General features: G+C 40.6%; 2 protein-coding genes and 1 non-coding gene across 5 annotated transcripts in view; 2 read left to right on the top strand and 1 right to left on the bottom strand.

Moving 5' to 3' along the window:
- LOC117715823 (uncharacterized) overlaps window positions 1-10655 on the top strand; it is an 11220-nt gene extending 565 nt beyond the window's left edge. Inside the window, exons 2-4 of the mRNA XM_076940541.1 lie at window positions 1-60; window positions 8514-8555; window positions 10408-10655. The exon at window positions 1-60 is cut by the window's left edge and continues 30 nt beyond it. Of these exons, the coding sequence (XP_076796656.1) occupies window positions 1-60; window positions 8514-8555; window positions 10408-10538 (233 nt within the window). The 3' untranslated portion in view covers window positions 10539-10655. The remainder of the gene's footprint in view (window positions 61-8513; window positions 8556-10407) is intronic.
- An 18824-nt stretch (window positions 10656-29479) lies between these two features.
- Window positions 29480-55580, bottom strand: Cd163 (CD163 molecule). 3 transcript variants are annotated; one of them, XM_034512531.2, is made up of 17 exons: window positions 55424-55580; window positions 54327-54410; window positions 52789-53109; window positions 50777-51100; window positions 48283-48603; window positions 47306-47626; window positions 43486-43800; window positions 43073-43387; window positions 42349-42444; window positions 41951-42265; window positions 40467-40787; window positions 35627-35938; window positions 35064-35093; window positions 34598-34705; window positions 33386-33475; window positions 32263-32398; window positions 29480-29681 (listed from the first exon to the last, which is right to left on the bottom strand). In XM_034512531.2, exons 1-17 carry the CDS (start codon window positions 55464-55466, stop codon window positions 29660-29662), a joined length of 3474 nt encoding a protein of 1157 aa, XP_034368422.1. In that variant the 5' UTR covers window positions 55467-55580; the 3' UTR covers window positions 29480-29659. The 3 variants fall into 3 exon arrangements, with proteins under 3 accessions (XP_034368422.1, XP_034368421.1, XP_076796655.1); XM_034512530.2 differs by having other exon boundaries at window positions 32263-32315; XM_076940540.1 differs by having other exon boundaries at window positions 54327-54386; window positions 55424-55571.
- A 200-nt stretch (window positions 55581-55780) lies between these two features.
- On the top strand, window positions 55781-55911 carry LOC117715858 (small nucleolar RNA SNORA17). The gene has a single exon (XR_004607660.1). It is a non-coding gene; the product is annotated as a small nucleolar RNA SNORA17 (small nucleolar RNA).
- The last annotated feature ends 16178 nt before the right edge of the window (window positions 55912-72089 follow it).

Here is a 72089-nt window from a genome sequence, read left to right as displayed (position 1 = left end):
ATGCTTCCAGTAAGGATAAAGACAATATTAAGATGAAGATGAACCATCTGGGAGGGGCAAGTAAGTAATCTCTGTCCTTCATCTCTGGGAACTCATCAGTACCAGTTTATGTGCTGATTAAGGGAGTTCTATGCTAAATCCTGGCCTTGGTGGAATAGCTTCTATGTTCTGCATATACCTTCCTCTATCTAGTTTGGTCTAAGGGCTCTGAGGCTTTTCTGTAGACATTTTTTTTTTTGTTTCTTTTTAAAACAGAGGCTTGATTCTAAACTCTCATTAACTCTCATGCTGATCAAAGAGTTTGTTTTGTTATTTATACAGTGTTTCTCTTCCCATAGTATCCTTGCAAGGTCAAAAAGGTGGCTTTTCTACAGAAAGCAATACACTTCCTTCTCTGATAGGGACGAGGAAAGGACTTTATAAAGATACACATTTTTATTTCAGATAGAAAGCCTATGGAATGAAGGTCCATCTTTTTCTGGGTGATGTCTTGGTGACCTGTTGATCAAATTCATCCAAATATCAATGACCCTTCCTGCTGTACTAGGGATTCATCCCAGAACTTCACTCAGGCTACATGTACACTTCACTACTGAGTTATATCTATAGTCAGTCACCACAGATCCTGAGGACTGTGTGTATTATGGGATTTGTTTCTTTCATGAAGGTCTGTTTTGCCCTCTTGACAACTTCATGACTCTTGTGACATCACAGAGAAGGGACACATTAGATTCTAAATTTCTCTGTGACCACCATGTCAGTGGTTCTTGTATACATGCCAGTAGATACTCTGCCCAGGTTTCTCTCACATAAAATTGACATCTCCTGTAAGACATATTATTTTGCTTGGAGATAAGCAAGACAGGTTGAAAAACATGTTTCCACGTGAGCAAATAATTGAATTTGGATTTTTTTTTGTTTTGAAACTTAAGAGAAGAATTCTACAGTCTATTTGAATTTTTCACTTTCTCTAACATGCCCAAAATATGTTAGTTGTAGATAGCCAGAACACCTAGCTTCAATGTGCTATTAAATTAATGAAAGCAAAAAAATTACAAGGAATATATGTAATGTATTTGGCTTGGTTAAATGAATTATCTCAGCGCTTGCATAAAGCCACTCCCAGTCACTAGTACAAAGACCTCTGTATCCTCAGATCACTGCCTACCCCCTCCTCTACTAAAGTTCTGGAGGCCCTGGGTGCTCTAGAGCTCAAAGTCAGGTGAATATTTCAAAGGAGACAAATAGGTGGCTCTGTGTGAAACTTTGTGTTCCAGCAATAAGTGAGGGACATTTCCTCCTCATGGAGGTGAAGAAACCAACCTCTCGTCTAGGGCCTTCTGTAAGTGAGCAAAGGGTGATGGCGCTAGCACAGCTACTCTTCCCAAGAGCTCAGAGGCTGAGTGAACCTATCTCTCCTGCTCTCCAGATTTCAAAATGTTTGTCCTCAGAGGCTAGCTAATCCTGGGTGCAGTGGACTGTGCCAGACTTTTCTTTATTTCCAGTACTGACATTACTGATATGCAGAGGCTAACCTATTATGAGCCCATCTCTCATATTTGAAGGTTAGTTCTTTGGATGGTCAGCTCTGATTTATACTAAGTTTACATATAATCCAAAGTATGGGGAATCTGAGGAGTTGCTGAAATGTGGACATTTTGGTGACATTACCCAATGATGCCAGTGTCTCATATAATACTGATTTTTAAATGTTATTTCTTGGGTAAGACAGGGTGAGAATTATCCCAGATTTTCTTTTTAAAAGCATTTATTTTTATGTGTTTGGGTGTTTTGTTTTCATCAGGTCTATGCACTGCATGTATACAGTGTCCATAGAGCCCGGAAGAGGTGTCTGATCACAGTGGAACTGGAGTAAAGAAAGGATGTTTGCCAAGTGCTGGGAATGAGATCTGGGTTCCCTGCAAAAGCATCCAGTGCCTTTAACCACTGAACCATTCTTCCAGACTCACTTTCTTACAAGGTCATAAAATCTCTGTGCTAAAAGGACTGCAGCTGCCATGTTAGCTACAAAATTTTTGACTCTCAGATGAGAAAACTTTGTACAATCTATACAATAGAGGGTGAGGCTCTGTGAATCTACTCAGGGACAATGTATAACATCAGGATCGTCTATGTAGATACTTTGGGAGTCAGGAAGAAAACATAAAATTGCAGAGGGATAATATTCTGATTGTGTCATTTTCTCTTCCATTTCTTATGTACCATATCTTGAGAAATAATTTCTTGTGGAAAGTATTTACCAAGCCATAGGAGGTTAAAGGTCCCATCCTGATGTAACTGCCCAATTTGATGATGTGCAGAAACAGTTAACTTTCAAACATTATTTCCATCCTCTACAAAGGTGCTTTCTAAGATGGCCATTCTGCTAAGTCATGGCTATCATTGAGCAACTTTCTTGTTCTTTCATGATGTCTTCTGGTGTCACCAGAGAGAGGAGTTACGGGAGGGAAAAGAGATGGTTTAGAAAAAGATCCTTCCCTGTTTGTGAGTGTAGCAAGAGAGCCCAGGGCCTCCGATATCTGTACCCCTGGAACTCTGGTCTAAAACTGACTGACCTAATAAGGGCCACCTGTGGCATCAAACCGCAGCCAAGAGAGGGTCCTGAGATACCCTCCTCCCTATGCGTCAGGATGGTAATGAATATCTTGAGATTCTCAGAATAGTTCTCAGGTATGAGGAAAATGTCAGTGGGTTTTTTTGTCCCCTTTCAATCAATTGCTTTTATTCACCACATATTTGATTTAATTTCCTCTTTCCAGGAGAAATTCTAGGTGAATGAATGGCATCTGAGTATCTGTTCTAGAACCATGTATGAAATCATTCTTCCAGGGGGAAAGATCAGCCGTGCTATGACTCAGAAAATTCTGGACCTGTAGTGGGAGATCTTTAAGTCTCCAACCCAAATATGACCTGTCAATGAAAACACAACTCAGTAATTATGAATATATTCTGTAAGCGTATATTGGGCAGATGCCCCTACACTACTCTGTTCCCCAGCTATGAGACCCTTATTCCTTGAGAATTTTCCAGACCCTGCAGCTGTCCTTCTACCTCCTGTTTCCCAGTCATCCTCTCCTTCATCGTCTTCTGTTGTCTTCTCTCTCCTCTCTTCTCCCCAGTTGTCCTCTCTTTCTTCTCTCTCCAGTTGTCGTCATTGTCTCCATCCTCCATTGCCTTCCTTCAGTCATCCTCCCCATGTCTCTTCTCTCCCCAGCCTTTATTTTTCCACCTCCCCTTCCTCTGACCAATCACTGGCTCCAGCCTTTATTTTACAAATTAAGATGAGCAGAAGGTTCACTAGAAATCACCTGTGTAATGACTCACACCTCCTCTGCAGTCCTTCACAGGAAAGGGGAATTAGTATCAAAATACAAGGCCGGGGCTATCCACAACATGGACCCATGCTAGAGATTCCTTTTCTATGTTTAAGGTAGTCAGAAACATTACTGGAATGTTCCAAAATGTGTTTCCCAGTTCTACTGTTGTTTGATGCCATAATCTTCTGCAACCATAGAGTAGAATGTGGTTTCATGGAGTTAGATGCATAAGGAAAGGAATTGCCATAGACGTTATCTACCAAAGCACCAAATATCAAATTGCTATTAACTATATAAAGTACATGATATAATCAGCTGTCAGGAGCCATAATGGGACAAGCTAATAATTAGCAGATGAGCATCCTGAAATGCTTGCCTCGGATTATTATATAATCTGTGACAAGTGTGCCCCATTCAGCAAGGCTGTGGTGGATGTAATTTTAGAAAAGATTCCTGCTATTAATATGCTTTTCCTATTATTATTATTAAACATATGTAACAATCACTAAGCAATAGCACACCCTTTTGGAGCAGATTTCTGCAGATCCACGAATATACTGTCTTGTAGTGATGCTTTATAGACAAATAGATGACTTAAGGCTTAATGATGATCCTATAAGAATTTCTAAAATTATATGGATGATTATTAAGCTCTTTTATAATGGGACTGCTATTAGGTTCCTCTCTGATTAGTCAAAACTGTGATGAGAACTTTGCCAGTCTCTCGAGGGTTATCAGTTTACTGTCCCTAGATAGTAACCAGACCTTCTCCTGCTCAGAGCACATTCCAAGAGGTTGTAAAACAATTAACCAAAGGTCACTAAAGAGAATTCATGATTTATTATAGGTACCAGGACAGAAGAGAAAATATTGCCTGGGTTTATCTATACAAAACTTCACTAATTCCTTATTTATTTATTTATTTATTTTTAAATTATCAAATCATAATTTTTACTTTTTAACACAGGGATTATAAACACAAAAATGCAGGATGTGGGGAAGGGGATGACACAGGAGCATAGGTGTTCAGGGGGAGAACAGATATCTTTCAGTAAATATTTTTTGATTGTTTTTTGTTTTTCAAGACAGGGTTTCTCTGTCCTGAAACTCACTCTGTAGACCAGGCTGACCTCGAACTCAGAAATCCACCTGCCTCTGCCTCCCACTTTACTAATTTCTTAGTTATAGTTTTTTTTAAACCTTCAGCGAAGCTGTGGAGCTAGACAGTTGATGAATGTTTAGCCAGATAATTACTCATAATGGGTATGCATGTAAACATTCTCTGTTGTAAACTTCTATTTCAATTTATGATTTGAATTTTGGTGTGAACTTGTGATGAACTTTGTAACATGTGACCATGTACTCTGAAAGATGTATAAGCTCTGTGGACAAAGAGATGAGAGTTAGTTAGAATAGTTAGGGAGTTGGAATAGTTAGATATAGAATAGAGTTAGAATAGAGAGTTAGAATAGAAGACAGAATAGAGATAGAATAGAGTTTTCCCCTTTTCCCAAATAGAAGTTTTCTTTTTTCCCCACTTAGGACCTTTCTGCTTTTCCCCTTAGATAGCTTTCATAGGAAACTTTTTACACTTAGTAATAAACTCTATATAATAACTTTTCCAATTGTCTTTTCTTCCTGAGACCTCAGACTAGCCCAGTAGTTCCTGCTGAGAGTGCAAAGGCTGTTTGCCTACTCCTCTGCTATTAGGCTATAAGTGTTAATCACCAAAGCCTGCAGTCTCTCACCCTCAGAAGAAGGTTTTAGGGCAGTACAGGGCTATTTACTTAACCCTCTGCTGGTTTTAGGGCTGAGATGCAAGTGCCAGAAACACAGTTTCTGGCCACAGGATCGTGGACGGCAGGTCAGCTACAGTAGCATCGTAAGTGAACTTTTCTAGCATAGATAAGAAAAATTTTATTATTACAGCAACCCTAAAAATCTTGTAAGGCCCAAAGCCTTACCCCTAATCTGGTAAGACTTAGTCTCCCCCACCTGCTGACGCTCTAACACTTACACTTCCATCCCACCCCTGCCTAAAGAAGAATTGGACTAGGAGAAGAAGGAAGCAGCTTCTCCTCTCACCCACATCGGGGCTGCCCTCTCCCCCGCATTAAAATGGCACCTTGAACAGGGACCTCTTGGGGTAAGCTCCCCTCCCCCAATTTTGTGTGTATCTCGGAAGAGCTAGGAGTCTCACCTATGGCCTAGCTAGTCCGCTGATTTGTGAAAGTTAGTTCAGGACAGGCAGGTAAGCTGAGTGGCCTGAGAGAGGGCAAAGCGCTTGAAAGAGAGTGCCAACACACTTAAAAGTGCCCACGCACTTGAAAGAGAGTGCCACAAAAGCAAACCCCCTACCCCAGCCTGAGAGAAGTCAAAGCTGCCCCACCCCTCCCTACCCCAGCCTGAAAGAAGACACTCCTATCAGTTGCTGTTAAATATTGACCTCTAAGAATTTGTGTGTTCAGCCTGAAAGAAGGCATCCAGTACGTTACTGATAATTACATGGTTGTCTGTAGCTTTTAGTAGGAGTTTTATTGACTAGTATTAGGCACTGGCCTGCTATCTGGTACTGACCTTGTTAAGTGTAAATAGTTTGTAGCTATCAGTGGTGATTCCAACAAATACTGCTAGCATGACATGAATCAGGATGGGACAAAGTGAATCTAGAGACAGAGTTTTTCACAGATGTTATCAAGTATACTCTTAAGATGATCTTTGATGTTTCTGTCTGGGATTTTTCTTCTTCCATTGAATAAGAAACTCACAGAGCTTTGGGTGTATTTGAGCTCTTAGGCAGTGTCATAGTGGTAGTCATCTTTTTGTGGTTTGAGTTTGCACACCTTGGGAGGAAATACATGCAAAAAAAAAAAATACATACAGTCTTCCTAGACAACAAGACTTGGGAGCAGGCAGAAGCTGTGTGGCTAGATAATTATTCATCCCTGGGTCTCCAATGTTCCCTTTAGGGAAGGCTGAGTTGAGAACAATTAAGATTATTGTGTGCCTTGGGAAGTGGTGCAGAGACAGAGCCATTTTGTGGCTGGAAATCTCTGGGAAAAGAGACTTGAAGCTTAAGGCATTTTCTAATATAAAAGTTGTCATTAGAAACAAGGACAGTTGGGCTGGTGAGATGGCCCAGCTGGTCAAAGCAACCAAAAGCACTCAGAACCACAAGCCTGACATCCTGGAGCCCATGTAAAAGTAGAAAAAAACCAACTCCACTAAAACGTCCTTTGGCCTTCACATGCATACTGGGATATGTGTGTGCCTGTGCTCACATATGCAGAATACACACACACACACGAAGAGAGAGGAAGAGAGAGAGAGTGAGAGAGAGAGAGAGAGAGAGAGAGAGAGAGAGAGAGAGAGAGAGAGAGAAAATGAGAAAACCAAGTTGATCTAAATTCTTGGGCCAATGTTATCTGGGTTTGTGTAGGAGGCGAGGAATATATTATTGCATGAAGAAAGTTCAAACTGTGAGCAAGGCTATGCTCTCATACCAGGTAGCATTGCTCAACCCTTTGGCTGTATTCCAACTCCGCTTTGCATGTTTTGGTGATGTGCAGAGGAGCACAGTACCTGATACTGTTCAGTGCCAAAGACAGCATAGCCCCCTATTGATACACTAGACCAAGGGGACATTACTGTAGTCGGTGGTATACATGTTTGTGATAACAGATCATCTAAACAGAGAATACAAGAGTTTCTGTGAAGGGTGTGGAAATTCTCTACAGGAACATTGCTTCTTCTGGTGTTTCTATAATCTGACTCCTGAGCTGAGGACTGTGGGAAAGAGGCAGTATCTTTTGCATATAAATCTTATTTCAATGGAGGAACACATAACATTTCTGGACGGGCTATTCCTGACTCTTGTTAAATTCACATAGTCTAGTGCTTTGGTAGTTGGGGATTCTTATAGAACTGAAGCTCATTGTTCTTATGTAATATTTTCCTCATTGGCCCAAGTCCATGTATTAGTTACCTTCCTGTTGCTGTGATAAAACACTGTGACAAAAGTCAAGTTAAGGAAAAGAGTTTATCTTGGTTTATGGTCCCCGAAGGATGAGTCCACACTATGGCAGGAGACAAGAGCAGGCAGCTGAGAGCACTCATCTCAACCACAAGTGGGAAGCTGAGAAAGCAAACAGGACATAGAGCGACTCTAAAGACTGATAGCCAACCCCCTGAGACTCTTGCTTATTCCAGCAAGGCCATACCACTCCCAGCTAGTACCACAAAGCAGGGGGCATTCTCATTTAAATCAGGACACCTACCAGTATGACTGTGAATGAATCTGTGACTTTATTACCAGACACATGATGAGTGACACCAGATCAGTGGCCCAGCCAGGGAAAAATATTTCTCATACCCAACATCATCATATATGAGTTGACATCAGAAACCAATTTGTACTTGATGTGACCTCCTGGCTACATACATCTTACATATGACCATTCTCTCCCTTGTTTTTTTTTTTTTTTCTTGTTCACTTAGGTTGGTAAAACATGTGAAAATCTCTATGTGAAACCTAAGAGAACACATATAGGCAATTAAAACAAAAGGGTTTTGAAAATATGCTTTTAACTACATGTTGTGAGAAAAGCTCTCCTCAATAAGTTGTAAGGTCTTCTAATGACCTTTGGCTAAGGGTTCTTATAAATTATACACGTGGCAGAATTGCCTGAGGAGACACAAGTCCTGACTGGGCTAGGAAGAACATTTGTGGTATGCACATGGACAATTATTTATTTGTAGCCTGGGTGAACTGAAGCTACTGCCCCGGGGTAAGGTATTCTTGGTCAAGTTTTCTTCCACACAATCCTAACCTATGAAAAGTTACTATGTATTTGATCTGAGGTTGATAAAATAACTAGAATATTTTGAGTGACTACATATTTAAATTTGAGAACATATTAACTCAAAGAAAAAAAAATACCATTGCCTAACTTAAAAAAATACGGTGGTTTTATTTTTAGACAACCAGCATGTCTCATCTAATGGCATTATGGAATAAAACAGAGGATATGGTAATTGGGGGGTTAAGTGAACAACCTCAAAATTCACACGAGTTGCAGGACGCCCCAGTCAATTGCACAAAGGCGCCTCCACTGGCTCAGCGCATTCTCCACTTCCTCCCCTTAATGTTCTTAAGGTCCATTTTTTTGTTCCTAGAACCCAAAGTCAGAAGTGTGAAGGATGGCATCAGAAGATCAAGTGAGTACCTCTGTCCCAACTTCCTATTCAGGCAATGAACAAAGGGCATGCATGTTGTGAAGTCTAAGGAAGCAGTCTTATATCTATGACTGGGCTGGATGGTTTTATGTCAATTTGACATGAGCTAAAGTCATCAGAGAGGAGGGAACTTCATTAAAAAATGCCTCTATAAACTTGGGCTGTAAGCAAGCCTATAGGACATTTTCTTAATTAGTGATGGATGGGAGAGGGCCTAGTCCATTGTGGGTAGGGCTATCCCTGGGCAAGTGGTCCTGGGTTCCATAAAAAACCAGGCTGAGCCAGCTATGGGAAGCTAGCCAGTAAGCAGCACTCTTCCATGGCCTCTGCATCAGCTCCTGCCTCCAGGTTCCTGCCCTGCTTGAGTTCCTGTCCTGACTTCTTTGATGATGATGTGGGAGCCTAAGAAAAATAAAAGCTTATTTTTATTTCCTTTCCTCTCCAAGTTGCTTTGATCATGCTGTTGGGTTACAGCAACAGTAACCCAAATCAAGGCAATTACTTCCTGTAAATGAGAGAGGAAGGTGAAGTGGATCTTGTTTTTGTCAAGTGTTCAGGAACTGAACGGGTCTTTCCCCCTTTTGAAGGCTGACTCTACCTGTGGCGACATTTGGAGAATCATTGTAGACACTAAAACATTTGCATTTTTGTGGCATGTTGTACTTAATGGTCACTGCCTTTATTCTTAAGATTTATTTATATTGTGCACCATGTTGGAGGAAGTGACACAGGGGTAGGCTTTGAGGAGGTCTCGAATGCTCAAGACAGATAATAGTGGCTCACCGTCTCTTCCTGCTGCCTGGCAATGCAAATGTAGAACTTAGCTCCCCCAGCACCATGTCTGCCTGTGTATTGCCATGCTTCCCACCATGATGATAATGGACTAAACCTGTAAGCCAGCCCCAGTGAAAGAGTTGCTATGGTCATGGTGTCTCTTTGTAGTAATAGAAACCTTAACTATGACAGAACTAGATTTTGGTCCTTTGGGAAAGCAGCAAGTGCTCTAAACTGGACCCATTTTTCTTTAGGCTCTGACTTTCATAATTCAGAATCTCCTTCTCCTCCTGTGAGGCTGAGCCTCACTGTGTGGACCAGGATGACCTTGAACTACAGAGATCTGTCTGCCTGCTGAGTTCTGGGATTAAATGCATGTATCATTCACTGCTAGAATGTATTTTTTTTTAATGTAATGAATTATATATTAGATGTGAAGGAAATGTATTCCAGGATTATGTTTTTTTTTTTTATTCTTTTTTGTCTCTTACACTCTAGTAAAAATAGAAAGTTAAAAAGAATAGAAAAAAGAAGCTCTATCTTTTAAGTTATCAAATTTTACAATTCTCTTTTTCTCTTCAGTAATATGGGAGTGATTCTGCTGGGGGAATCCTTATTGCTGGATCTTAGGTTACCATCTGATTTGGGGGATAGGCTACCAAGGCTGTGATTATCTACATGGAAACTTTGAGACATCAGAAAGGGGTCTCACAGAAAGACTTAGCCTATATTTGTCAGAAATGGAGATGGGACTTTATTTGACTTCCTCTCCATTTCTGGTTAAAATCATCCTATTTAAATATTTTGAAGGTGAAGTTCTCCATTTTCTGTCTTCATGTATTCTGGTTGTGCAGAGCTCAGTAACTACCATATTTGACAGTAATCTCATGTGATGTTGATAGATAGCACAAAGCCTGTGATGTGGTTTATTCTAATATAAATGCTTTGTGCTTTTCATTGATGTTTGGGAATGTTTGCAATTGGAGTCCCTTGAAACTGTTTGTTTGTTTTCTATCCTTTTGCTTCCCTTGCAGTTGAGCCATATGTCCTTGTGTTTCAGGATGTCTTCTTCAGGCCCCCGGGAGAGAAGCTCCAAGAAGAGAATCAGCTGGTAGGAGAGAAGACAGCTCAGTTCTGGTGGAAATAGGAGGCGAGAGGACCCAGGAAGTCTGCCCAGTGACACCGGTTTGAGGTGACCACATCTGTGAAGTGTCTCCACGTCCCCGTCACAGAAAGATGCTTCTAGCATCCTCATTATTTGTACTTAAGAAAATGTGATAATAAAGATTTTGAGCATCTTAGAAATTATCAGTTCTTTGTTGAACTTCTATCCTTTTTTTATCCCATGAAATCAAACCTCTAATAACACTCTTGCTGTGGAACATAAAGTCTTACGGAGTGACCTGTTATTTTTTTCCCCCTCAAACAATACTTAGCTTTAAGAACATACCTTTAAAAAAAGAAGAAGATGTACTGTCAACTATATGCTGTGCTTTTGGAAGCAAGTTGCAGCTTTGCGACTGTTAATCAATGAAGGTCTAGCAGAAATAGTTACACTAAATTATGTCACCAGTGGATAGAAGAAAAGCTTTCTTTGTTCTTGGGCTGGAAATGGCTCCAAATGAGATCAAATTAGAAGATCTGCTTGGGAGAAGTCAGGAAAATACTTTTCTACCAGGATTCTTAGAATGTCTTGGTCCTCAGTAAGTGATTTGTACTGTCTTTCTCTCTTCAACACTTTTAAAAATAATCTAATAGATAACCCTAAACTGCTGAACAAGAGGTTCAGAAAAAAAGTCTTAGCAACAAAATCTTGTACTAGTCACATTTCAAAATAATATGTGTGTGTGTGTGTGTGTTTGTAGGCAGGTGTGCATGTACAGAGTTCAGACAACAACCTCAAGTGTCAGTCCTTACAATCTACTTTAGTTTATATAAAACTGTGTGTGTGCACGTGTGTGTGTGCACGTGTGTGTGTGTGTGTGTGCACCTGCTTACTACCCATATGAGCATCACATATGTGCAGTTACACAGAAGGGCCAGAAGAGGGCATAAGATCTCCTGGAGCTGGAGTTACAGTTGGTTGTGAGTCATTCAATACCAGGTCTGGGAACAGAACCTCAATTTCCAAAAGCAAGTGCTATTAATAGTTGAGTCTTCTCCTAAGTGCCCACCATGTTTTAAGATGGGGTAATTTCTTGTTCACAGCTGCCTATGCCCAGCTAGTTGGCCCATGAACTTCCAAGGATTTTCATGTCTCCATCTCTCTTCTTGTGGTAGGAATGCTGGATTTCTGTACATGCTCTCCCATGTCTGGACTGGTGATCCAAATGGCAAGTGCCTTACTCACCGAGCTGTATCCCCAGCCCTACTTCTCTTTACACAGTAGTCTTATTTGGTAGTGCTAGACAACAGGCCCCTTATCTCATCTGTATTACTCAGGGTTCTCTAGAGGAACAGAATAGTATGAATATATTTGACTTTATTAGAAGGACTTACAGGCTGTGGTCCAGCCAGTCTGACAATGGCTGTCTACCAACAAAGGTCCAAGAATCCAGTAGTTTAGTGTATGAGGCTTGGCATCTCAATTGGTCATCAGTACATGTCAAAATTCAAAGAAGTAGGTTCTAATGCTAGTAAAGAAATGGACTTGCTATCAAGATTGAGAACAAACAGGCAAGGAGAGCAAGCTTCCTTCTTCCATGTCCTTTATGTAGGCTGCACACAGAAGATATGGCCCAAATTAGAAGTAGGTCTTCCAGAACACAAAAGATCTGGATTAAAGGTGTGTCTTTCCACACCAAAGATACTGATTAGAAGAGAATCTTCCAGCTTCAAATGATTTGTGTAAACAAAAATTCCTCACAAGTGTGCCCAATTCTTTTAGGGTTTTAAATGATTCCAGATACAGTCAAGCAGACCACCAAGAACAGTCATCATGGTATCTGGATTTTCTGCCTATCTTTTTGCCAATCATGTGTATCTGTTCCAGAGAACAACAAAGAACATGACCATGTTGGGAAGTGGCCACGTCTTGACTGTTTGCTGGTGACAGTAATTATATGCTTACACTTAGCTGTAACGAATGCAAGGTATGTAGAGGATACATGTACTTACTAAAAAGATGACTCCTTGCAAGAATAGGATAGAATATTAATAAGATAAGATAATCTTATCAGTAATGAAGGGAAAGGATCTATATGTACAACACTGGATTTCCTAGGCCACAGGTCTGTCACATCTCGCCCATTTGTGGCCATCCTTGGTTTAGGTTGTAATGTGGCATTTAGCATATTTTGCTAATGAGTCAAAACTCTGCATTTCAGATTCTGTTCTTTGTTGATAAGCCTGGAGACTGCCCAATTATTTTTCTGCGCCATGTATTTCAGTTACTAAAAGTGAGAATTCTAACTGTGCCTTCTTCATAGAGTTACTGACCTTTATGTAAGGTGGAGTATACAAAGAACTTGGGAACAGGATTGTAGTAGTTTGAGTGGAAGACTGAGATTTGGGCATCTGCTCCCCGGTGGGTGGCGCTGTTTAGGGAGTTTAAGAGATGTGGCCCTCATAGAAGTAGTTATTGGGGGTGTAATGGGGGCAGGTTTAGAGAATTGAAAGTCTTACACCAATCCTCATTCACTCTCTCTGCTTCCTGCTGTGGTTGAGGATTTGAACTCTTGGCTTCCCATTCTGGGCACTGTGCCTGCCCACTTCAATCCTCCCTGCCATGATGGACTCTCTAGCAAGTAAAACCTTCTATGGCAACAGAAACATATTGAATACAAGGGCTTTCCATATAAAAGTGTTTGTTACTCAGGTTAGGGAAAAGCTTGTGGCCTCACAAAATGATACAGTCTAGGTCCTTCTTATTGCTTCCTTGTTTTCAAGTAAAATTATATCTTTAGACTTCGCATTTTGAGTCAAAATGTTTAGATTTTTTAAAAGTAATTAATAGCACAGAGTGTTCCCACATACCTTTCATGTAACTACCTCCAATTTTTAACATTTTACATAATCATGCTGTTTCTCTAAAGCAGGTAACGCAGATTTAATATTATCCCAAGCTATAGATATGTTCTTTTCACTTGAAGAATCCATTTATCACCTCGGCTTTCCCTGGATTCTTTATCCATTCTCAGTCTAAACCACTTTTTCTAGGGCTATAGATTTGTGTCATGTATGTTTTGATGAAAAAACACCCCGATATTTACAGGTTGAATACCAGTTGCCTATGAACTATAAATCCTGAGAACTAATTGTTCTATTAGAAACAATGACATATTTCCTTATATTTATCATGTTACTAACTAGAACACTCAGCGCATCTTTACATAAAGATGCCATGTTCTATACTATCAGCGGCATATTGCAGGAGTAACTCAAACATAATGGATAATTTCTTCAAATTACCAAGTTTCAAGATATTTCCCCCTAGATATTTACGTTTCTATGTCTTCAGTCTTAAAACATCCACTGGCAATGGAAACTCTTAGATGGTTACTGAGATTTGAAAGGCTTACTGCGAAATAATTTGTAACTTTTCACTACAACAGTTATGTTTGAAAGATAAAGTTGAGGTATTCTGGCAAATTTATAAGGCTGGGTAAAAAAAAAAAAATCAGAAACCTTGGTAATTGGATATGGCTTACACAGTAAGAGTCAGAGAAGGTGGGAGAATGAAAACACCCAGAACTTCCACATTCTCTGAGTCTTGCAATTTCACTGAAGTATATGAGTCACATAGGGAGGGGAGACACTAATTCATAAGTGTGTTCTTAGCAACTGGACACTTGAGCTTCTCTATGGATACTTCTTAAATAAATATTCCATAACAAATTGAAGTAATTAAAATGAAACGCTAAGCTGGGGAAAGGGGACACACTTTTGAAGCAGTTGGGCTTTTGCTGGATTTCTTCAGAGAAAACAAACATCTCTTCACTGGGGAAAGATAGGACCCTGCCTCCAGCTGCTCCTCTGCACGACGCTGCCAGAGATTCCGATATAGCTCATTCATATCCTCTTTTGCCTTTGCTCCTCGCATTCTTTGCTGTTCTTAAAACTGCAGATCCCAGGGAAGAACTCTGCTGTGTTTTCCTTCTCTCTGTACAGCAGAGGCTGAGTTCTAGTTTGCATTTCTGTTATTGTGATAAACATAACGAGGAAAAGCTAACTGGGGAGGAAAGGACTTATTTCATGTTACAACTCTCAGGTCACAAACTGTCACTGAGGGAAATCAGGAAATGATCTGGAAGCAAGAACTGAAGCAGAGGGCACGAAGAAAAGCTACGTATTGGCTTTCTCAGCTTGCTTGCTTTTACAACCCATGATCTCAGATCCAGGTAACAGTAGCTCTGATATCAGAGCTGTGGAACCTCTTTCTGGTTGACATCTTTCTGGTTGACACGCTCCACCTTTGGCCAACACCAGGGGGTCCAACCTTTTTCTTCTTCTAATAGGAGACTCCTGTGGAAATTTCAATTTCTTCAGACCCATTGTTTCAATAGTCTGGGAGTCAAAAGGGGGGGGGGCACATAAGTCTCTTTGCAATATCTTCATTTCTGCCAGAAATATCATGTTGGGGAAAGAAAAGGGTTGAGGCCCTGGTGCTAACCAGGAGACTTTATCACTATTCTGACAGTTCTTTCAGATGACTTCACAAGAGATAATGGAGCCTAGAAGATGATAATGGGTGGAACCACACCTTGACCAGATTTTATGTCTGTTTGGGGGCAGTTTAATTAACTTTTTGGAGGTATTTTGTTCTATCTTTGGTCCACACTCCTTCATACCCAGTTTTACTGCATCACCTCCCTCTGTCTATTCATTCACTCATCTACCCAGTAGGAGATACGTGGCAGGTCTGATGCACTGTTTGACAACAGAGTAATGAACAATATGTTCTTGCCCAGCTCTGCCAAGAAGTTGTGGCTGATTTAACAAAGCAAAGCAATCCCTGGCGTTGATTGTGGAATGAATGCTGCCTCTTGTTTTCCCAAGACTATCCACTTTTCTTCAGCCCCATTGCCAATTCCTCTTCTTTGGCCTGTCTTTGTAGACTGCATCCAGTGAACCGTACACTACATGTGTGTGAGAGAAGAGTGCGTAGAGACGGGCAGAGGCAGCACGCAAGGAAAGTGAATGAGAACCCATCCTAGGAGTAACTTGGCGACTCCAAGGAAGCTGGCCTTGGTGGAGAAAACTCATGTTTTAGAAGGATGACTTTGGAAACAAATGGAGAGATTAATTCCTAGGGACTCAGAGGCAATTTTCTGTTTCTTTACCCAAGGTTTACAGGAACAAATGTACATGGGATATTTGAAAATAACACCATCCCTGGAAAAATCTACTAATTGTAAGAGAACTACACTAATTGTACTGCTATCTGTATTTTACAGGCTAGATGAAGTTAAAGTTAAACGGAATGTGCTTAATTCCAGAAAATGTAAGCAGAAGCCTCAAAGGAGCCATAGAAGAGGAGCTGTGATGCTACACCAACCTCACCTTAGCTGTGTAGGGAATGGTTCAGGAGCTATGCTGGGCTGCTTTGGTGGATATGTAATTCTTTTCAGATATTTTGAGATGAAATTCACCAGAGACATGTATTTAAGAATGAATATCCTGAATATTTTATTGATTCTGTTACATCATTATCATATTTGATAACTAGATTTTCTATTAGATTGGAAACAGAACCAACATTGCTACAGTCACTACTATGCCCATGCACATTAGAAAAATACCCAAAGCCCCTGGAACCTCCCTACAGAACCAGAGGTGGAAAAACAAGGGTAGAACAGGCAATTATCGCTCCATTCTCTCTGTTTCTACCGTCATCTAAAAATCCATTTTCTTTGTTACTTTTTATTGTCAGTGAAAGACTATTTAGTTACACTGAGCCCCACTGATTATCCCAAGAGGACATTGATTTGCCCAACTTGCTCTAGAAAATTCTGAGAAGCATCTGCAGCAGTGGTCAGAACTTAAGATGAGCTACAAGTAGGTCATATTATTTTCAGATTAATTAGGAAGCTCTGCCACCAACACAGGAAATAATCTCGGGAAACAGAGTCCTGATGCAGTTTAAGGACCAGGGAACCAAGGTATACGTGGCAGCAGATGGGAATCTCTACGGTTAATACAATCTTGCTGAATACAACCTAGCTTTCCATCACCTCTTCTAATTGGATAATAAGCAGATGATGTGCTCAAAGTTAAAAAACGAAACAAAACAGTTATCCTTCGTGGAGCATGAATGCTGCATGAAGGGAGCTCATGCACGGACCATTGTTGGATAAAACTGTTCATAGCTCTCAAGCTATGGAAAGCCTTTCTCCAAAAGGAACCTTTGAAAACTCCTCAGAACATCTGCTCTGAATTTGTAGAAAATTTCCAGTTTTCAGTCATAGCAGAAAACACAAGGTTGGTTTCTCCCAGTGTTGCAGTATGTATGAAACAGAGATGGTGCCAAGAGAACCAGTGGCATGCCTCCAAAGCCTGGACGATTCTCAGGCATCAAAACCTCCTCCTGTCCTATGGTCTGTCATCATCCCTTCCCCACTGTTTGTGTGCTGTAAGTTTAAAGTCACTACTTGTAAAATTTATCTTCTATAATTTAACTAATTTTCATACCAATAAAGACACAGGGGTAATGATCTGAGGTAAAAAAATCTGCAAGCTCAGAGAGGTAACTTTATTTTCATAACTATATTCAAAACATCTATTTGCAAGCCTGGCTCTACAGTTAGCTAGGTCTTCAGAAACCTCTTTCTATCTACCATGCAAGCCTATCTTTCTCTTGAGTTCCTCCAAACCCTAGGCTTCTTTGTTGCAGGATACTTGATTACATTATGCACCTCAAGATTGTGTTATTGACTGAAAAAAAAAAAACTTTTCTAGTTCTGGTGTAGCCTAGCCTTCAGCACACACTCTTTATTTCTCTGGCTGGAGTATAGACATCTTTAATCCCAAACAATGAAGTTAAGTTAGTTTGTAGAAGGAGGCAGCCATGTTTGAAAGTGATGTCTGACTGAGTGGCAGACAGAGATTTGACAGAAGAGACTCTGGCCAACTCTCCTGCAGAGGGAGGAAAAGGAAGCTACTTTGAGGGGCAGTGCAGGGAAAAAAGAGGAGGTAGTTTTACTAGGATAATGATAGAGAGAAAGGCTATAGAGAGAGAATAAGCTTGACCCAGGTTAAGACAGAATGAGTCAGAGAATAAGAAGGAGCCAGAAGATTAGAGCAGATTTCTGGAGTTCATTTGTCATCAAGCAAATCAATTCTTGGCTCCAAGCCAAGTCAATAGGGGCTGAACCAGTTCACCTTTTGGGGTACTTCAAGGTCACCCAACTGACTTTGCCTTGGGATATAGAGCAAAGACCACAAGACCTTTCCCAAGCAACTTGCCTTAAAATAGGCAGTAACTTTCCATTTTTTATTACTCTTATCAATGGAGTCTTTTAGAGCCACAACCAAGCTGCATCTCTTCAGCACACACACCTAGCTGCATCTGGTGCCTATATATTTTAATATTTTGCTCACAACCAGGTTTTCTATGTACAATAATCAAATATCCTGTAATGCTACTGATTCCAGATGTGTGCCCAGTTATCTCTTAACTGGAATAACTTCTTCCATCTTTACTCTTCAGAGATGAGAAGTATTGTTGTTGTTGAGTTTCAGACAAGCAGCTGAGTTGCATATTTAAGATACCAAAGTAGACCTGGTCTCCAAGTTCTCCCAGCATTCCTCAGTCCTTACCTGTTACTGGGCGTGGCTGGCTTACCCATCCTCTATGGTGAGCTTTCCACTCCAGGGACTGGGCTTCCCCTCCCCAAGAAGCTCTTCCTTATATAATTCAGACATTTTGGTTCTCTCCCCACCTCCTGTTTCTCTTTTCTCTTTCTGTGTGTGTACTTTCTCTCTTTCTCTTCCTCCTTCCCTCTGACTCCCTCTGTGTGGTGACTTGATTGACTCCCTCCTGTGTGGTTGGTGAACCCCTCTGCCCCCAATAAACCTGTCTTCATATTCTAATTTGGCTTGAATTGGCTTATTTCATCAGTGGAGAGTACCAACAGTTGTTTTATTTATTTATTTATTTATTTATTTATTTATTTATTTATCCAGATATATTTATTTCACTTTCTTACTTAACTTTGTAATGGGAAGACTGAGGGTTTGGGTTTAGCTGCTCTTACATTTAATTTACATTTTAGAATTTATTATATAATGCTACATATATCAGCTAGTCTTTAGAAATGCTCATGTTCTGTCCATTAAAAGGCACAATGTTGGTCTGGAGAGATGGCTCAGTGGTTAAGAGTATTGTTTGCTCCTCCAGAAAACCCAAGTTCAATTCCCAGTTCCGAATGATAGCACACAACTGTTGTGGATAGCCTCAGCCTCATGTTTTGAACCATCAAAACAGTTCCGCTTTCCTGGGAGGGGCTGCAGAGGAAGAACGAATCAGTACTCTTGTGAACCTTCTGTCCACCTTAATTTGTAGAATAAAGGCTGGAGCCAGTGATTGGGCAGTAGAGGGGGAGGTGGAGCAAAAGGTTTAGGGGAGGAGTTGGAAGAGGAAGTTGACGGGAGAGGGAGGCTACAAAAGAGAGGAGGTGGAAGGACAACGGAGGAGAAGAATGTGGCCTGGAAAAACCACAAGATGTAAGGGATCTCATAGCTGAGGAATAGAGTAGTGCAATGGTAAATCTGCCCAATCTAGGCTTGCAGTTTATATCCATAAATATTGAGTTGTGTTTTCCTTGACTGGACTTACTTGGGTTGGAGATTTACTGCAACACACAACTATCCATCCTCTAGTCTTAGGGGATCCAATGATCTTTGTGGCTATCAGGCACATATCTGATGCACAGACATACTGTTAATCCCAAAGAAGGGAAGAGAAAGACACCTGATCCAAATCATCATGGCTAAATTAATTAAAACAAGCAATTCATTAAAGCAAGCTTTTAAATTCATGTTCATGGCTGCTTTTCTCTAAGGTAGGGCTTAAAGAGGTCAAAAAAATGGATGTGAGGAAGACGAGGTTTTATTAGCTCAGGGGTGGGGGCTTTCCAAATGTGAGAAATTAGGCAGGGTTACGGGAGCAGAACATAAACATAACAGTTAGTCATAATGATCTCCTAAAAGAAAGACATGATTACAAGATATCATAAGGTAGTCATAACAATGTAGTCATAACAACAGGTAGTCATAACAACCCTTTAAAACAAAGGTAGTGTTCCAAGATGCTTATAAACAATTTCTTGAAACAAAGACGTGGTTACTGTTTCCTGGGACAGGTGGTTAAAGGCAGAGAATAGCCCAGTCCTTTGGAAACAGAGGTTTAATCATAAGCAGGAATGAACCTAGTTTATCTTTACCTTAGATCGATTTTAAGCCTAAGATGGAGGCAGGCTGGTTCATCAATATATGCAAGTGAAACACACACACACACACACACACACACACACATCAAAGGTTACAGTGAAACTATGCAAAGCATTTCCATCCCAACCACTAAGGAGCAGCCCCTGAGTACCTCATCTCGATCTTCTCATTTCTCTGACTTTGTGTCCTCACAGCACTTCTCATCGCCACATCTTCATCTTTGTTGGCTACTAGCCATTTTCTCTTTTGTAATTCAAGCTTTCTTGTGGTACTGCTGCTTCTACAAACTCCATAGGCTTTTCAATTTTTTTTAAAAAAATATTTCTATTTCCATTCTTACTGTATAATATTTGTACGGATCTGTTGTTATATGTATCTCAGCCATGCTCTCCATCTGTCGAGTGGCACAGCAAAGTCAGAGGAAATCCTTAGTCATCTACATGCCAAGAGCTGTGAGGTACTAACATCATGGGCTCATCCTGAATTATTAAGTATCTCTAGAGTCCCAGAAGTGCACTCATGAGTCAAAACAGGTCTATTCCTTGGAAGCGAGAAGAGAAAGACATGCAGTTAGTTGTACCAAGAAGGAGAAGTAATTCCAAAAGCTGAGGATGTTTTTGCCTTTTTACTTCCTTATGGTGTTAGAATATGGATGTCAGAGGATGTTAAAGAATCTTCCAGGAAAAAAAAAAATCTTATAGATCAAAGGGAAGTATGTACTCTCTTGAACTTTCAATTTATCTTCCCTGGTTTACAGTTTTGAATTTCTGTCCCATAAATTTCATCTTGTAGTAAAAGAAAATTTGTAAGACACACATTAAGTCACCAGATTTGCTTTCATAAGCAAACACATGACATCACTCTGTGTTAAAGTGACCAAAGGAATTTCCTACAAGCTTAATATTTCTATGAAAGTTTTGACAATATCAAGACAGGCCTAGTTAAGCATGTAGCTAAATGTTCCATGTTTATGGCTTCCATGAGATTGTTTGAAAATGAACATTTAAAAATGATTTACTGAAAGTTTGGCTGTGGGTCTCTGCATCATTTTCCATTAGTTCCTGGGTGAAGACTCTGATGACAGTTATGCTAGGCTCTGTCTGCATGTATAGCAGAATATCACTAATAGTGTTAGGAGTGGGCTCCCTTTCATGCCATGGGTCGTAAGCTGGGCCAAGTGTGAGGGAATTCGAGGGTGGGGAGGTGGGAGTGGGGGATAGGTGGGGATACATACTCATAGAAGCAGGGGAGGGGGGATGGGATAGGGGGTTCCTGGGCGGGGGGATGGTGGAGAAATGAGGTAAGGGGATAACATCTAAAATGTAAATAAAATATCTAATTTAAAAAAAAAAACAAAAAAAAATAAGGTGAAAAGGAAAAAAAAAAGTCTTGTCTGGTCATAGGAGAGGGCTGGTTCAGGCTCCATAGCTAGGAATCTTAGTTATGCCACCCTCATTGATTCCTGAGAATTTGCATTGTTCTAGGTTTCTAGCTCATCTCAGAGATCCCCCATCCAATTGTCTCTCCCAGTACTCTCTCCCTCTGTCTAGAAATGTCAGAGCTGCTCGTGTCTCTTTTTTAAACAGCCCTTCTAGTAGGTGTGAGGTTCCAGCTTATTACAGTTTGAATTTTCATTTCTGTGATGACCCATGTTCTTTCATTTAGCTCCTAGGAAAGTCTGTCTCCTTCCCTTCTCTTTGAGAAATAGGTATTTCAGTCTTTGAATCATGTTTTTATTAGCTCAACCAAAGAATAAAGAAAATATGGTACAGTTACACAATGGAGCATTACTCAACTATTAAAACCAATGACATCATGAAATTTGCCAGCAAATGGATGGAACTAGACAAGGTTATCCTGAGTGTAATAAGCTAGGCCCAGAAAGACAAACATGGTATGTGCTCACTCATAAATGGATACTAGCTATAAAGTACTGGATAACCATGCTATGAGCCATAGAACCAAAGAAGCTATGTAACAAGGAGGACTAAGGTGGAGGATGATGGAATCTCACTGAGAAAGAGAAATAGATTAGACATGAGGACTGGTGGATGGGGAGGAGTTGAGTAATATCCCATTGTGTAAGTGTTCTACATTTTCTTTATTCTTTGGTTGAGGGACATCTAGGTTGTTTCCAGTTTCTGGCTATTGTCAATAAAGCTGCTTTGAATATAGAGTAAGTATCCCTGTGGTATGGTAGAGCATCATTCCTGTATATGGGGGGGGGGACTGGGAGGAGAAACTTTGATCAGGATGCAAAGTAAATAAATAATAGAAAACATGTGTACATGTGTGTGTGTGCGCACACAAATGTATATGTATGTGTGTATGTATGTGTATACATACATGGTATGGGTGTATATGTGTGTGCACATGCTGTTTATGGGTATGTGTGTATGAGTGTGTGTATGTGTGTGCACGCACTTGCATATGTATGTGTGTTGCTTTGTGCATGCTTGGCAAGCCTTCTACCACTAAGGTACATTTTCAGTTACTTTTGATATCTAAAGTATTTTATCTTTTCATATCAGTTTTAGAATGATTTTTTCATGAGAAACAACATGGGAGAAAAGAATCCAATAAAGAAAATATTATGGCCAACTGATTTTTGACAAAGACACCAAGGATAGACACAGTGCAGGAAGAAAATTTTCTTTAACTAACATTGGGAAAACTAAACACTCATAAGCTGAAGAATCATGCTCAAAATTTGACTCAGATAGAAATAGAATTTAGAGGTAAAATTTGAGATCACAAAATTAAGAGAAGACAACAAAGCAGAAATGTCTTATGATATTGACAGAGACAAAGATTTCTTTTAAAGACTATTTTATTTCTAACCATATGTATATGCACAGATAGGCATACATACACATGCATATGTGCACTTGTGTGTGTGTGTGTGTGTGTGTGTGTGTGTGTGTACCCATGAAGGCCAGAAAAGACACTGGATTCATTTGATTCTCTGTAGCTGCAGTTACAGGTCCCTGTGCCTGAGAGATGCTGAGAATGTGTGCTAGGAACTGGTCCTGGTCCTGTGCAAGAGCAGTACTTGCTTTTAACTGCTGAGTTCTCACTCTACCCCATAGACAAAGGATCTGACTTCAAAGTCATGGTCCACAAAACCAGACTAAATAAGGGAATAACAGTAATCAACAAAGATTCCACACAGAAAGAAAAATCTTGTGGAAAGTTACTTGTGAAAGCATATCTGATAATACATAAAATATGCACGGTGCTAAAAGAACTCAATACCAAGAAAATAAATAACAATAAAAAATGAGCCCTGGACAAAAATATTCACTTGCCAAAGAGAGGGGGGATAGACATTGGTAAGAGCTAAATGAAAGAACATGGGTCATCACAGAAAAGTCAAACCATAATGAGCTGGGAACTCACACCTACTAGAAGGGCTGTTGTAAAAGACAAGAGCAGCTCTGACATTTCTAGAAGACAAATTCTTATAGCAAATCATGATCCCCTGGATCCCACAGTCTCTTTGTTTCATCCTCGAGTCACAGGTGTAGGGATTGCATGATGTAGATCTATCAATTGGGTCTGGGTACCACATGGTCACTTGTTATCTGTATTTTGAGAAACATGCAGTCTCCTTGGCATGACTGCCTAAACAGACATGACGCCAGTAGACATGTGAAGTGAAAACTCAAGGGTTCTTTTGAAAGTCAGTTGTATGGGAAGGTGTTTTTGCTGGGGCAAACACGTGAAGGAATATTTTCCTGAAGTGGACATGGGTGAAAGGCTAAGGCAGACACAGGAGGAAGGATGTTCTGTTAAAGCAAACATGTGAAAGGACACATGATGAAGGATTGTTTGTTAACAACATACCTGTATTGGTCTGCCTTACACTGCATAGTTGAGCTCCATTTGTTGGGACTCCAAAGAGAGAAATGTACCAAAACCTAAAAAACTCCTGGTGGTGTGCTGCAGCTTCTTGTTGCTTCCATAGACTTCGGCTGATTGGCAGAGTGATGTCAGCTGAGACTCTCACAACAAACCCAAAAGAAGAGAACCATACAAATGTAACTCCACCTCTAACAACAAAAATAACAGGAAGCAACAATCATTGGTCTTTAATATCTGTCAATATCAATGGACTCAATTCCCCAATAAAAAGACATAAGTTAACAGATTGGATACATAAACGGGATCCAGCATTTTGCTGCATACAGAAAACACACCTTATTGACAAAGAAGGACAATACCTCATAGTAAAAGTCTAGAAATAAATTTTCCAAGCAAATGGTCCCAAGAAACAAGCTGGAGTAGTCGTTCTAATACCCAGTAAAATAGACTTTTAACCAAAAGTTATTTAAAAAGATGGGGAAGGGCACTTCATACTCATGAAGGGAAAAAAATCCACCAAAATGAACTCTCAATTCCGAACATCTATGCATCAAATGCAAGGGCACTCACATTTGAAAAAGAAATGTTACTAAAGCTCAAAGCACATATTGAACTGTACACAATAATAGTGGGAGACCTCAACACTTCACTCTCAGCAATGGACAGATCATGGAAACAGAAACTAGACATAGAGACAATGAAACTAACACAAGTTATGACCCAAATGGATTTAACAGATATCTACAGAACATTTCATTCTAAAACAAAAGAATATCTCTTCTTCTTAGCACCTCATGGTACCTTCTCCAAAACTGACCATATAATCAGATATAAAACAAGCTTCACAGATATAAGAAGATTGAATCAATCCCATGCATTCTATTGGACCACCATAAACTAAGGCTGGTCTTCAATAACAACAAAAACAACAGAAAGCCTACATACACATGGAGGCTGAACAATTCTCTACTCAATGATAACTTGGTCAGGGAAAAAATTAATAAAGAAATTAAAGACATTTTAGAATTTAATGAAAATGAAGACACAACATACCCAAACTTAGCTCTGAATGCCTTCAGAAAGAAATTGGAGAGATCATGCACTAACAGCTTAACAGCACACCTGAAAGCTCTAGAACAAAAGAAACAAATACACACAAGAGGAGTAGATGACAGGAAATAATCAAACTCAGGGCTGAAATTAACCATGTAGAAACAATGAGAACTATACAAAAAAAAATCAACAAACTAGGAACTGTTTATTTATTTTTTTTGAGAAAATTGGCAAGAGAAATAAAAATAAACCCTTAGCCAAATTAACTAGAGGGCACAGAGACAGTATCCAAATTAACAAAATGTGCGATGAAAGTGAGACATAACACCAGAAACTAAAGAAATAAAAAAAATCATCAGATCTTACTACAAAAGTCTATGCTCAACAAAAGTAGAAAATCTAGATGAAACAGATGATTTCCTAGACAGATACCAGGTAGCCAAAGTTAAATCCACATCAGATAAATGATCCCATAATCCCTAAGGAAATAGAAGCAGTCATTAAGAGTCTCCCAAGCAAAAAAAATCTCAGTGCAGAATTATATCAGGCCTTCAAAGAAGACCTAATACCAATACTTCTCAAACTATTCCACAAAATAGAAACAGAAGGAACTACCTAATTCATTTTATGAAGCCACACTTATGGTGATACCTAAACTATACAAAGACCCAACAAAGAAAGAGAACTTCAGACCAGTTTTGCTTGTGAATATTGATGCAAGAATACTCAATAAAATTCTCACAAACCGAATCCAAGAATACTTCAAAATGATCATTCACCATGATCAAGTAGGCTTCATCCCAGAACTGCAGGGATGGTTCAATACACAGAAATCCATTAACATAATCCACCATTTAAGCAAACTCAAAGAAAAAACCACATGATCATCTTATTAGATGCTGAAAAAGCCTTTGAGAAAATTCAACATCCCTTCATGTTAAAAGTCTTGGAAAGATCAGGAATTCAAGGTACATACCTAAACATAGTAAAAGCAATATACAGCAAATCAATAGCCAACATCAAACTAAATGGAGAAAAACTTGAAGCAATCCCACTAAAATCAGGGACAAGACATGGCTGCCCACTCTTTTCCTACCTATTCAATATAGTACTCGAAGTTCTAGCCAGAGAAATTAGACAACAAAAAGATGTCAAAAGGATACAAATTAAAAAGGAAGAAGTCAAGATATCACTATTTTCAGATGATATGATAGTATGTATAAGGGACCCCAAAAATTCCACCAGCGAGCTCCTACCAGGATAAAAAACCCAGGATACCAAAAACTATTGTCAACAGTAAAAGAACTTCTCAGAGAACCACCATACCTGACCTCAAGAAGCACTATAGAGCAATAATGATAAAAATGGCTTGGTATTGATACAGAGACAGACAGATAGATCATTGAAATAGAATTGAAGACTCAGAAATAAACCCACATACCTATGGTCACTTGATCTTTGACAAAGAAGCAAAAACTATCCAGTGGATAAAAGACAGCATTTTTAATAAATGGTGCTGGCTCAACTGGAGGTCAACATGTAGAAGAATGCAAACTGATCCATTCTTATCTCCCTGTACAAAGCTCAAATCCAAGTAGATCAAAGACCTCCACATAAAACCAGATACCTTGAATATAATAGAAAAGAAAGTGGGAAAGAGCCTCAAACACATTGGCACAGGGGAAAATTTCCTGAACAGAACACCAATGGCTCCGGGTAAGAGTAACAATTGACAGAGCTTTTCATTAAATTGAAAAGCTTCTGTAAGGCAAAGAATGCTCTCAATAGGACAAAACTGCAACCCACAGATTGAGAAAAGATCTTTACCAACCCTACATTTGATAGTGGGCTAACATTCAAAATATACAAAAAACTCAAGAAGTTAGACCCCAATGAACCAAATAACCCTATTAAAAATGGGGTATAGAGCTAAACAAAGAACTGTTAGCTGAGGAATCTTAAATGGTTGAGTAGCACCTAAAGAAATGTTCAACATCTTTAGTCATCAGAGAACTGCAAATCAGAATGACTCTGAGATTCCACCTCACACCAGTCAGAATGGGTAAGATCAAAACTCAGGCAACAGCAGATGCTGGTGAGGATGTGGAGAAAGAGGAACACTCCTCCATTGTTGGTGGGATTGTAAGCTGGTAAAACCACTTTGGAAAACAGTCTGGAGGTTCCTCAAAAAATTGGAAATATTTCTACCTGAAGACCCAGCTATACTACTCTTGGGCATATACCCAAAAGATGCTCCAACATATAACAAGGACACATGCTCCACTATGTTTATAGCAGCCTTATAATAGCCAGAAGCTGGAAGCAACATGGATGTCCCACAGTGGAATAACGGATACAGAAAATGTGGTACATTTACACAATGGAGTACCACTCAGCTATTAAAAACAATGACTTCATGAAATTTGCAGGCAAATCAATGGAACTAGAAAATATCATCCTGAGTGAGGTAACCCAGACACAAAAGAACACACATGGTTTGTACTCACTTTTAAGTAGATATTAGCCCAAAATCTTAGAATACCGAAGATACAATCCACAGACCATATGAAGTGTAAGAAGAAGGAAGACTAAAATATGGAAGTTTCAATCCTACTTAGAAGGGGAAACAAAATAATCACAGAAGGTAGAAGGAGGGAGGGACCTGAGAGGGATGGAGGAGGGGAAGGGAAAAAATGGGGGAGGATCAGGTATGGGAAGGAACAGGAAAGAAATACAGAGGGTCAGGAAATTGAATAGAAATATGTAGCAGTGGGGGATGGGGAACTGGTGGTAGCCACTAGAAAGTCCTATACCCCAGGGAAGCTAAAGTCTCTCAAGACCCAATGGGGATGACATTAGCTGAAATACTCAATGAAGTGGAGATAAAACTTGTAGAGTCCATCTCCAATAGATAGTCATGGCCCCCAGTTGAGGGATAGGGCTATCATCCATCTCAAAATTTTTTAACCTAAAATTGTTCCTGCCAAAAGGAAATGCAGGGACAAAAATTGGGGCAGAGACTGAAGGAAAGGCCATCCAGAGACTGTTCCACATTGGGATCCATCCCATCTGCAGACACCAAACCGTGTTAGTACTGCTGATGCCAAGTAGTGCTTGCTGACAGGAGCTTGGGGTATGGCTACCCCTGAGAGGCTCTGCCAGCACCTGACTAATTCAGATGCAGATAGTCACAGCCAACCATTGGACTGAGCCTGGAGACCCCAATGGAAGAGTTAGAGGAAGGATTGAAGGAGCTGAAGGGGATTGCAACCCCATAGGAAGAACAGTATCAACTAACTGGACCACCCAGAGCTCCCAGGGACTAAACTAACAACCAAAGAGTACACATGGAGGGATCCATTGCTCCAGATACATATGTACAGAGGATAGTCTTATCTGACATTAGTGGGAGGGGAGGCCCTTGGTCCTGTGGAGGGTTGATGACCCAGCATAGGGGGATGCTAGAGAGGTGAGGCAGGAGTGGATGGGTGGGTGGAGGAGCACCCTCATAGAGGCAAAGGGGAGAGGGATGGGATGGGAGGTTTGTGGAGCAGAAACCAGGAAGGAGGACACCATTTGAAATGTCGATAAATGAAATAATCAATAATAAAAAAAGAAAATAGCTGAGAAGTAGGTTTTAACATGTTCTCAGGACAGAAAAACATGCTTGAAGGAATGTGTACTAATTAGCTTGATCTAAGCCATCGCACTACATATGACTTTGAAAATGTCAATTTTTCATGATAGGTACGTGTTTATAATTTTTAATATAATTAATTAAAAAATAAGTTGTTTAAAAGACTGGAATATTCAACAAATTTGTAGATGCTAAGCTTAGTATTGAATTGAATTAAATATTATCTTTATGTTAACATTTATCATTATATTTATGTTAATATGATTTTTCATAATACTTGAGCTTACTTTACATTACTTATATAGAATCCTCATAGTTTGTGCGTGGATTTAGTGTCTACGATACTTTCCTAAGGACCGGATAACTAAACCACCGAGTCTTTTCCCTTATTAAATATGTTTATGCATTTCATGCCAGTGAGCAGAATTACAGCCACAAAAAGGATTGGCCACAGGACAACTTGTTTTCCATTCCTTTGGTATTAACATTTTTGTACATATCATATTTGGACATGATGCACTGTGATTACATGAGTCTCCTACCAGCCTTTTATCTCCCTCTACTTCCTCCAAACCTTTTCTCAATCAGTTCCCACTCTTACTCTCATCCCCTCCTCCTTCCTCTATTTTTTGTTTTGTTTTTGTTTTTTTTGTTTGTTTGTTTGTTTTTGAGACAGGGTTTCTCTGTGTAGCCCTGACTGTCCTGGGACTCACTCTGTAGACCAGGCTGGCCTCACTCTATTTTCTTTTAAAACTTTTTTTTAAAGGCCTCATATAGGTGGGTGGTTACAGCTGCTGCTGTGTGTGGTCACAATGACCGTATCCCTTTATTAAAAAAATCCAAAGTGAAATTGAACGTACTTGACTTGGTTATAAGAAAATTATTCTTAAACTCAACTACAAGGAAATGTATAATATTTGAAAATTAGTATGCTAAATAAAAAGACACCATTTACATTCAGTCAACCCTAAAAAGGTCAGAAAAACCCAACCAGAAATTTGTAAAATCAAGACAAAATGGTTAAACTGCATGTAGTGGTACACATATTTAATCTTAGCACTTGGGAAGCAGAGACAAGCGGATCTTTATTAATTCTAGGCTTGCCTGCCCTCTATAGGCATCTCCAGAGAAGCCAGGGCTACATAATGAGACCCTATCTCAAATAATCAAACAAAACAAAGAAACCATGTAATAGCAATATTGTTTATTTAATTCCCTCAAAAGTTTCCATCTCTATTAAGTGGTCACATTCACAAATATGGTTTCTGGAGGTTCAGTAGAATACCAGGAAACAAAGGACAGCATGAAGATGCAGCTGTGGTCATCTGTGCATGGACTGGGCTCTTGTTCCATTTAGCTGGCTGTCACGTCAAGGTTTCTTAAATGCCAACCTAATCCGTAAGTAGAAAAAAGTCATTTCTGTCTTTACATAGAAGAGTGCATCGCATCATACCATATATATCCAAACTCATCTGTATGAGAATGCATAGTACTTTTGCTGAGAAGAGAATTAAATGCAAAGAAGTTTGAGCCTTGGCGTGTGTGAAAATCACTTTTGTTCCATGGTGGGACAGTAAATTCAAGAAATGACATTCAAAATGTCACTGTGGTGCCACCTGTGAGCCTAGAATTCATGAGGCTGAGACCAGAGGATTGCTCAGAGTGTGAAAACAGCCTGGTCTACGTTGTGAGTGTGAATCTAACTTAGGCTACAGTGTAAGACCCTGCCTCAAACGAAACAAACAAAGTAAAACAAATAAACACACAAAAAGACCAAGAAGATAAAAAGATGCCATTCCAAAAGGCCACACCCCTGTGGTCCTGCAGCAGCAGTCTTACAGTGATTGCTGTGTAAGAAGGAGCTGTCACCTCAGGAAATGTTAATGTACTTTGAGGCTAAAGGTCAGATTTTTAGAATCCCTGTCTACAACGTAGTTCAAATTGTAACTATTTCTACCTATAGAGAAATGTATTCAGTCACCGATACAAACGTTTTATTTAATGTGTGAGCAGGATCACGTTAACAGTTGGGCAATTGCTCTCTTTAGAGTTAAACCAGAGGCTTTCCAGTCATTGGGCTCTCAGTTGACATTCACTTTATTTTTATTTATTTACTTTTTGGCCATGAGTGATAATGTGAAATGACAGCCTCTGACAAAGGTCTTTATATTTGTGACTTGACTTGTATGGGCAGAGTGCTCACAGGTTCATACGTGGAGCAAAAGGATTTACAAAGCTCGCCGTCATTTCACTGTCTCTCTAATGGGGTCAGTAGATTGTACTCTCGAAGGTGCTGGGTCCCTTCTAGCAGCAGAGGTTTAAATGGCTCCTCTCAATTCTCACTGGTAATATGTCTTGGTGCTGTTTTAAATGTTTATTAGTCCGATTTATATAAAGTAAAATCTCATTACAAAGTAATTTCCTACTCATTCTATTTATCTGCTTACTTTTTATTAGTTGTGTCACACTTGCTAATGTGGGTGTGTGCATGTGAGTGCACAAGTGTGTGGAAACCCAAGACTGATGTCAAGTGTCTTCCTTGTGTCTCTTTCCATCTTAAAGTGTTTTGAGGCAAGGTCTTCCACTGAATCTGAAGCTCATGGATTTGGCTAGGTCAGTTAGGAATCTCAGGGATAGGCCTGTCTCCTCCAGTGCTGGTCTTATGACTTTTAAACATGGGTTTTGGCACATGAACTTAAAGATGTCCTCTTGCTGTATGGCAGGAACGTTACCTACTGAGTCATCTCTCCAGTGCCTTCAGATATTTATTTCAATTTATTCTGTGAAAGATGCTTTTACAGAATAACTTTGCTCGACTGTTCCTTAGACATCACACACACATGTGTATATGTATAATGTACATAGAATACATTAAAATTAATCACTGTTCATGCACTATAGAAACTTTAAGACCTTCATGTGTATGTACACACACACACACACACACACACACACACACACACACACACAATTCCTTATATTTTTTGGACATTAACACTTCGCAGTGTAAGCATTTGTCTTTCTTTTCATTATAGTGTTGGTGTTAAACTCAGAACCTGGTACAGACTAGACAAGTGCTCTACCCCTAAGTGATACCCCCAACCCAACACCTTATATTTTATAAACTCTCCAAGAGTTCTACCTGTTACTCTTTGTCTCCATTTAAATTTCTCACAAGTCATATAATATTTATATAAAACTATATTCCTTAATTACTTAAATTAGAAAAAAAGAGAAAACTGTAACTACTGACTCATCAATCTTTTAAAAATGTAAATCTCAACAAAATTTCTAGTCTTTTCACTTTTTAAGTTTTTATAATTTTGCTTGAACTCTCTTCATGGAAGACAATTTGTAAAATGTGAATCCAAACATGTCTTGCTTAGGCATAGATATAAATGTGTGTAATGTGTTCATTTGAGTGGAAGCCTGCTTCCTCCAAGTGTGACTATCATCTCTGTCTCCATGGTTTGAACATACCATACCCTTTCCTGGGAATTATTTATGTTTCACCTGTGATTAAGGTTTAACTTAAATATCACATCTTCTTATAATGTCTCTAAACCTTCTAGATGGATTTTATGTCATTTGGAGTGTCTTATATAATCTTTATCATAACATAAATTATACAAATGTTTTAACTGCCTGACAGGATCCCTGTAACATTTCAAAAATATTTAGCTACCCTGCTTTTCCTTAGCCTTATAGATGTTCTTGATAAGCAGACACACACACACACACACACACACACACACACACACACACACGCACATCTTAGCAATGATTGAGTCACATTTACAAAGAGTGGATCTATATCTGAACACAGATACATATGTATAGACATACACACATTTGCATATTCATCTGGAAACATACATGTTTATGCAGTCTTTTCTTTCTAATACAAGGGGAGTTGTCTGTCTCCAGAGGAGTGTGACTTTTTTGGATAATAATGAATAAATTCTCACTCACCTCAGTGGATTATAAATGATCATTTTCCTTTTCAGTGTGCCTCTGAATGGCCCCTTTTTTATTCCAGAAATAGGAAAATATTTAGACAAAGACGTTAGTCGATCAGCATTAAAATCATATGAATCATTGGAATTTTCTGGAAGGAAGAAGGTAATTACTGGGAATATATGCCAGCCCTGGCCTCAAGTGTCTGAGAAGCCCTTTAAGCATATAAAAACTGCCCATCATCAGGCAGCCAAAAGGTATGAGCTAAGTGGCCCGACACCATTCCTGTTCCTTAAGTACACATCTGACATAGCAGCAGCGACAGCCTGAAGAACCAAGGCAAGTCCCTCTCAGAAGGCTCCTGAGGAGCGAGGACAATGAATATTAGGGCATTTCTTCAGGAATGAAAGGCAAGGCTGGTCCTGGGGGCAGCTATGGTGTCTCACTAGATGGAATATGGAAAGCTTGAACTTTTAGACTTTAAAATCAAATCCAAGGACAGACATAACAGGGAGTGGATTCTGGAAGGAAAAGACGCAGGCAGGAGGATGCAAAGAAAATGAGCACCGGAGAGTGGATGTAGGCACTCAGTGCAGCACATGCGCAGTAGCGATAACACGGTGCTGTGTGCAGGATTCCTATGAGACTGTGGAAACACTCGCTTGCTTTTGTTTAGTAACTTTTATAGCACCTCTGTGTTCTCCATAACGTCATGTTGCAGACCTTAAGTATACACAGCCAAATTATTTTTAAAAAGAGAAAGATAAAGAACATTTAAACAGTCATCATAGCAGTCTTTTAGAAAATGGATTTATGTTTCAGTAAAATGAGGTTTAGGTCATAGCATGCTGCTTGGTTGGTGTGACCCTCTCAGGGATCAGCTTCTTAGGCTAGATAGACTTCCTTGTGGTTGCAATTTATGTTCTCTAAAAATAATTTTTAGCTCACGGCTGCCTTTCTTGACGTCTTGGTTGTGAGACATTTATCCTGCCCCTCTTTTTTTTCTTCCTACGCACCACAAACTTCCCATTACAGGGTTCTAGAACTTTCTCAACTATTAATCGAAGTAGGATGCTCAGCCTCAATGGAGGGCACTTGTTTAAGTGCCAAGTTTCAGACTTTTACACAGTTCACTGACCCGAGGATTTCAGCAAGTCCAGATCGTCCGTCTTCGAATCCATTTCTTGGTACTGAACTTGATGTATCAAGACCTCTCCTCTTGAGGAAACTGATAACAGAGTTAGGGATCAGTAGGCACCCATAAATCCATTCTTCCTTCATCCGAGCCTCTTACCAGCAATGTAAACATACCCAGTCATTACCTACGCTGTTTTCAACCAGCCTACTTGTATGAGATAGGAAATCGTCTCTACATCATGGTTTGATGACTTGTTTTCCTACCAAGGAAGCCAACACTGCTCTGTGACTGGCTGAAAGTGCATCCTCTTCCCTCCATTCGCACTCTAAAGCCTTTTCCTGTTCCACAGGGCTGCTCCTGTTAACCCTGTGGTCCTACACCAACCTTTCACACATGCGCTCGCTCAAAATTCTTTCGAAAACACAGCTTGATCCCTTCGCTTCCCTCACAGGCTATTCTAATGAGCAGGCAATATTGGACCCTCAGATACAAGGGTTTCATAACTTGTTCCTTCCTTCTACTCTAGCTTAGCAGACAGCTTCTTTATTTGATCCTCACTTCACTAGACGAGATCAACTGTGTCATCTTTTACACTTTCCTGTACTTGTTCGTATCCTTTTTTTCTGGAAGGTCTCTTGCTCACTTATCTGCACTCTCTTTAAAATCTGTCTCCAAGAGGCTCCTCAGAAGCCCTCCATCCTCCTTTTTACTGCAGATAATCTCTCTCTTCTTGTCACATTATTTCTCATTCGTATTAATAAAGCACTGCACTGTCATATATCAATATTCTCCTAAACCAGAAGTTCTATGAAACAAAAATATTTTATTACCCCCCCTTCTTGCCTTTAGATCCTAGCACACTGCTTGATAGACTAATTCAATTTTACATTAAGGTTGTTATGGTTGGAGAAAATTAAATATGGGCAAATCTTCATCTTAAAACATAAATTGAATATTCATTCTAAACTACCAGTTCCGTTAGCTATGCCAATTAAACATATAGAACGCAGAGTACATCGTTGTAGCCAGAACTCCTCTTTCTGCTTCCCCTGAAGGAAATTTTGTTCCCTGTGTTCCAAGAAACTCTTCAAACTTCTTGTAGCCCCTGCTTTCCTGTCACGTCATACGTGAGTAATTAGCTTATTTATAATTGTTCCAAGAACCCCTTTATCCCATGGATATGTTAGAGAGATCGTCGTCATTGGCTCAGACCTGTAAGCCGTTGAATCTGCCGTCGCTTCAGAGTCCACAAGAGGAAGCCAATGAGAAGGAACAATAGGATGGCGCCACAAACCAAGAGCGCAGCGAGAGTGGAGTGACCTAAGCAGGGTTAATATTTAGAAGGATAATAAAATCTCAGTTTCTTTTTCCTTGTCCCTGAATTAAGCTCTAATCCACAGGGCTCCTTCTGACCCAAAGCCTTCTAAACAAGAGGGATTCTATTTTTATTGATTATTATTATTGTTATTACTACTACTAGTAGTTATTCATCTTACCTCCTGCTCACTGCCCCCTCCTGGTTATACCCTCCCACAACTCTTCCCTTTCCACTTTCCCTTCTTCTCTGAGCATGTGGGGCCCCTCCTGGGTATCCCCCCTCTCCTGAACAAGAGGGATTCTAAGTAACACAGTCCCATGCTTATAAAGTAACTCCGCATTTATAAATGTCATGACATACCTGTGCCATGCTGTGGTTCTGAAGTCACTCCTGCAGGGGAAGAGAGGAAGAGACTCAGTTCTGGGGGCCATGAATGAAGCAGATATCAATCTCTCTGTATGAGCCTCCACAGCCGCTTCAGCAAGTGAAGGTCACGTTCCCACCTTAAAGCCTGCCACTCCCAGTGTCACTTCTGCACACAGATACATAGATTATATGCCTGTCTTCCGTGATAGCCACTGTTGAACAGTAAATGTTTTTTTCACCTTTTTTTTTTAGATCACAGTCTTCGGGGGGGTCACATATCAGATATCCTGCATATCAGATATTTACATTACGACTCACAACAGTAGCAAGCTACAGTTATGAAGCATCAACAAAATAATTTTATGATTGGGGGCGGTTGCCACAATATGAGGAAGTGCCTTAAAGGGTTGCAGCATTTCGGAAGGTTGGGAGCCATCACAATTGGCCTCCCATCAGATCCTCTTGTTGCCAGACCCACCATTCATACACCACACTTTAAAGCCTGGCTCATTCTTGCTACTAAAGAGTCCAGCTCAGAGCAGGTTGTGGACACTCACTTGGGAGGCACTCCACGGAAGCGTCTTCTTTGTGCCCACAGTCGCTGTGACTCCATGGTCTGGCAGGACAATCCCACAGGGAAGACTCATTCCCTTTGCACTTCATTTCATTGAGCCATATGGGCCCAGTCCCTGGACCAAATGTCGCTTCTTTTAGTGCTTTCACAGCTTGGCCACAGCCCAGCTGCTTGCATGCAACCTTAGCATCATTAAGATCCCAGGAGTCATCACACACTGTCCCCCAGGAGCCTTTGTGCCAGATCTCCACACGTCCAGAACAGTCTGTATGCCCTCCCTGTAGTCTTATTTTGTCTGAAAAAAAAAATCAGAGACATCTAGCTTATTCCTGAGGATCTGGAAGCTTCTGAAAGGCTATAAAATAGGAAGATTTGAGTGCTTTAAAAACTATTTAATGTGCACTGGTCAAAGTGTGGAGAGTAACAGCCATACATGAGACATCTATATCACACTCCTCTCTTCCAAAGCTTGGGGGAACATCTTGGGAAGAGAGGTAGAAGGATTGTAGGGTCCAGAGGTTGAGAAAGACAGAGGCAAAGCAAACTTTTCTGGACATGGCAGGACCACTGCATCCACAGTATCTGTGGCTACCTGCAGAATATCAAGCCAGTCAACATTACAGTGTGGGGCAGGGAAGTCATGTGCCCACTCTGAGGAAGCATTGGCAGCTGACAGCTCTTGGGGGCCACTGAGTCAGTTTTCTTTGGGGATGTGATCCCTGGTAGGTTAGCCTTGTGTCAATAGATGGACCTATACCCATGAGTATATGGGCAGCAGACTGGACTCAGTGGGTTGATAAGAAAAACATTAAAGAGGACATGAAGTTGGAAGGGAAGTTAAGGAGCTGGATCTGAGAGGAGTTGGAGGAGGAGTGGAAGGGGTGAATATAATCCAAATATACTGTATACATGTATGAAAGTCTCCAAGAATTAATAAAATGTATAAAAACTAATGCAGGGTTTAAAAATCACACTGTTTATAAAATTTCTCTTTTATAAAAGTATATGCCCTTTCATCAAACTGGATGACAAATGGGACCACACAAAACAGAAAATTTCTGTACAACAAAGTAGGCCATTATTATGGTGAAAATGGAGCCTAGAGCAGAGGAAACAATCTTTTCCAGCTATAAACCTGACAATGGGCTAGCATATAGAATACGCAAAGAACTCAGAAAATTAATGTCAACAAAACAAATGACCCAATGGAAAAAAAAAAAGGGCAAGTGACAGAACAGAGAATTCTCAAAAGATGAAACACAAATAGTTGAGAAATATTTTGAAAAGATTTAACATCCCAAGCCATTAGGGAAATGTAAATAAAAAACAACATTAAGATTTCATCTTACTCCAGTCAGAACAGCTAAAATGAAAAATAGAGTGAATGACAGCAGATGCTGGGGCGGGTTCAGGGAAAGGAGAGCACAGTTTTCACTGCTGGTAGGAGAGCAAACTGGTGCAGACACTATGAAAATCAATGTGGACATTCCCCAAAAGGCTAGAAATAGATCTACCAGATGATATAGTTATACCACTTTTGGGCATATGCCCAAAGGCCCCCTATATCTTATAAAGATACTTGGTCATCCATGGTCATTGCTACTCTAGTCACAATAACCAGGAAATAGAACCAACCTATATGCCCATCACTTGATGAACAAAAAATGAAAAGGGAGTACATTTACACCATGGGATATCCTTCAGCTGTTAAGAAAAATAAAAGTATGACCATTTCAGATGAACAGTAGAAACTGGAAACAATCACCTGTGTGAGCTAACAACCCATGCAGACACATGCCACATGCTTTGTTTCATCTGTGGGCACTAGCTTTGAGTCTTTGGGCATGTATATCTCATTTAGGAAATACACAGAGGTCAGGAAACTAGAATGGGACCACGAGGAGGGGGAATATTTCCCAGGGTTGGAGGATAGAATGTAGTGATATAGAAGGGTAAGCAGGAAGAGTGAAAAAGGAAGGGTTAAATGGGGTGGCAAATGGGAGGACAGGGTAGAGGAAAAGTGTGGGGAGGGTAACTGAGACCGGCAACTGTCAGGGATTTTTGCCAAAGATGTGGTGCAAAGATTGTAAGATCCAGACATGGTGGGTGACTACAGGGAGACAGTATATGCTGGACACCACAAGATACCTGCATATGTGAACTCAGCATTTGTGACAGCATACATCAGATCTGTAGAAGCTCAAGTCAGACAACAATCTCAGCATGGAGAAGAGGGGTGGGGGAGAAGTCTCACCCCAGCTGAGGAGCTATCAGCAATCAATAGGTTCTGGGGGAGGGATGATCATTGTCTTTAAGGGTATAAACCCTGGTAAGACCAAGCTCCAAGGTTGAGCCCATACCTACGAGTATTTAGGCAGCACGAACTGGACTTAATGGGCTATAAAAATAAAAGAGGAGACAAAGTTGGGTAGGAAGAGTGGTAGGGCAGATCTGGTGGGAGGTGAGAGAGGAGTGGATATGATCAAAACACACAGCATGGCATTTTCCAGGAACTATTAAAGAATCATAGCGTGACTCAAGAAACTGCAGGTGAATAAAGTTAATATGAATCATGTGGAAAGTTAAATTTCCTCATGTGGACAAAAGTGATGTGGACAGAAATATGAGTCTCCTAGCTTAAGGAGATGCATAATGAAAAGATAGTTGAGGATTGACCATTCTGAGTTTTGCCTTATACCAGTTTAGCAAGGTTAAATAGAAGAAATTCGGAGAAAGGACAGTAGGCCTTTTAACGATCGATTTATTAACCAGGTATTTTTTGTTTCTTGGGTTTCTTAGAGAACTCAATCAAATAGAACTGTCAGGCATATGAATGTGAAGATCTAAAATAGTGGTTGCTGATCTTGTATGTGTGTATATACATGTAACGATTACATAAATCCAACCATTCCAATCCTAACTATAATCTGGAAGTTACCCATCTCTGCCTAATGAGACCTAACAACTCAAGCAAGGGTTTCAACAGGGAAATAAAATCTCATGTTTTCTCAGAAAGGAACCAAACTGAAGCCATTTTGAATAAAACTGCCATTTTGAACAGGGGTCAAATAAAGTTTAAGTTCCCAAGGCCTCCCTTGGTAACTGTCATCCTGCTTGACAGAAGAGACATGTACATGTGTAACTGACATCATGGTTGACTGACAAGTTGAGACATGAATGCTAGGCAAGTTGCCATGGTTAAATAATCCAACTAATGGGAACTGTATAAGTGTACCACAAAGACATGTTCCTAAGGCAGTCCCCTCTCCCTAAATACTTATTGGTGGGATAACTTGGCACAGATGTTTGTGGTTTTGGAGCTCAAAAACATTGTAACTTTCTGGCCAAACACCAACCAGAAGTAAGCTTATATCTGTTTTCTGGTTTCTGGTTGGAACCTGTCTGGGAGAAAGAAAGGAGAAATTGGATATAGGGTCAGAAATGGCCCTAAGACATCCTGCCCCACACTGGTTCCCACTGGGGTAGCAGTTGATTCTGGTTATGGGCGCGCCGGATTGTCCATGTCTGTCAGTTTGTGTCTGTAGTTTCTTTCGTTTAGCTTGACTGTTGCTCTGTTTCATATTCGGAAAAAAAAAGGGCTATGCTTCATCTGCTGACTATTCACCCCTTGACTTAGTAGTATTAACCCATTTCAAGAATTTAAAAAAAAAAAAAAAAAAAAAAAAAAAAAAAAAAAAAAAAGAGGCTATATTGGGCCAAGAAAAACTGATTAAACTGACAATGCTGTTGGAGCCCTGCACCCACAGCTAGGAGCTGAGCGCCACAGGCATAGCCCCACCTTCTTCCCCTGGATCGAGCTGACAGCGAAGCTGGGGGTGGTGTGTGGGGGTGTTGGCATCTGTACAAGCTGCTCTTAAAGCCGAACCAGCAGCTCCTCAGCTTTCTCTGGTCAGGAAGCCGGTGTCTGCTCCCGCTACACAACCTCTGTGCCTATGAGAATTGGATTCAACAGGTAGCAAGGCGCTCCTTTCTTGAAATTACAGCTGGAGGAAGTAAGAAAAGCTTTGTCTGTTTCAAATGTATAATGTATGTGGCCACTACGTATTTGTTTCTGCCTGCTCTTAAATGTAGGAGATTACTGTGTTCTGTATATTGATTATAGTTATTGGGTATGGTTAAAAATCTGTAACATTTGTAACAAAAGTTAACTGAAAACCCTTAACTCAGGGTTGGAATCATTCTGAGCAGCAACACATGGCATGAGGCAACTAAGGGAACAGGTATCCAAAGATATTTTTAAATTGGGATAAGATTTTAATATAATTTCTTCCCTGCCTTTTTAAAAAAAATAAATAAGAGGCATTAAAAGTTGTACCTCCATGTGTTCATATACAAGAACATTTCTTCTGGGCAGCTAAACTTTATAACATAAAAGGGAGCCACTTGGTATTGATTTTGGAAACAATAAATAGTTTATACTGTTAAAAGTTGGTTTTGCCTTGTAAAAATTACGGTTATGTTCTCTGTCTTCACTCTTAATAAGGGTGCTTTATTTTGATATTGCAAATAAATTGAGGAATTTTAAGATCCTTTAAAGAAAGCTTTACAGAAAAATTAAAAAACCTGACATTTAAAAAATAGCTTTTAAAAATGTTTTAATTTATAAAGCTATGGAACATTTTAAAGTTTTCCAGGTATTTTATTGTAATGCCACTATTAATATATGATCTTGATGAATAGATAATACAAGACTAAAATTTAGGGCCACAGCTAAACACCAGAGACTGAAAACATGTCAGAGTCTGGGGGTTGGGAGGGGGTGAGGCTAGAATGGAAGTTTCTTATTGAAAATGGATACTCACCGTCACATTCAATCCAGGACTCCTGGGAGGGGCTGGCCTGTCTCTGTTTCCAAGGTGATGAGGGGCACTGCCATAAAGTGTCAACTCCTTTTGGACACTGCACACTGTCTACCCACATGGGCCTGGATGGTGTCTTGTCCGAAGATATAGGTTTCACCATCCCGTTGTCTGCACAACCCAGCTGACGGCACACCACCCCCACAGTGGTTGGAGACATATTGTTGTTGCCAATACTGCCCCATGCACCATTGTAAAACACTTCCAGGCGACCTGCACAGGAATTTTCGTGGGCTTCGTTGGTCAGCCTCAGAGACATGAAGTCTGGGGAAAAAGAACAACAACTTCTCTGAAGAAAACATTCCTTTTTCTCTAACTTAGAAATGGCTGTAACAGATTCAACGTGTCAACTCCTAGTAACTCATTAGTAATTTCTGAACAGACCAAAAGATCGTAGTAAAATGTAGTATTAGTTTTTACGTACCACCTGGCTTTCTAATCCGGAGTTTTGTACACAGCGATCTCTTTTGAAGACTGTCAGTACTCGAAGACACTTAGGAGATTCAATCAAAGCCTCTGAACTCCTTTCAGTGATGTAATTCTCCCTAAATTAATTTTTAACTCAAGGAGTCTTGTTCCATTCTTGTTTGGTTTTAATTAACATGTAAATTATGTATTTCAGGAATATGGCAGTGAAGACTCAGTGCCTGTACATTCATTCTATGATCAAGTCAGGTCTTAGGTGGATGAATCCTCTCGGACGCTCAGTGTGAATGTGGGTTTTGGAGCAATGTGTTTGATACTTAATATTTAATGAGACACAGGTGCTAAAACCAATGTTTTGTGAACATTAAAATGAAATATTTCCTCTTCTGACACACAGATGCCCTCTAGCAGATTTAGGTCATTAAATAGGGATTGGTTGCTTCCAATATAGAATTGCTTCACTTCACTACCCCAGTGAGTCACATTACTGTTTTCCCTAACACACTGCAACTGGGGGCGTTTTTCTGGTTCATGAAGATCTCTGAAGCTTGTGTACAAAGCAAGGGCAACGAATGGCCTCTTTATGGTAAAATTTTGCTCCATTGGCAAACAGAACTCATTAATCTGCTTTTAAGATTTATTTTAATATGACAATTACCTCCTTCTTTGTAAATATTATATAGACTTTATTTACTTCTGTTCTTCTTAATCTACCATATCTACATTGTAACTATCAAGTGTGCCATTGAATCCAATATATAGTTGTACATATATTTATAAAAAGCACTTCAGTGTTAACAATGTTATGATATCCTGGCTTGTTTCTGTAATTTCTCTTTACAGTATACTATACCAACACATTGAATAAATGCTTTGGGGCTCCTGACTCTGGAAATGATTGAACAGAGTGTTGGGGGGATACTTCAGGTTGATATTTACCACCCTTTGCCCCTTAGTCATTTTAAATGCAATTGTGACCAGGAGTTATGTGCAGAACTTACCTGAGCAGACAACACCGGCATCTTCCTTGTGCCTGCAATTGTGGCGTCCCCAGCCGTGTGAATGGCACTTCCAGATATGAGACTCTTCCCCAATGCAGTTGATTTCGTCCAGCCAGATAGCGCCTGTTCCTTCCCCGAAGTAAGCAGAACCAGTGGCGTTAATAGCCACGCCGCAGTCCAGCTGCTTGCACACCACATTGGCATCAGTCAGATCCCAGCTGTCATCACAGACGGTGCCCCAAGAGCCCTCGTGGTAGACCTCTACTCTCCCAGCGCAGCGACCACCTCCACCTACCAAGCGAAGTTGGCCACTTGCTGGAAAGAGAAATGAAGATAAGGATAAAGCCCATTTTGGAAAGGTTTGAGGTCATTCTCACAGATCCATTACAGGTTCTCACCTATGCAGGGGATGTCATTCTCCTTTGGAATGGTAGAGCTTGTTGTTTGGACTGAAGACGATGAGCTACACGGCAACAGTGTCTGGGATTGGTTTCCTGAAAACACCCAAAGTTTCAGGAATATTAGATATAAAGGGTGAAGAACGAGGACCGGTTGGAGAGTTCTGTAGGTGAGTTGAGGACAAACATAGCTTGAGAAAGAGGAAGGAAGAGGATGGAGGGGTCACAGAGAAAGGGGGCGAGGTGGATGGACCCCCTAGAAGTGAGCAGGTGCTTTGAAAAAACGTGGACTACAGTAAGCCAGCAGTTCTCAACCTGTGGGTCGCGACCCCCAGGGAGACGAACAGCACTTCCTCAGGAGGTGGAATACCAGAGATCCTGCATATCATATATTTGCATTGTGATTCCTAACCAGCAAAATTACAGCTATGAAGTAGTAAGAGGATAATTTAATGGTTGGAGGGGGTCACCACAACATGAGGGACACAATATTAGGAAGATTGAGAACCACTGCAGTAAGCACTGGATAACAATAAGGTTGATGAAAATTAAGTACATGTACTTTCTAATAAGACCAACAAAGTCACTATTCTAGCACAGGTCTCATGAACCTCCCAGACAGACTTTCTTTTTCGTTTGCTTCATCCCCGACTCAGGCTCATCTGATTCTAACGCACACCACTGTGGAGACACTCAGCACTGGCTCTGCCCTTCATCCTCTTACCTGAGCATTTTACAGAGGCCACCTGTCCTTCGGCACACGTCGGTGCACCCAGAGCAGTCATGTGGCAATCCCCTATGTGCTCCTCAGTTCCCGTGCAGTGGAACCTGTGTCTCCAGACCTGACCAGCCCCTTTCCCAAAATGTGCTCCTCCTGGAGTAGAAAGGGCGACTCCACATTTAAGCTGCTGACATAAGACATGAGCATCTTCCATGTCCCAATGAGAGCTGCAGAGGGGACCCCAGGCTCCGAGTGTATTGATCTCCACTCTTCCCTCACAGGAGGACTTGCCATCTGCCAGGCGGATATCTATGTATCCTGAAAGGAGACCGGGATTTAGAAAAGACCTCTGTGACTCCCTAACCCTCTCACTTTCACAGCCTAGGAGCAAATTGAAGATATTTTCTTTGTCTTACGTGAGCAGACGATGCTGACATCCCTGCTATGGTTACAAGTTCTGTCCAGTGGGGGCGCCACCGAGCACAGTGAAAGATGGGACTCATCCCCACTACACTGGAATTCTTCACCCCAGATCTGTCCACTTCCTTCTCCAAAATGTGCTCCCCCTAGGATAGAGACGACTGTCCCACATTGTAATTCCTTGCACACCACGCTGGCTGCTTCCAGAGACAAGTCAAAATCACAGACGGAGCCCCACACGTCGCCGTGTTTCACTTCCAAACGACCAGAGCATGGAATATCATCTCCAACCAGTCTGGGTTGCCTGTGGCCTGAAAAACAATAGTATTTGGGTGAGAGGTAAAATGTCCACATTTTCGCTTCTCATGGGACTAGGAGCCAGGGTTTTCTGCAGTTTCACACTGCACCTCCTGGATTTTGTCTAGACTGAGCATAGCAAATTGTGACTCTTGAATTTTTCACCCGGCCCGTCCTTCTAAGAGCCAAAATCTCGAGTCTTTTGAAGAAAAGTAAGATCAGAACTTCTCTTTTCTTCTAGTATTTCACTTGCATTTATTCATAAAGCAATTTGTTCACAGTTTGGGTTCTGTCAGCCAGCCTAACACTTGCTGCTTTGTCAACATCTACATGTAGGTTTTCAACATATCTTTGTTTGGAGTATTGAATGAACACCAGACTTTAAAAAGTAGAACACTTGATATCTGTAACTTTCCTGTCTTCTTCCCATTCCTTTCTGACAGGGCTTTATCACAGTGGTCATAGACAAACAGGCCTGTGCATGCATGCTCATTCTGCTTTGCCAGCCCGACACTGTATTCTGTGGCCCATCCCCTCTGTCAGCAGGAAGGACAGAGCTACATGGGGCTCCTAGATCTTGTGCCTCTATGACTGAGAGAAAAAACAAACCTATAGCCACTTAATGTAGCTGGGCTTTAAAAATGTAAACAAAAGAGATGCCAAGTAGTAAAATATGGAACTCAGATTGGGATGTGCTCCTTGTCAGGTGGGGGTGTGCTCCTCGACAGACCATGAGGCTTAACCATCAAGACAAGCAGGGCTTCCTTTAATACCAGTAACCACTGAGCGTCTTGAAAACACGAAGTACTTCAAATTCACTTCCTTTAAAAACCAGAAGTTCATCTGAGGTTGGACCTTCTAAAGAGCAAACATCCTTCACAGATGCCTGTGCAAACCTTTGATGCCATCCTCACTGTGGTACACAGATGGACAGCCAGCCAGCCCTTGAGCCCTTGCAGTGTTCCTACTCTCTGTATACACTTCAGATTGCGTGTCTTTTACCTTACACTAAAATATCTCTGAAAATGTTCCAGATACGGCTACTTTCTGCATTACAAATGCAAACAGAATGTCTCATCATCATGGCATTTTATGATTAAAGTGAATTCTTATCCAAATGTGAGACGAAGAACCCATGATTTCTAAATGCAGATCAAGTTGAAAGCAAACAATGCTACATACAAATAACGATTATTGAACTGGAAAGTCCTTAATTTGAATTGGGTGAGCATAAAATCACCCTAAGATGTCACTGGTAGTATGTATAGAGTTCTCTTGGACAGTTCTTCCCCTCATTAATTTATTTATTCACTTTATATCCCAAATGCAGTTCCCCTTTCCTCCTATGCTCCACAATCCCTCCCCACTCTTCTTCCCCTTCTCTTTTGAGAAGAAAGAGCAACCCCCTTGTACCAACCCTTTCTGGCACATCAAGTCAAGGATGTGCAGGACTAGGCACATCCTCTCCCATTTAGGTTAGACAAGGCAACCCAGTTAGGATAACAGGACCCACAGGCAGGCAACAGTCAGGAACAGCCCTGCTCCAATTATTTGAAATAACATGAAGACCAAACTGTATATCTGTTACATATGTGTGTGGGGGCTCTAGGTCCAGCCCATGTATGCTCTTTGGTTAGTGGTTCAGTCTCTGAGAGCCCCCAGGAAACCAGTTTAGTTGACTTTACTGGTCTTCTTGTAGAGTCCCTCTGTGTCCCTCAGTTCTTTCCCCAACTCTTCCATAAGACTCCCCAATGTCTGTCCAATATTTGGCTGTGGGTCTCTGCTTCTGTTTCTATCATCTTCTGGATGGAGCCTCTCAGAGGACAGTTATGCTAGGCTCCTGTCTGCAAGTATAACACAGTGTCATTAATAGTGTGAGGGATTCGTTCTTGCCTATGGGATGGGTCTCAATTTGGTTGGCCAGTCTCTCAGTCTCTGCTCTATCTTTGTCCCTGCACTTCTTGAAGGCAGGACACATTTTAGGTCAAAAGTTTTGTAAGTGTGTTGGTATTGGACTTAATCTTTAAGTCAAGGTGATTTCTGAGATTGGGCCAAACTAAATTTCTAGGTTTCTGGAGTATTCACATGTAGCCTTTCAAATGAAATAAAATAGAATCAGAGAGGAGCAAAACCAATCCAAATGTGCTTTCTTTCTCTGTGAAAACGTGTACTGTGCTTGAAAGCAAATTCTTTCTATACACATTCTTTCTGTTCCCAATCCTAAAACATTCGAATCTAAGTCCAAAATCTTCCACCCAAACAGGGACACCATTTTTTCAACTTTGAACATGCATCCACCCACAGCTTTAGATCACACTATATATATGGTCAGAATGCTGGAGTCTTAGCTTTTTAAAGGGAACTTCTTCCCAACAAACATTTGACTTCATTGATTTTTATATAAGAGCCAATAAATAGAATTTTGTGCATAGGTTCTTTTGACTAACCAGTTAAGTTTTAATCTGTCAAAGTAGCTAAGTCAACATTTATTCTTTCTCTAGAGAACCTGAGTAAAGAGCAAGTTTAAGAACAATTGGTTAGGTCTTCCTCTTTTTGTTCAGTAACAAAGTATATGATCTACACAAAGATGAATATATCCTCATCATCTGAAACATCCCGAGAGTCTTGTTTCTTTGCTGAGTTGATCATAAAATGCAGCCAAAGCAGAAGATAAAATTGGTACTGCACAACAGAAGTAGCAAGCATCCCAGCAAAGTAACCTTCTGGTCTTTGCTTTCATTTAGCCATAGGTTTTAAATGGCCTTCCTTCTGAGATAAACAATGGTAGGAAGAGGTTGACATCAGCACCTATCAGTGTTTGTCAATGGGCCCTTGACCTCATTACTGGATAGCATTCTCTTGCCAACTTTGAGAATAGCTCCGATCAGACATAAGTACTGAGCTTACAAGTGTGCGCTGTGGCACACAGACCTTTATGTGTGCTGTCAGTCTGAACTCAGGTTTTTATGAGTGTGTGGTAAGTGCTTTACCTACTGAGCCATCTCTCCACACCCCCAATAGATGGTTAGTTGAAGAATAATTATTTATGGTCTGTCAATATGTCACATATGCATAATACAGACACATAATGATATGTGTCAAGTACATTACTATTTTCAGAGAAATAGTGCAATCAGATTTATTTTAAAAATAAGCCCCAGGGGATGGAGAGATGACTCCATGGTTAAGAGCTCTGGCTATACTTCCAGAGGTCCTGAGTTCAATTCTTAGAAACATCATGGTGGCTCACAACCACTTATAATGATATCTAGTGTCCTCTTATGGTGTGCAGGCACACATATAGGCAGAATATTATATATGTACTATATAAACAAATCTTTAAACAGTTCAAAGGAAGAAGTTAAAAAAAATCTCAATTCTATCATTAGTACAAGCAATGTGCCTGCATATCCTGATTCATAAGGTTGAAACAGGAGTATAAAAAGTAAACCATGACCACAGTGTCTACAGTACCCTTGGAATTAAGTTGCTTCTCAACAAGTGGATTGGAAATATCACCTGAGCAGGTAACTTGGGCTTCTTCGAAATGATCACAGGAAAGGCCGCCCCACTGCCAGTTTTTGCATTGCCAAAGAGAAGTTTCATTTCCACTACAAGAGCCAGGAAAGAGCCACGCATTTGTTGCCCTGGTTTTAGAGTAGATCTTAGCCTGTGTCTGAAGTGCAGATCCACATCCAAGCTGTCTGCAAACCACGTCAGCATCTGCCAGGGTCCAGCCTCGGCTACACACCTTCCCAGTCAGCTTCTGAATCTCCACCTCCACAATCCCAGAACAGCGGCTGCCTCCACCTACAAGTCTCAGTTCCATATCTGTTCCATCTGCAGAGGAAACATAAAAGAGGAAACCTGGGCAGGGTAGCTCCTGAAAGACTTTCTACTCCTCTCCTTTGCAGACACTGCGACACTGGAACCTATGATCTACTCATCGTCTATTGTTTGCTTGTTTCTTGATAATACTGTGGCTCAAACCTAGTCCCTTTTATAAGCTAGAGGATTGTATGCCCGAAACCTCTTTAAAATTTTGTTTTAAATCTTACTCAGTAAGTTGCCCAGAATGTATTTACCTTTGCCACCCTCTGCTCTGGTCTCTCTCCTAAGTAGCTTGGATTACAGGCCTATACCACCATATCTAATTTTGGGTTACCTATTTACTGAGGCCTAATAAACAAATGCTGACTCTGAATTCCATATAGAAATGATACATAGTTCTTAAGGACTATATTGATTACACACACACACACACACACACACACACACACACTTCATTCCTTAAATACTAACTCTCTGAGTTCCATATAGATTTAGAATTTAAGGTGTGCTTCCAAACAGTACTCCTAATAATACAGAAAAAGGAACCAAGTAACCCTCCTATGAAGAGTGCCAAATTCTTCCCAGCTATGAAGGACTTCCCAACAATGAATTAATGATTTTCACTTGTCACACTAGTCATACCTCTTTGACTTGTTCTAACTTACCAGAACATGTCACGCCAGCATCTTCTTTGTGATTACAATAATGCTTTCCCCATTCTTGGTGTTTACACTCCCAAAGAGCTGGCTCATGTCCTTCACAGCCAAGATTGTCAAGCCAAATCGGTCCAGATCCCTCACTGGCATTAACTCGACCAATGGCAGTGATGGCAGTTGGACATCCCAGTTGCTTACACACCACAGAAGCATCACGGCGATCCCAGCTATCATCACAAACGGTCCCCCATTCTCCTTGGAATCTCACTTCCAATCTTCCTGAACACCTGGACACTCCATCCACCAGTCTCAGGCTCAGATCTGCTCCCTCTATAACAATAACAAATAACAAGTTGGCAGAAGGGAAATAAGAATGAGGTGTTTAAAAACCAGTCCTAGTGGAGTTAAAGAAGGGGAGGTGGGATGGTTTGAGGCAGCCGTTCTACAGCTCCATCACCAGTCACTAAAGAAAGATAGGTGTGTATCAGCAAGGACAATTCTTACTTTGGCAAGTGTCTCAGAGATTTGTCCAGAGTCAGTTTTGTGCCTGTTTGGTCACCACACTGGGTGCTAAAATTGCTTACTCTATTTTGCTAAAGTACCTTTCCCAGTGTTTAGGTTTTTCACCTCTTACTCCAGTTTGGGTAAATATCCGCCATTTGCTTCCATTGTTAATGACATGATCTGGCTACATTACCCAGCTAGTGAGGCCCTTCAGTGAGTACCTGTGGTAGTTTGAGTGAGAATGTTCCTTCATGGGCTCAAGTGTTTGAACACTTGGTCCCCAGTTGGTGGCACTGTTTGAGGAGGTTTAGGAGGTGTGGCCTTTCTGGAGGAAGTATGCTCCTGGGGGAAGACTCTAAAAGCATTGTCCTATTCCTACTCATTGCTCTGCTCCACTCTTGTGTTTTAAGGTGTGGGTGTTCACCTTGCTTCTCCACTCACCAGGTCTGCCTGTTGTCATGCTTCCCCATTGTGATGGTGATGGACATCTGCCTATCCCTCTAGACCCTGGAGCCCAAATAAGTTTTCCTTCTAGAAGTTGTCATGATCATGATGTATTACCACAGAAATAGAAAAATAACTACCAGAATACTCAAAGTTTAAAGGCAGAGCAAAGGGAGAAGGAACTATCTAATCCACTCATCTCACTGTCTATAATCCACACTCCCTAAAAAACCTTCTTTGGTTCTGAAGAGTATCCTGTGATAAACACAAGCCTACAGCCTGGAACCTTGTGTGGAGTATTAAAGTCACCGAAGAAGGACTTGCTCGTGGATAGCCTGAGCCTTTGTGGGGTGCCAATGTATTGGCACTTTTGCTTTTATTATTTAAGTCTATGGATTTGAGCTGATGCTTTGGGAAGGAGTATGTCAATGTGGCTAAAAAGGAGGGTGATAAAGGATGATGAGGACAGTGGTTTATTTTTAAACAATCTCAGAAAGGCAAATGGCAAATGTTATTTCAATGGTGGTTCAGAGACTTTTACATAGACATAGACAATTATGTTTCTGATATTTCTATATTTGTATCTCTATTCATCTATCTATTTGTCTATCTATCATCTATCTACTTATCATCTATCTATCCATGTATCTATTTATGTATCTATGTACCTATGTATCTAAATATTAATGTATGTATGTATGTATGTATGTATGTATGCATGTATCTATGTATCTATCTACATACCTACCTACCTATCTATCATCTAAGTATCTGTCTGTCTGTATACCTGTCTATCAATCTATCTCTCATCTATATCATCTATCTACTTATTTAGAAGTGACTTGAAAGTAGAAATAAAACAGTCTAAAAGGAACAGTGACTACTAGCAGGAGGGAGAAAGACAAGGAAAGGATAAGGGATTATGAGGGGGAAATGTGCTCAGAATATAACTTTCACATGTACAAAAGCCTTAAAAAATTTGCTCACTCCTTACCCCGTCTCTCCTTTCTTTACCTCTCCACTCAGTCCCCTCTTGCCCCTTCTCACCCCATCTTCAATCCCTATCAAGCTTTTCTTAAACGTTCTCCTTATGATGGAAATAAATTTCATAACTTTCAATTTTTCCAATAACCACTTTAATTGCTTATTACTTAAAAAATTTACATGTACATGTGTGTGCCTGAACAAATGTATATGCAGCATATGCAGTGCCCTTAGAGATCAAGGAAGGGGTCAGATTTTGTGGAATTGGAGTTACAGGTGGTCATGTGAGTTGGAGTTACAGGTGGTTGCTGAGAACTGAACCCCAGTCCTCTACAAGAGCTTTAAGGACTATCAATTAATGAGCCTCTGCTCCAGTGCCTCCCTGGCCCGCTACAACTATTGCAGTCTTCTGATTTCAGTTAGTGAACTCACAGATATTAGAGCTGGGAGCACAACTTAGACAATAGTGAAGTGACAGAGGCTGACTTCATTATGTTCTCAAAGGCTTATACTTCTGGTACCTTTTTGTTTTGTCTGTCACAGAGAGCAGAAAGAACGGAGCTGTCCTTACCTAAGCAAATCACACCAACGTCCTCAGCGTGGTCACAGTTATGCTTTCCCCATCCCCGGTGTTTGCAGTCCCAGAGAGCTGACTCATTTCCATTGCAGGACAGATCATCAAGCCAGATTGGTCCAGAACCAGCTCCTAATTTAGCTGAGCCAGAGAAACTAATGGCACTTCCACATCCGAGTTGTTTACAAATCACAGAAGCATGATTTTTGCTGAAGCCGTCATCACACACCGTCCCCCATTTTCCCTGGAACTTGATTTCTACTCTTCCTGAGCATCGATTGTCCCTGTTGTTTACCAGTTTCATCTCCAAATTAGATCCATCTAGAGAGAAGACCGAGGTTAGGAAGTGAAATTCATTCATAAGCAGCTAATCACTTAGGGTTTCCTGGGTACTTGGAATTTAAAAATTAGCGTTTGGCTTTTAGATGCGGCCCATCTCCACATACCAGAGAATTTTAACACGTGAAAACCCAGTGAGCAATAAAGATTTCTCTCTACATCTGCTTTCCAAGCAAGTTGTATTATAGATCAGAATACTCTTTACTATAGAAAAATCAATAAGACACATTATTCACTAAAAAAAAAATAAAAGCAGAAAAAAGTTAATTGGCCTTCTAATCAAGTTGTTAAAAATGAGAAAATAGTCATTTACCAGATGTTTAGATTCCTTATTTTTAACCTATTCATATTAAAAGAGTTCTAAGAATGAGTAATTGATGTTAAATTTGAAATTAGAAAACAAGAAGAGATTAAAACGCCTAAATAAACACAACAGTCTTCAAAACACAGTGTGCTATCAAGTTCTTAAAAATTGTGGAAAAAAATGCAATTTATTTCAGTTTTCTGACTCAAAGCTTGTTTTCTTCCCAAGGAATTTACTATCATTTTCAGCAAAAGGGACTTTCTTTCTTTCTTTCTTTTTTCTTTTTTTTTTTTTTTTTTTACAGTGAAACTTGTTCCTCATGCCATGAATTTTTATGAGGAGTAAAAATATATGAAGAAAGGAGAATTGGTTGATATCTGGGGGCACTGGAGAAGGTGGAGTTGGACAAAATTTTAGAAGCACTTTCTTAAACAAGAAATTAATTTTTATGAGCTCCAAACTCCAACCAAAGACCACAACTTAGCAAGGCTTGTTTTCATCATGGCCAATGAGTCATAATAATTGACAATTATAATAGGTCACAATCAATGTACATATAAGTGTATCACATGCAGTATTATTCAATCCTTACAAGTTTACACACTATATATTATCATTGTTTGCTCACTTCACAGATCAACAACCTGAGGCTCAGTTGTTGGACATAGCATCGAGCACCTAGAAAGATGACAAAGCCAAGACATGAATGGCAGAGAGGTAGGGGGAATGGCCCAGCATCAGTTTCCTGTTGATTAGTGTGCCAAGAGGTGAACTCACTGAAGATTAAGCAAGAGTTACAGTTACGGGGAAGGATCTCAAAACTAGCAAGCCTGGAGTAGTTATTGGCTCTGTTTCTCTTATCAGGTTCTGGTTGGACCTTTAAGTTTATAAACTTCAAAAAGTAAGCTTAACTTCACTCTTCATTATGTAAGAAAATAAGAGCACAGGGCACCACGTTTAAGCTGCAGCTGAATACAGTCCTATATACAGGTAAGGACTGGGAAGATTTCTTATAGTTTTGAAATTCATTATAAAAGCTAGTTTGTTACTTCATCGTAATGATTAATAATAAAATAAATGACGAGGAAGAGGTGAAGATGGCTGAGTCTACTTGGTAATGAAAGATAGAGTCCCTGAAGAAACTAATATTTTCAGCACTTGTTATACACCAGAGAGTGTGCAGAGAGCTTGGCATGTGTTTTATTATTGAGTTACCAGAAGCTTAGAAATATTAAATGATTTGCGTGAAGTTTTAGCATCAGTGAATAACTGCGCTGGAATTCAATGGAGCATTGAATCCAAGAGACTCTGTAAGCTGAATTAGAAATATGTGCACGGGATTTGCTTTGACGTTGGCAAACCTTACCTGAGCAGGTCACTCCAGCATCTTGTTCATGGGTACAGTTATGCTTTCCCCACCCCTCATGTTTGCAGTCCCAAAGAGCTGACTCATTCCCTGTACAAGAAACCTTGTCCATCCAGATGTCCCCAGAGCCTGCGCTGGAGTTAGCCCATCCAAGAGCTTTAATAGACGTTGGGCATCCCAGCTGCTTGCAAACCACAGACACCTCGTTCATGCTCCAGCCGTTACTGCACACTGTGCCCCACTTCTCATGGATCTTAAGTTCCACTCTCCCACTACAGTTGTTTTCACCACCGGCCAGTCTCAGTTCCTTTTTCATTCCTCCTGCAGTAACAAGTCAACACAGTAACAAGTAACAAGTAACAAGTAACAAGTAACAAGTAACAAGTAACAAGTAACAAGTAACAAGTAACAAGTAACAAGTAACAAGTAACAAGCAACAAGCAACAAGCAACAAGCAACAAGCAACAAGCAACAAGCAACAAGCAACAAGCAACAAGCAACAAGTAACAAGTAACAAGCAGCAAGTAACAAGCAACAAACAAGTTAACACAGCAAATGGTCAGAAAGCATCCAGAAAGCATGACCAGTTTTTAGATTACTTACATATGACTTAGAATCAGAGTTGGGACCCATTCTGACCCCACCGTGGTATAATAGAAGAATGCCATTTTAGGGCTTCTAGATGGAACTATTAGTCCCACATGCTTCAAGTGGGAGCAATAGCAAACCTGGGAGAGCTAATGGCATGGTGCTATCTAGGATTGTAGTTGTATGGCTGGGTATCCTAAGCAGTGGCAATTTATACCATCTAAAGAAGGTGCACAGAGTCCTACAGGGTGAACTACATATGTGTCTTCATATCATAAACTCAAAAGAAACCGAGTTGATAGTAATTGTATGAGGATGGAGATAGTTGAAGGAAATTAAATAACCATTTTATATATTTATGTAAAATTGCATGGATTTTTACACATAGTAGTTGAAATCTACTAAAACTAGTCTTTTAAATTTGAAATTGAGAGAGTTGTTTTCCTATTATCTATGATTACAAACAACAACAACAACGACAACAACAACAACAACAGCAGCAGCAACAACGTTTCTCCTCCTCCCCGCTTCTCAGACTGTTTCAACTGCCTTTTTGCTACTATTTTGGCTTAACTGAGGAACCTGGTAGGCTTACCAGCCAGGCTTCCTGCAATACTTTTTTTAAAAATGTCATGTTTAGGTTTTGAATTTATTGAAGTGTTCCCGGAACTCCCTTTTGTCCAAATAACTCTGAGCTTTCTTCTCCTTTCTTTTAGTCTGCTATACACTGCTCTCAGTCTTTATGTAACACGGGGTTGTTTTATATGAGGGAATAGCATGCTAATCATTTTAGGTCTGGTTAAAATATAATTGTGTAGTTTTGATATTTGGTTCTTCAGCTCTGCAGAGGATGGATTTTTAGATGCTGTTTACCATACAGGGAAATTTAGTTTGACAGTTCATATCAGGATAAGCTAAGGACAAAAGTAAGTTGTAGACAAAATACTCACCAGGAGCATTAGTGACAGCAGAGGTGCTGAGAAGCGAGCTCACGGCCACAACAAAGAAACCTAGATAGACAAACCTTTTACAACCTGTGAAACAAGGGGCAGGAGTGAAGTTTACTAACAAGAGACTTTGGAGAAGAGAAGGTCCAGAGTTTGGGGGGGTCTGACAAAGACTAAACCAATACAAGGAAAGACCCTTCCTTCAAAATGGAAGGCAAATGGGAAAGACCCAGACCAAGAATGACAGGGCTGGTGGAATAGCTTTGGAAATAAATACAACTGCTTATGTGCAGCCCAGGAGTAAGGATTTGTGAAAACACCAGGCAGGGAAGCAAAATTTAAAGGCAGGTCTCAATCCTGCACTACTGAAAGAGACATCAACAAAACTAGCTCTGGAGCATGTTCTTGGTAGACTATAGGACAGGTTTCTGAGCTCTCTGTTTCTCTACCTTCTTGGCATCAATTAAACATGCCACCCCCACCTGCATGTCTTCTGGTCCACACAGTTTCCTAACAACTTCATGGAAGAATGGCTGGTATTTCTGATATCATGACCATTCCACCAACAGGACATGCTAAATAACATTCTCATTTGTGTGAAAAATAGTCAACTTTACATCCAAAAAAATTCAAATGTTAATCTTATCATCTCCACATTCAGCATAAAAAAAATGCCGTACAGCTCTGAGCTCCACAGTGACCACAGTTCAGCACTCATGTGAAACTGCAGTATGATTTTAGCCGGTCTGTGCATATCATGAAGTAGAATTTTGCACTGAGTTGGTTTTCCAAATTTCCTATTGGAAATCAACTTTTAGTCAGTATTGATTCCTATACTGTATCTCTCCTAACAAACCTTGTTCCATACCCAGGACAGTTCTGGTTCTGACTTAATTTCACCTCAGCAATTTTATACAATTAATGAAAACACTGCCTCCTTCTTTACGATTTCAGTTTGGGCTCTCTGGCCAATGAAAAGCATGTCCATAGCACCTGGATGCCCCTTACTTTTCTTCTCTCCCCTATGCCAATCATATCCATTCACTGTCAGAACATCTCATAACTCAAATAAAGGATAAATATAAATAAGACACTTTTACCAGGACATCCAGCACCTCCAAGAACCATTCTGTGCCTGCCCATTCCAAAGTTTGATGATTTTGATGGCTCGTGTGTCTCCTGGTACTATTTCATAGACGTATTCTCTGTAGAATGTGGACGACCACGGAGGGAGACAATCATCTCACTCTTAAGACTAGAGAGGCTCCAGAAGGAGGGAGGAGCCAACCTTAAAGGGAGAGTCTTTGTTTCCTTTATCCTCTTTCCCCTCCCACTTTGGGACACAGAACAACCAAAGGAAAGTTTAACAGTTTTCATAGAGTTACAGAAACTAAGGAGTGTATTCATTAATTCAAATGGTGCTCTTGATTGACTATTTTAATCAATTGATTGATCAATCTGACCTTAGAGATTTGCAGGAATGACTGCTGTGTCACACCTGCATTAGTTGGTGGCAGAGAGGAGAGATGTTATGGCTACATTCAGTGTTCTGATCTGTGAGCATCTGAATGATCAGTAGCCCAGCATGTCTTGAAAAAAGAAAGCCTGAGACAACCACCAGTCTGGTGCCTTGGAGGCCTGGATGAGCTCCCAGAGTAGGGAGTGAGCTAGAGACCATAAGAACCCTACCTAGGATCATGGGTTCAGGGGTGGGGGTGGGGGTGGGGAGAGAGTGAGCCCAAGACAGCTGACCCTTACAGGGAGCCACTCAGGTGGGCCTAGGCATTATGACCTCCAGTCCAGCTCCCTGGGGCCTGAACATGGATCTAGCTTGAGATGACCACTGGTCCATTGCAGCATAGGCCTAGGGGCAGACGGTGCCCGAGATGACCCCTGACTAGTGTCCTAATGTACAGGTGGAACACAGCACTCCTGAGACTACTCTTGAAATGAACCCACACACTCAGAGACCCCGGGCACCACTAAAAGAAGCAAGTGAGTGGTGGAGAAATGGAAAAGAAAGAGAAACAGAAGAAACACAATGGAGAGAGACAGAACTGGAGACTTGAGGGTAGAGAGGAACAGTCTGATGTGAGTAGCTTGTGATACCACCTGAGAACATGCAGGGGTACTGGCCTGTGCTACCACCAGGGGCCACATCTGGGTCTGTGGCCCTGAAACGGCAGGAGTCTGTTACTATCAAAAGCTAGACAGACAGACAGACACCCCTGGTCTGGGCTGCTGCCTGGGGCCATGTTGATGTCTGAGGGTTGTGTAGAACTGGCCCTACCCTTTGCCTGGGGGTTGTGGGAGAGCTGATCCTGGGGCCCTGAGAACAGGAGAGCAGACCCTACCCTTAGCCAGCTGCAGAACTCAGGGAAACCTTGCCTGGGCTGTCCAGTAGGGCTGGACTTGGAAATGGAAATTGCAGGTAAGTCAGCCTGTAAGGCAAAAAGCATGGGAGATTCAGCTCTACCTCTTGTTTGCTGTGTGGGGGTGGCAGCAAGGGAAGAGCCTCTTATCACCCAACGGCAGATGGGAGGAGGTCTTGAGAGCTGGGGAGTTGTCTCAGACCTTTACCTGTTGCAGCACCTGTACCTTGTCTGCACAGCACAGTAGAACTGTCCCTGGATGTGGCAGTCGTGAGTGAGCTGGTCCTGAGGGTGTGACTATGGGAGAGCCGGCTCTGGATCTTGCCTGTTTTGCGGCACAGATGAGGGAGAGATACTCCCCTCCCCATTTTCTCGTTCCTCACCACCTGTGGCACACAGGAGATCTGGCTCCGGGGTCATGAAAGTGAAACAATTATCCCTGTCCCTCACTGGCCTCAACAATCAGGAGAGCGGGCCCTGCAACTCACCTGGGAAGTAAGGTAGAGCTTGCTTTGGTTGTGGAGGTTGTGGGAGAGCCAGTCTCAAGGATATGAGAGTAGGACAGCTAGCCTAGCCCCTTGGCTAGTGCAGCACTCAGGAGAGTGGGCCCTGTACCTAGCCTGTGCAGCACCGTAGAGCTGACCTTGATGGCATGGGAGCGGAAGAGCCTGCCTCTTACTGGCTGCAGCATTGGATTGGCTAGCCGGGACAGGTAGGAGAGCTCGCCCTGATGGTGTGGGTACAGGAGAGCTGTCAGACTGACCAACTCAGATATCTTTCAGGCTCAGATCCAGGGCTTTGAGTTGCCTACCCCAATATCTACCCCATGATGTACTGCTGAAGTGTGTGAAGGGGCAGATCCAGAACTATAGGATTTTCACGACACCGGGCAACAACAGGATATCAGACAAGAGACCCAATGAGGATCCAGTATGGATAGTGTAGCAGAAGCCAAACTACTGGGTCACTGTAATGACCATTTGCAAGCAAAGACGTGTGGACTAAAGAGTATTCCGTGGGGCACATCGACACACTACAACTTCCACAATGAGATGTTTTTCTCTGTTGTAGGGGAGGTTGCAAGGATACAGGGTGGGTATGGTAGGGGTGGGGGGAGAGATGAGTGGGATTGAGTGCTGATGAGAAATTCACAAAGAACCAATAAAAAGTTTTAAAAAATTAATTGATTATGTCTTACTTATGTTATATGTATCTGCCTGCTTGTATGTTTACATACCGCATGTGTGTGGGTAGCAACAGAGTCCAGGAGAGGAACATTGGAGCCTTTGGAACTGGAATAACAGGTTTTTTACCACCATGTGGGTGCTGGGAACAGAACTTGGTCCTCTACAAAAGTGGCAAGTGCTCCTAGTGGCTAAGATACCTTTTATTTGATTTATTCGCTTTACATCCCACTCACTGCCCCTCCTCCTGATCACACCCTTCCACAATCCTTCCATCCATCTCCTTCTCCTCAGAGAGGGTGGCAGCCCCCACCCCCCAGGTATCCGCCCACCCAGGAACATCAAGTCTCTGTAGGGCTAGGCACATCCTTTCCCACTGAGGCCAGACAAGGAAGTGCAGCTAGCTACAAGAACATATCCCACAGACAGGCAACAGCTTTTGGGATAGCGCCTCCCCAACTCCAGTTGTTTGTGACCCACATGAAGACCAATCTGCACATCTGCTACATATGTGTATGTCGGGGGGCGGGGGCAGCTAGGTCCAGCTTATGTATACTCTTTGGTTGGTGGTTCAGTCTCTGAGAGCCCCAGGGGTCCAGGTTAGCTGACTTTGTTGGTCTTCCTCTGGAATTCCTATCTCCTTCAGAGCCTGTGATCCTACCCCCAACTCTTCCATAAGAGTCCCCAAGCTCCATTCACTGTTTGTCTCTTGGTGTCTGCATTTATATCTGAGTCAACTGCTGGGTGGAGCCTCTCAGAGGACGGCCAGGTTAGACTCCTGTCTGCAAGACTAACAGAATATCATTAATAGTGTCAGGGTTTGGTGCTTGACCATGGGTTGGGTCTTAAATTGGGTTGGTTATTGGTTGGCCATTTCCTCAGTCTCTGCTCCATCCCCCATCTCTGCATTTTTTTTTTAAAAGACAGGATAAATTTTGGTTCAAAAATTTTTTAAGTGGGTTGGTATCCCTAGCACACCACTGGGATTCCTGCTTGGCTACAGGAGGTTGCCCCTTCAGGTTCCATATTCCCAGTGCTGTGAGTCACAGCTAAGCTCACCCTCCTTGATTCTTGGGTACCTCTCTCATCTGAAGTTTCTGTCTCTTCCTGGAGATGTCCCCGACTCCCTCACCCCCATCAGTTGCAGATTTCCATTCATTCTCATGGCCGTTGACCATGTCTCCTGTCCCTCCCCATGCCTGATCCTGATCTGCCCATTTCCCTCCCCACCCTGTCCTCCCATCCAGGTCCTTCCCTCCCTCTGCCTCCTATGACTTCTAAGTGAGATTCAAGCATCCTTGTTTGGGCTTCTTGTTTAGCTTCTTGGGGTCCATACCCTATTTTTAACATTTGAAGTTTATTTCCTTTGTTCAGTGCTGGGATCTAACATGGAGGATCTATAAGTAGATATCAGGCAAGTGTTTATTACTGAGTGATTCCTCCAGCCCTTGAGTTTTAGTTTGACTAGTAGATTAAATACACACATGAAAAAAATAGTACTAGTGACATAGTTAAACTATGTGAAAACACTAAAACACACAAAAGATGGTGTTTTTCATCATTGGACATTACCTCCAGAGCTGGACATAGCTATTGGGTGACTGTGTGATGTAGCACGTAGGCAGCCTTTGTTCTTCCTGTCTAGTGGATAAAGCACGTGAGTATATTGCTCAGGAGTAGTGATGGCTCCCCAAATGAAGAGCCAATGACTTACAGGCACTCAGACTGGCCTGGGACTCACTATGTATTCTAAGCTGAAGTTGAACTGAGGTGATCCTCCTGCCTCAGCTTCTCCAGTGCTGAGACTGTAGTCACAAGTCACATGCCCAGCTTTACATTGATAAATTTTGCTTACAAATTTAAATTAACAGAAGCTGTTCTCCCCCACCACTTTCTCAAAATGTCCTTAATAAAGGACAAGACCAAAAAAGTTGTATACTTTGCAACCCTTGAGATCACTATCTTGGCACTGGAGACCCTGGCCAGTAAGGTGTCTGTCCTAATTTCTCCATTACTGTAAACCATTAAGCCATTGCCTAAACATTTCCCTTCACAGTAAAGTCTTCTAGGAGTATCTTATGTCAAAGATTAAAAAAAAATGAGTGGCACTCATAAGAATCTCCACACATAGCAAAACCAAAGCAAAAGGCCTTGCCAGGATATCCTACTCTATGCTGAACTATAACATTGGAAATAACCCAGTGTCACATACTACTGATAATAGCCCGGGCTGGATCTTTAGAAGATGGACTCAGTAGAACATTTATATCTCATGATAGTGTCTATATAACTGGCCGAGTTGGATGACATCTCTTCCTACTCCTTTTCAAATTCTAGTACAACAAATATCTCCCTAGGACACTCTATTATATCCTGGGCCCTAACCTGCTCTTGCCACATTTTCAGTCTTATACCATATTCCTTAAGAGCTGGAGACCACACTGAGGACACACTCCTATAGGCCAATTGACCACAGATTGTGCTCCAAACACCTCAACTTCTGTTTTGATATGCATCCAGTTTGAACATATAATATTCTAAATTGTCAGGTACATCTGTGCCACATCCTGGTAACAATTACAGTTTATTTGTGTCTTTGCTTGGCTTATGATTTAGGGGCTCACATAATATTAATTTAGTTCCCTGATTGAAAATGATACACCAGCCCTGCATTGTAGGTGACATCGCACTGGTACCAGATGTCACTACTGGGTGATGACAGTTCCTCAGGCAACATCACCCCAGCCAAAGACCTTGTCCTTGAAAATGCCTCACCTTCTATGTCAGAGTTGACTTTCCTCAGACACTAAAACTGTCACACATAGACATGTTGGTTACAATACATCTTTTTCTCCCTTCCTTTGATTTTAGAATTACATTTTGTAATCTTATTTATTTAATTTCCTGGGCATAATTTTTATTCTGTGATAAAACATTTACCTTATGTTGCCATGCTCAAAGGGGACTCTGATAGAGTTTATTAAAATTAATGGAGATTATGGATCTCCTCTGGAGTCCTCTTCTCACATCAGTCACGATCGTGACCTAGGTTCCCTTCAGCTTTCTACCATGACCACCACGACCATGCTTTCACCTTGCTCAAACACACCACCTCAGTATAATGGGTACATTCTCCTCCAAATAATGGCCATAAGCTGTGGCAGAATTTTCCCTGTCCCATCTATTTGCAGCGGGAGGCCTGTGATTGGATAGGGAAAAGGGTGGCAGAGCTAAGGGTGGCAGAGACAGAAATGCAGCGAGAAACAAGGGGGAGAGAAAGGTGGCGGAAAATGGCACCGGAAATGAGCCCAGGTGGCTTTTGTAATCTCAGGTAGTTATGTGTATCCAAATGATATATTAAATCCGTTGGTTAACTATAAGCATTAAGAGTCTTGATTTTGCCGGGTGATGGGTAATGTGGTGGCTGATTGAGGGGTGGATGGGTCATTGCATGGGGCTGGCATGGCTGTGAAGGGAACTCTTGCGGCTCGAGATGAGGACACCTGGATTGGGCCAGGTGGCCCTCTGGTAGCCGGCATTAGTGCAGGAACTTGGCGGCTAAGCTGGGAGCCAGCCGGAAGTGTTCTTTTCTAATACCTCCCGCTACAACAAGCAAGGTATCTAGTTTTCCTTATTGCCTCCTCTGTCTGTTTACTCTACTGAAACCATACTCCAGTTCACACTGTTCGTATTGGAATTTCTCATATTGGCAATCAACCGGGAACTAGTTAAATTATATCTAAGAACTCTGGGAAAATGAATAGTATTTAGTATTTTGTCATATCAATAGGGCTTTCTAAAGACATAGAAGTTAGTAGCATTGTCCTACACAGAGGAACCGTTGTCCACTGAAAGCACAACTACCCACTTAGCACCTGGTAGTCCCTTCAGATCATGTTCAAAGGCCGAATAATGTGTTACTTTTAATGAAACAAGCATACAACTAGTCCAAATGGTAAAGGGTAACAGATTGATCTTTATTTGTTTACAAGCCATGGAAAGATGGCTTTGTGCTACCCAGGATACCACATACTGGGTGTACACAAGAATAGCCATGCTGTTTCCAAGGGAACAGAATAAGGTGATAACAGCCAAACACAAAGGCTTTGAGGATAAGTGATAAGCCTGAAAATTCAAAAATAACTGCTTATGCAAAGCTTGATGAGCTTCAAGAAATCACAAATGATTCAGAAAATTATCAGGGACATTTAATAGAGGCTGACACAACTTTAAAAAGTTAAAAAGATGCTAACTCATGGTGTCCATACCTCAGCTTCTTCAGTGATGGGATTATTCTATTTCCTGATCTGTGCTTTCTTTTTCCTTTCTCTCTTTCTCTTTCTCTTTCTTTCTTTCTTTCTTTATTTCTTTCTTTCTTTCTTTATTTCTTATTTCTTTCTTAGGTTCTATCAACTGCTGAATAAACTGTTCCTGTAGCTCTCAAGCTTTCTGTTAAGTTGCAGTCCAGGGAGAATAGCCAGTAGACCTGGTTATCCCATGTGGAGGAAGATCAGAGCTCCTTTGTTTCAACTTTATTAACAATTACTTCTTCATCATTTTTGAAATTTCCTCATCCCTGTATCTAATTTCTCCACAGAAGATACCCCAGAGCAATGCCTTCATCCCCAGTTAGTTCAATGTTGACCTTTTATCTCAGGCTATCTCCCTTTACTACTCTAGCACATTGAATTCGAGTTTAGGCTGAGTATTTGCAAATTTAGCTAGTTACAGAGAATCTATAAAGTGCAAATACTGACATATATAACATATGCTTATTACATATAAAGTTTTGGTTATTGCCTGCTTCCTGACAGAAAGCTGGCTTTGATTCCTGAACTTGAGGATGGTTTTTGCCTGATTCTAGTAGCTCAGTTCTGCTTTGTCAAGTGCCAGTTCCAGGAATTGTTCTGCCATATGATCTGCTTGCATTCCACTTGCTGACTTGATTGTCTGTATTGATGCCTACTTCCAGATCGGACACCCTCCTTTCCAACAATTATTTGTACATAAAGAATATAAAATGACAAGGGAGATACTGAAAATAAATATATGATGTGCTCAAAATTCTTTCAACAGTGACTGTGGCTATAGTATGGGAAAGTGCAAATGTACAAAAGTAGATTTAATACCACTGTTTAAACAACTAACTTCTCAATAAACAAGAACAGTGGTCAATAAACTCACATAGAGTTTAGTGAGAAATGAAATGTGGTAGAGATGAGGGGATATACTTGATAGCTTCACCAATATTATTTATTATAATAAATAATAATATTAAATAAATTATTAATAATTGAATTAATAATTTAATAAATTATTAAATAAATTATTAAATCAATAAAGTATATGTGTGTTTCAATAATGACCAATATGTTGCAGCCTTAACTTATACCTGACTCAATTATACATACTTGAAATATAGGAACGAAATGTGTGAATAATGCAAAATGTATCTTTTTTCTTTCTTTTTTGATATTTTATTTATTTACATTTCAGATGCCACCCCCTTCCAATTCCCCTCACCCATTAATCCCCTATCCCATCCCTCCTCCTCCTTTTTTTTTGCCTTTATACTGCTTAAGTTACATGCAAGTATTAAGGTAAGTTCTAGATTGAGGAACTAGCAATACAATAGATACAAATGGTCCAGGAACAAGAAACACAATAAACCCAGATGATCAAAGAACATACACAACAATAAACAGAGTCCTGTGATCATTCCTGTGATTGCTATTTCTAAGGGCTTATTAGGATGATCAAAATACCTGAGTCTACTTTCCTGTCCTAGCCCAAAGTCATTTTCATGCCTGAAGCCTATTTCTTTGTTATAGCCTAAGATTTAGATTTCTGCCTGAAATTACTTCTTTGTTCCAGCCCAATGTCAGATTCCTGCCTGCAGTCCATTTCCTTGTTCTTGGCCTATGCCAAATTCCTTCTAAGAAGCCCATTTCCTTGTCCTTGGCCAATGACAGATTCCTGCCAGGCAGCTCCCAAAGCTCTTCACATCTCCCTCTTTTTATTGCATAAATGAGATTGAGCCTGTCTTAGATCATTCTGACAAGAAAGCCTTCCTTACCCATTGTGGAATATGCATTATCATAAGCAATGCACTTCTGTCTTAGGTTGATAAGGCTCTGTGCAGAATCTTACCCATCCTTGGCTTGCCAGCCTGTTAAATTAATAACTTTGTTTGGGGGTCCATTATCAGTTTCAAGTCATGTACTTTGGCTGCCAGCCTGTTGATGTAATTAGAGACAAGCTTTAACATCATGGGCAGGAATAAAAGTATTTCCAGGACAAGAAGGGCTAGCCTGATCAAGCTATATATGCCATTCCTGAGGTATGACCAAAATGAAAATACTGACCTCAGGCCATGGATAATTTTATCAGTATTATCTGCAGCATCAAAGCTCAACAGAGAAGCATTCTTTAAATTCATCATCTCATTATGCAAAGTTAACACACCCGGAGAGGTGTTAGGATTATGCCAAATACCCTACAGGTGTCTTTAAACTTTTTTCTAATTATGATGACAATCATTGTAAATTTTAGAAGTAACACTACTCCAATGGTATTTGTCATGACACTTGGAATGGCTCCTAACTCTTGAACCCTGAACCTCTTTCAGATAATTTGAATAGGTTATAGAGCATCATCCATTGTTTCAGATACCTATATTAATCCTTTTGTATACTCAATACATTAGTAACATTTTTTTTTTTTTGCTAGATGGTTAACAAAAATAGTTGTCTTAACTCCTTGTGTCAATGCTAGTGCAGAAGCAGTGGTGCTAGCAATTAATAAAATTAAAGCTGTTATACCAGCAATAATCAAGCTCGTTACCCTCTTGCTTTTGCTTAAAGTCTAACTCATTTCTTCCAGCACTTTCGAGTTTTTTTTTTTCAGAGAATCAGGGTTTTCTAATATTCAGGGCAGTAAGACAAAAGCTGGTTGATAGACCCCCATAACAGACATTCCAGGTTTCAACACACTAACACAATTGGAAATTATACAGTCAATGCAACTTACAATAAATACTGTAGAAGAGACAAAACCAATTTTAGCTTGACAATGAAAAGAGCCTTAAGTCATTTAAATCCTTGTTTGTGAAATCCAGATCCTGTCCCAACTTTATCTCTTGTGATCATAACATCATAGTAAACTACAGCTAACTTCCAAATATGTCTCTGAAAATGTCCAGATCCAGCCTTCCAAATGTAGACTGTTATTTCCAATATTGGATTGATTTCTAGATCAGCATTTGATTGAATCCTAGTAGCTGGTCACCTTTAACAAAAATACAAGAGATATTATAATTTCTCTTTTTGATTCTCCATCCCACAAGGTCTAAAAACTTGAGGCAAGGCAGCTTGTCCCATCTGGGATATAGCCAAGCAAAAGTGGGTCAGGAACATATGTCTAATACAGCTCCCCAGTCACCCTTTTCAGGGCACTCAGCAAGCTCACAGGTCAGCATCATTCTTTGTCTCAGCAACAGCATGTCTCACCAATCTTTTTAAAGTTCCATGGGCCTCTTCCACAATACCTTGTCTTTGAGGATTGTATGGAATCCCCATAATAAATTGTTGACAAAAAGTCTCAACTGATCGACTACAATTGCCAGATTCATTATCTGTTTTTTTAATTGGATATTTTATTTATTTACCTTTCAATGTTATTTCCTCTCCCATCCCCCCCCAACCCCTTATCCCATCCCCTCTCCTCCTACTTCTATTAGGGTGTGTCCCCACCCTTCCACCCATTCCTGCCTCCATGCTCTTGAATTCCCCAACACTAGGGAATCCAAACTTTCAGGGACCAAGGCCCTCCTCTTCCACTGATGCCTGACAAGGCCATTCTCAACTACCTATACAGGTGGAGCCATGAGTTCCTCCCTTTGTGTTCCCAGGCTGGAGGTTTAGACTCTGGGAGCTCTGTTTGAGTATTTTGATACTCCTTCTAAGAAGGATCAAAGCACCCACATTTTGGTTTTGCTTCTTCTTGAGCTTTGCATTTGATAATGCAAAATATATCTTGATAGTATAAATACACCAATAAATAGTCATTCATCATTATTGATGAAGAGATGAGAGAATTCAAGAATTTAGAATAAACAACTGAGTTTTCATTAACTATGCTAAATGACTTTTACCTTTTCACAATTTAATGTGGTTTAATGTGGTTTGCTTAGTTTTGTCCTTTCCCTCAGTAGTGGTCACTACCCAAGAAAGAGAGGAGCAGAGGGAAGGGCAATGGCCGTGTAAGGTACTCAATTACACAACTTCCCCATCACTGAACAACACTTCATCATTCTCACTAATTCCAACTTCCCCATCACTGAACAACACTTCATCATTTTCACCAATTTCAATTATACTGAAATCTTGATGAGAAATTACTAGTTCCCATTTTCTAACCCACCAGTATGTTTTTCAGCTATGACTCGTGTATGCAGGCTTTCTATCCCTTCATAAATACTGTAACGGGAATGTTGTAGACAGCAAGCTATTGCACTGACCACTGCAGTTTCTGGGAATAGAGTGAGTAAAGAGCCTCAGTAGAGGGAAAGCCTGTGTTTCTAGGAAGGAAGTAGGGTGTGTCTTAAAGGATGCTAACCACTAGCTTGTTCCAAATTAGAAATTTAAGCAAAGAAAAATAATTGTTTCTTAAAACATTTTTTAATTTATTCTTTGACAAGTGCAAACAATGAATGTAATCATACTCCCTCCTAAGCCCCTTCCAGTGCTGCCAAGACCCCTGGACATAGCTCCTCCTCTTCACTTCCTTCTCTCTCTCTCTCTCTCTCTCTCCCTCTCTCTCTCTCTCTCTCTCACACACACACACACACACACACACACACACACACACACACACACACACACTGAGTCTAATTAGAGCTGTCTATTAGAATGTTGATTGATCATGCTGCCCTGATTTTGTGCAGGTTACCATAGCAACAGTGAGCTCATGGGTGCTATGGTCATGTTATGGGTGCTGGGGACTTGAACTTGGGGTCCCATGCTTGTGGTACTCTTATCTGCTGAGCCATCAGCAAAGCCTTGCTTTTGTGTTTTCTTTGAGGAGAGGCATATAGTCTAGGCTGGCCTTGAACTATCTGTAGAGCCAAGGGTGACCTTGAATTCCTGAGATCCTCGTGCCTCCAAATCTGAAATGTTGAGGCTATAGGCATGAACCTTGCTTTATTTCTGTGAAAACATAATTTTAATAATTATGAGTGGAATTACTTTCAAGTACTGAAACTTTCACTTAAACACAAGTTTACTTAAAATATTAAATTATATTAACATTTAAATATACTTACAAATGTAGTTGATATTTTAAATATAATTCAAATATTACCCTTTATGTTAAGAATAAAATATGAGCATTGAGATGACAATTTGCTATAAATATAAAACTGCTTGAATTATGAAATATTATAGAAAAAAAACTAATATTCCAATTCTGAAGTCAAGATATAAATATTTCACAGATACTAACATGTAAGCTCATTAATATATTAATATTTGACAGATGTTTATTAAATAAGTAGTTAAAGTTCACGAAACTTTCAGAAACTAAGCAAAAAAGCACATAATGTTTTAAAGAAAGATACAGGTATAAATTATATAGGTAAGACTCTGCCATGGAAATTCTTAAGGAGAACCACAATAGATGTCAACACAAATAAGCATGGAGATATAAATATAAATCCTAAAAGTTTTATAAAATTATGAAACAAAATTTATGCAAACTAATACTCATTTAATGTAGCAATCATTTTAAGACTGATAATTAATAGTAAGTCTTGAATAAATGTTTAGTTAACAAAGAGTATATGTTAATTTCCAAATCTTTATTTTAAAGGTATTTTATATTTATTGCCTCATTTGAATCTTGCTCCAGGATAATGTCCAAATATGTACAAAAGGAACACATTCCTTTATTCATCTATTTATCCATCAGATTAGTTCATATGGGTTAGTTAATTCATACTAACAATGATGAGAAACATATAATGTAAAATGGGTTGAATGTCTTATCTGGAACTTGGATGATCATAAGTATTCTATGATATTGATAGTCTCTTCAGAATTCAAAACAAGCTCTAGATGAATAATGTTATAGAATCCTATTTTAAACAAGAAACAAATAAAACTATATAATTTTTTAAATCTTAGAAATATTTAAACTAAAGACATTATGAATTACCCTGATAGTCCTGTGAAGTGGTAGACTTTCAATACTTTTCTAAAGAGTTTTGATCTACATGTTCTGATCTATATGTTGGCTTTAGCATGAGGTTATCCCATGAATCAACCTGCACACTGGAAATACTCAATTTTCAACGTGTTTATTTGAGGCAATCCAGGCTGGTCTCAAACTCACCACCCTCTTATCCCACCTCCCTGAGTGCAGGGATTGCAATACACACCAATGGCCCATTTCTATTCAGTCTATTTTTAATTTAGAAACTGAAGATTTAAATTGAAAGAAGAGCTGGGTATAAAAATGGCCATTGAAAGAGTAGATTCAGTAAATATGGAAAGAATTACAAGAATAGCAGATGCAGATGGACAGAGTGAGCTGACCAGATAAGGGACCCCATTCAGAACCTTAAAAAAATAAAATAAATGAAAGGGTAGCTTTGAATTTTACAGTCAGAAATGAGATGTGGATAGAAGAGTCCAGCTTCAGGAATAACACAAAGAATTAGAATAGATGGCATACATCTTGGTTTGTAAAGCAAGATGGTGCACTAACCGTGCAAGAAGGCAGATTACCAGAGAATGCAGGAGGAAAAGAAATCTTTCAGAGATCTTACTCCTTTCTTTAAAAACTCAGAAAAAGTCAACTTCTGCAAGGGGTGGTGCTTTCTGGTGAGAGCAAGGTGACTCCAGTTACCCAGGAGACTATGGAAAAGCAGCCACAGACAAGGGGAGCCTGGCTCCCTGTGGATGCCCAGCCTCTGACTGGTGGAGGTCACACAGCAGGAGATGAGACTACTGACTGACCCTGGAGCTGTGCTTCTGTGCCCATTACCTCCTGCAGTTGCTGAAATGCAAGTGTGCAGCTTCCTGGTCTTCCTTGTCTGAAGACTTCAGCAGCTTGACAGGGAGAAGGTAGGAAGAAGCTGAGGGAGGAGAACAGGGAGACAGGGAGGTGGACCCTAAGATGGCGCTGTGTGTGTGTGTGTGTGTGTGTGTGTGTGTGTGTGTGTGTGTGTATGTGTGGCAGTCACCCACCAGCCTGTGGAACTGTCTGTGAAGTAAAAGTTTCAGGACATCTCACTGTCCCTCACCCACCACAAAACAACAACAGATCAACAGCAACAAAACAGCAGAGTTTGAATGTGTAAAGAAAACATAGATAGCACCAGGAACAAAGTTTACATCCCACCTACAAAACAAAACAAAACAAAACAAAACAAAACAAAACAAAACAAAACAAAACAGTGAAGGGAAAGCTTCTGTGGGACTCAGGTCAACCTGTCGGCTGGGCCTTCGCTCAGGGGTAAGCAGCACGTTTTTGAACCCTCCTTTAATCTCGCAGATGACCCTGTTAGATTGCTTATAATGTGCTTCCTGCAGAACGAAACACTGAGGCTAAAGTAGGTTAAGTGTCTTCCGGAGCCTTTGTATGTAGAAGAAGGAGCATCGAAAGCTTGCCATTTTGATGTCACCATCATTTTCATTTCCATTTAAAAATGCCACGTCAGCATCAGGAAAAAACTGTGTATAAAGATACTCGGAACTTCATCCACGATGAGGCTAATTGCACAATGAATTTCTGGCATGAAGAACGCAAGCCCAGACAAAAAGGCTAGAAACTCTTGGTTAGACCGAAGAAATCAGGAAGAGTGGAAAGCCCACGTTCCGAGCAATATTGACATCTCTGAAGCGCCATTACACATGGTCAAATATAACTTGGCAGGGTTCAGAGGTGACTACGCCTTTCGTTGCTCCCAGGGCTATAGGAGTTAAGGATGCTGCTTCTGAAGTGCAATGGGCGTAAGCTTCCTTAGCTTCCTCATCTCCAGGCTTCAGCAGTTTGACTGCGAGAAAGAAGCCCCGGGCATGGAAACAACATTTTCTATAGCTAAAAGTACAATATGTTAGGTCGTGAGCATGTTTCATCTTATACTGAGTTCCCAAAGTGGCACATGAACCTCATCCTTAAGTTTTCCCTTACATTTTGTCAGCATAGAGATGAGTGTTTTCACAAAGGGATTTTTTTTAAAAAGGATATTTTAAGGATAATGTTCTTCCCCTTTTACAAAGCAGCAGAGGTTTGCAAAACCCAGGACTAACACATCCAGTTACTTGCTGAAAAGCTCAGCTTTTTTTCTTTTCACTCATAATAATAATAAAAAAAAAAGAGTACAAAATGTTCACAGCACAGAAACATGTGGTCATATGCTAAAATATAAATACGTGCAGTTCTGTACAGCAGCGAAAATTTTGAAACAGCTATGTATTAAAGGAAAGATTTTCTTTTCCGTAAAATTTAGGATGGCCATTCAATGGAATGCTATTTTTTTCTTTTTTTAAATTTTTATTTATTTTTTTAAATAATTCTTTTTATGGGATATTTTCTTTATTTACATTTTAAATGTTATCCCCTTTCCTGTCCCCCTCCCCCAAATTCCCTATTCAATCTCCCCTCCCCTGCTTCTGTGAGGGTGTTCCCCCACCCAACCATCCACCCCTGCCTCTCCACCCTCAAATTTCCCTATCCTGGGGCATCGAGCCTTCATAGAACCAAGGGCCTCTCCTCCCATTGATGCCTGACAAGGCTATCCTCTGTTACATATACAGCTGGAGCCATGGGTCCCTCTGTGTGTACTCTTTGGTTGGTGGTTTAGTCCCTGATGCTCTGGGGGCATCTGGTCGATTGATATTATTGTTCTTTCTATGGGGTTGCAAACCCTTTCAGCTCCTTCAGTCCTTTCTCTAACTCCTCCATTGGGGACCCTGTGTTCAGTCCAATAGTTGGCTGTAAGCCTCTGCCTCTGTATTAGTGTATGAAATGAGTTAAAGGAAGAGGGAGAAAGATGTATTCATATTTTAATTAAAAATAAAGAACATACTTTTAAATGTAGACATTTAAAAAATAAATCTCGAGAATCCATGGACTTGCTGATCTGAAAATTGGCTAACATTTATGTTCAGAAACCCTCGGAAGAGTCTTCAGTAAAACTGAGATCAAGAGTGTTCAGTCCAATGGTTAGCTGTGAGCATCTGTCTCTATATATGTCAGGCTCTGGCAGACCTCTAAGGAAACAGCTATATCAGGCTCCTGTCAGCATGCACTTCCTGACATGCACGTCTACCTTTGGTGACTGCACATGGGATGGACACCCAGGTGGAACAGTCTCCAGACGGCTCCTCCTTCAGTTTCTGTCCCACACTTGGTCTCCATATTTGGTCCAACGAGTATTTTGCTACTTCTTCTAAGAAGGAACAAAGCACCCACACTTTGGTTTTTCTTCTCCATGAGCTTCATGTGGTCTGTGAGTTGTATCTTAAGTATTGGGAGCTTTTGGGCTAATATTAACTTATCAGTGAGTGCATATCATGTGTGTTCTTTTGTGATTGGGTTAACTCACTCAGGATGACATTTTCTAGTTCCATCCATTTGCCTAAGAATTTCTCGAATTCATTATTTTTAATAGTTGAGTAGTACCCCATTGTGTAAATGTACCACATTTTTTTTTTTTTTGTATCCATTCCTCTGTTGAAGGACATCTATGTTCTTTTCAGCTTCTGGCTATTATGAACTGATCAAGGGGTTCCCAATGGAGGAGTTAGAAGACTGAAGGAGCTGAAAGGGTTTATGGGCCAATGAGGAGAGCAACAATACCAACTAACCAGAGCTCCCAGGGTCTAAACCACCAGCCTGGGAGCACATAGAAAGGGACCCATGGCTCCAGCTGAATATGTAGGGGAGGATGGCCTTGTTGGGCATAGGTGGGAGAGGAGATCCTTGGTTCCATGAAGGCTGGATGCCCCAGTGTGGGGGAATTCGAGGATGGGGAGGTGGGTCAGTGGGTGGGGCCAAGTCCTCATAGAAGCAGGAGGAGGGGGGATGAGATAGGGGGTTCCTGGGTGTGTGTGTGTGGGGGAATGGGGAAAAGGGATAACATCTGAAATGTAAATAAGATATCCAATAAAAAATAGAGTGTTTAGTTTATTACTGTATGGACAAGG

This window comes from Arvicanthis niloticus, chromosome 9, assembly GCF_011762505.2.
Source record: "Arvicanthis niloticus isolate mArvNil1 chromosome 9, mArvNil1.pat.X, whole genome shotgun sequence".
Classification (NCBI taxonomy): Eukaryota; Metazoa; Chordata; class Mammalia; order Rodentia; family Muridae; genus Arvicanthis; species Arvicanthis niloticus.
This window is presented reverse-complemented; position numbering and strand designations above follow the sequence as displayed.

What these genes read in the sequence shown, in the direction of transcription:
- Cd163 (XM_034512531.2), bottom strand. Translation starts at nt 55,466, where the DNA reads ATGGGCAGGCACAGAATGGTTCTTGGAGGTGCTGGATGTCCTG. An exon ending in AGCCCAAGTTACCTGCTCAG is followed by an intron (nt 43,801 to 47,305) that starts GTGATATTTCCA and finishes ATTGTTTTTCAG; the next exon opens with GCCACAGGCAACCCAGACTG. An exon ending in GAATGACATCCCCTGCATAG is followed by an intron (nt 42,266 to 42,348) that starts GTGAGAACCTGT and finishes TTCTCTTTCCAG; the next exon opens with CAAGTGGCCAACTTCGCTTG.